This window comes from Mastigoproctus giganteus, chromosome 10 (genome assembly GCF_048544385.1).
Source record: "Mastigoproctus giganteus isolate SK-2022 chromosome 10, ASM4854438v1, whole genome shotgun sequence".
NCBI classification, from domain to species: Eukaryota; Metazoa; Arthropoda; class Arachnida; order Uropygi; family Thelyphonidae; genus Mastigoproctus; species Mastigoproctus giganteus.
Genome location: NC_143584.1, coordinates 71,209,269 through 71,281,357, shown reverse-complemented (window position 1 = coordinate 71,281,357; position 72,089 = coordinate 71,209,269).

Sequence of the window (72,089 nt, the reverse complement as noted above, 5' to 3'; positions counted from 1 at the left end):
GCACGGAAAATCACCGAACCAATGAACAAATGTATAGTTATGGGATCGCGTAGATAGAAATGGAATCCTGGAACAACAGCATGGTTTTATAAAAGGTGAATTCGTGTTCATACAACCTGGTAAGCTATTTGATAGAGTCACTCATATGTTGGACGCAAAAATTATTCCGATATTGTTTACTTGAATTTCAGCAAATCTGAATATGTTGGAAACATGAGAAAAATCCAAGCTGGATCGTATGGTGGTTGCAGGATAGTAGACATTAATGGCTACTCTTCAGATTAGGCTAACATAAGAAGTGGGCTTCAGCGGATCGGAACTAGGACCATTGCTGTTTTTGATTTTCTTAAATGACATCGACTCGAAAGGATAGAAGGCGTCTTCAAATGATGTCAAGATTAGGGCTTGCAAACCGGTTTTATAAACCGGTTAAATCCGGTTTTCATACTGAGTTGTTAAAACCGAAACCGAGCTTCTAAAACGGATTCAAATATTTTTTTTTAGTTAGCCCTCGAATGTAGTTTTTTTTGTTACGCACATTTTCTTTTGTTTGTTCGTTTGTCTGGATTGTTCAACTGCTTTATGTTTTAAACAAGTTTTTTATTTTATTTTAAGGTACGAATCTCATGGGCAAGTGGCCCAAATCTAGGTGGGGTACCTTTTATCTTCCCACCTGCATCATGGCACGATGCAGGTGTACTCATTTACGACTGAGTGAGTCGGAGCGATAGCGTAAAAGAAAATGCTCAACATTTCTCCGTTCCATCTATCTTGTTCGACAGGCAAGTTATGGAACGCGCCTTATTCGTGGTTACCCACTAGAAACAGATTCGCTGATTATTGCATCAAATTTCAATCGTAGAAAGTTTTTTGCTTCTTTATTCCTATTAAATTTGCGAAAAAAATGTTCTCCAAAAAGCAGCTTCACCAAATTTAGCTTTTATGTAATTTTTAAAATACATTAGATTTAATTGGGGGAAAAAATTGCAAGTAAATAAATAAATAATTTCTTTCGTGAAAATTTAGAAACTTGCCTCGTTTAGACTCTTCATTCAGTGCTTGCGGGAGTGACACATAGTATTGTGCCTTTGTTATCTTTAATATTTTTATTTAAAATTGTCGGTGATATAAATTCCTACTAATTAATATTTATTACTCTGAATATGTCTAAGATGAAATCAAATGTGTGGAATTATTTTGCTCGAAAAAGCAAAGATGAATGTTCGAAATGTCTGAAGATAATGAAGTCATCTGGAAGATCTACACCATCTTTGATATTGCATTTAAAGAAAATGCATCAGATTGACATTAAACAAGATAACAGTGAACCTCCCGTAAAAATGGTAAGAACATTAGAAAACTTTATCGTTAAAAAAATCTATGGAAGAAGAGATTTCAAAATTAGCTGCTTTAGATGGATTTTCTTTTAATTCAATTGCCAAGACTGAGTTTATACAATCAAGCCTTCACCTTCAGAGAAATAAATACGATAAATTATCACCAGCCTGTGAATGGAATTAAAAATATGGTTCTGAATTATTATAAAACTAAGAAAGAAGAACTCATTCAGCATTTCAAAAATTCATTGGTTTTGGGTGCACGGTATTCATTGACTCTAGACGAATATACGTCTATACAAAATAAAAAAGGTATATGAATATAAATGTGCATTCAAAAGACAATCATTGGTCGTTAGGTCTTATTGAGATTAATGGTTCACTTGATAGCAGAAGAACTGAGCAAATTGTGAATGGACACTTGAAGGAATTCGGTTTGAACTTGGATGAGGATATTGTTGCCTGCACCACCGATGGAGCAGCAATGATGATTAAGTTTGGCAAGCAAATTACGCCTAATCATCAACGATGTATAGCCCATTGTACACATCTGTCAGTTATATATGTACTTTATGAAAAAGCAATCAATTATGGTGCCACAGTCTCTGAGTCTCCCAAAGATAATAAAGAAAATGAAAATAATGAAGAAAGTAGTGATTACGAAGAAGTTGAAGAAAGACAGCAAGGCATGTCTTTCTTCAACCGGTAAACCGACTTTACCGATGAGCTCATTTATTTCTTCAATCCAATGGCCAATATTGCACAAACTATTAAAAAAGTCAGAAAAATTTGCAAGCTTTTTCGAAAATCGCCTACAAAAATGACATATTACAAAATTTTGTTAAAGCAAAATTTAATGAGAAAGAATATAAACTTATATTATATTGAGGCTAGATGGGATAGCATATTCTATATGATTGAGAGATTTTTGAAACTGAAAAATTGCATTCCAAATGCTCTATATGCAGTACTGTCAACTGAAGCTGTGTCTGACGATGACTGGAAAACACTTGAATTGCTATGTGAAACTTAGCGACCAGTTGAAATGATTCTGAAGGCTACAACCTCAGAAGATAGACTTACTTAAAGCCGAGTCTTCAATAGAATTTCTGCTTGCTAAGCTTGATACAGCAGAAAACCCATTTGCTTTAAAGTTTCATCAAAGCCCTTTGCAGCGTTACAATGCAAGACGAAATTGCCAAACTGTGGCTTTGCTGAGCTATCTACCCCAAAAAGTTTAGGAAAGAAGATTGTAAGTAAGGCATCATTTTTAATTTTCTCAAAAAAATCTAAACAATTATCTTTAAAATTGAAGTAGATCATTAGTTCGCTTTTTATGAGTGAAACTGAACATCTGTTTCGCCCATCCTTCCACTTCCAGTTCATTACACTAAAAATCCTTTCTGAATTTGCCGAAGTCCCCGACACTGGAAAATAGATACGAAATGACCTTGAAAATATTTGAAAGCTTAAAATCAACACTTTTCAAAATTAAATGCCATTGACTCGAAGTACTAGAACAAGTTTCATTAGTTTTTCAATGAATTTAAAATATTCTGCTACTTCAACAAACGAGTCATAGTTAGGACAACATTTTTAAAGCTTAATTTGCCGAGTTTCAAAAAAGGGGTATTTTCATTTAAATTATTCTTTCCTAAATATTTCAATTCAAGCATTTTATATAAGAAATTATATAAAATTGCTTGAAATCATTTATTACTGTGCTTTTAACTACAGGGTCTAATTTCTGAAAATACTGATGAACTTTATACCCAAAAAAATTCTTGATCAAGACGATTCTTCAGTGAATTTTTTAGATCATTCATTATATAAAAATATCACTGGCACACGTTTCATTCTTTTCAAGCTCTTTTATTGCTTTGCAAATTATTTCGATCGCATACATTGAGAAAAGAAAAGATAATTCTATAATTATAGGGACCTCTGTTGAATTTTCATTAATTTGAAGGATTTTAAAACGCTGTTTGGAACAGTCTTTTGGTTTGCTCACGAAGTAAAGGCTCAAAGCCTTCCATGAAAGCAAAATTCGTTCTATACATGATTGTAAAGAACGAATGTAAGAACGAATCACAATCATGTATAGAGCCAGAGAGGCTAGAATAGGTTGATTGTCTCTTTATGGTTCATTTCTCAGTGGCGGATTTTTCAGTTGGTACGTGGCTTAAAATTTCTGTTTCGGAAACAGAAAAATGACCATATATTTTCAAGACAATATTTTCTATATGAATATCTAAATTACCGAAAGCATATACTGTTAAATTATGAATAATGTGAGCATGGCAGTTTGTTTTAATTACGTCTTCATTTAATTTCTTAATATTTTTGGAATAAGGAGTTATTACTCCCAAAATTGCATTGTCTGCACTGAAACTAGATACACTTTGCCAATCCAATCCTAAATTACTCATTGAATTTTTTAGGGACTCAAACGTCTGCACTTTCATCAGCATTTTCAAAAAAAAAATCACCTAAATAGTTTGTAGGACCATATTCTTTGTAGAAGTACTGAAAGTAAAAGTACTGAATTCAGTACTTTGTAGAAGTACTGAATTCAAAAGAAACATTTGCATATTCTTTCTATTAAAAAAATAATGGTGCATCATGATGTTTTAAATCATCCAAAACAATTTGCAATGCTTTTTTGCCTAAAATATTACAAACAATGGCAGCAGATTTAGTTCTTCCACATGATATTTTTGGTGCAATTTTTGAATGTAAAGTCTGGAGTTCGATTTCATGCTACACTCTAATGAGTTATAAGAATGGTGATGCTTAATTGAATGACAAATGAGTTATTTCAGCTGCAGTAACTAAATCTTCTTTCTCTTCTTTCATATTCTTTTTCACAAGAAACCTATCTTTTCAAGAAACCTATAGATTTTAATTATTTGCCGATTTATGAGCTTGTGAGTCTTTATGCTGAATAACTGCTAAGATGCCCATATAAACCAACTTTAAATGCATTTTTTAAATACATGAGGAAAGACATTTCTGCAAGGAAATTGTAATTTTTTGTCTGTTTGGGGGCCCCTGCGTATGTGGGTTCGAAGCGTACAATCTACGTCTGTGCGGAAATCCGCCACTGCCATTACGAGGCACAGACATTGAAAAATGAAAATAAAGGACAAATTGCGTCCTTTCTCTTTTTAATAAAGGACAAGGACAGTTTGGCTAAAATAAAGGATTTTAGCCAAATAAAAGAAATAAAGGATTCCAAATCTATGACAAGGTGGTGTATTTAATCTTGGGAGAGAGAGAGAGAGAGAGAGAGAGAGAGAGAGAGAGAGAGAGAGAGAGAGAGAGAGAGAGAGAGAGAGAGAGAGAGAGAGAGAAAATGGCAGGGGAGGAACACATTGATGGAATGCGCAAAAATTTTTGAATACGACACAGGTATTAACAATTGCAGAAGCGTTGTAAGAAGAGTTAGTATTAACTGTATGATGAGGGCAAGCTCAAAGCTTTTGCTTCACCAGCCAAAAAAAATAAATAAATAAAGAATATTATTTCGGCTGAGAAACTAATCTTCTTTTCATAGTTGTTTAAATTCAACAGAGTCATATGTGTATGAAGTTCCAAAGAAACAGTGAACTCAACTGCAAATTGTTTGCACAGCGTGTTCAAAGACTTCAGAAGCAATGCATCTTGTAAAAGAACCACATAGAAATGCTATTGCGCTCGTACTAACTAAAAACTGCACTATTCACTACAGGGGAACCCAGCCACAACTTGTTGGGCCATCTAGAGCTGAAGTTAAACTAGGAAGCAGTAGTTTTCAGCCGCATTCGTACGTACGTTTTTTTCATTTTATTACACCCGTGTTTAGGTGTGTAATAAAATGTATTGCCTAAGATTATTTTCATCCATACATCATTTAACAGTTTTCCGAATTGAAAAACCGCTTGATTATATCTTTATCTCTATTTTCAACATAACAAAAGGCGAAACAAAAAGAGAAACAAAACAAAACATAGGCCACCTTAGTCTGCTAACATATCATGTTAGTAGTTTCCACACCCACCGCGAAGAGGTGTGGCTCTACTGTCCAGTGCGTAGCTGTATTTTCTTACTGATAATCTTATTTGCAAAGACTCTAAAGACGTTAGAACCCAACCAAGACCAGATTACTTATCTGAGGAATCTAAAACATGGACATCTCATCCTTGGTAAGTATATAAAAAAAATGAAGTATTACGTTAATGGCTCCCTGAAGCATAACTTATATCCGAATAATTGCATTATGTCTGCATGTTGTACAGGCTAAAAACCTGGAATAACTCAGGGGAAACCCCCCCCCCTTCTGCCTAAGATCAGGTAGCTACAGCCTCAATTGAAGATAATTTTAGAAATTCCTCCAGCCGTCGACGAGAACCAAACGAGTGACAAGCAGCGAAATCACTACACCATCACAAAGTACCAAAAAAAAAAAAAAAAAAGGCGCATTATGGCCACAGATGCGCCTAATAAATCCCAAACAAACAAACCAACCAACCAAAAAAAAAAAAAAAAAAAGGCGCATTATGGCCACAGATGCGCCTAATAAATCCCAAACAAACCAACAAACCAAAAAAAAAAAAAAAAAGTTTACCCTGTATGCACGAAAGATGTTTTATGTGTAAACATCTTTGACGGCACCTACTAAATTTCGAACAGCTAGAACAGCTATTTATGCTCACGCCCGCTACTTTACCGAATCAATGTTAGTGATAAATAGGACACACACACCTTATTCTACCAAATCAATGTTTGAAAGAGGTTAGGCCAATAGCCTAATTACCCATTTGATTGTGGAATTGTTGAACAGTACGATTGCAACAATACAAGTATTTGTTGTTACAATCATACTATCATGTTGGATCATGTTACTCTGTCATGCTTTGTCGCAAATTACACATGCAACGCTACGAGATCTGCAAGAAACGACAGTATCCACGCATACTACGCTATCGAAACTATGACTTGGCTCAGGATTTCAACGAGTACAAGCGCGAGATGGTAACGCTTCACATTCCATTTCGCAATGAGGAAACCGAAATACTGTCAGAGATGAAATATGTCAATATCTACCAAGACAATGAAGAGCTCAATACTAGATCGTAAATTATATGAATCGGACTTGTACATTCGCAAAACGATTGAAATATGTAAGACGATGTGTCAAGACAACGACGACGTTGATCCTGACGAAGCATGCGGTAATGACCTGCATAGCCTTGTAAAGCGACTGCGAGGGAAGACCCCTTTCTAAACTTTTACAATCATCCAAACAGTGAAATGAATGAGGATCGAAAGCTCGCCACGCTCAACGGACTCAGCGCAATTGCAAAGAAATGCGAAAACTTTATGACCAACGAGGACTTTTGTAACTTAATGAGAATAGCCAATATCAAGCAAAAGACTAGTCATACATGTAATTTGGAGTCTGTTATCGCGACCGATTTAAATATTCTTGACTGGCCCAGATGGTTGCAGAAAAACGTTTAGGATTCGCCTCTTGATGGAAATATACAACCGCTTCAGTAATACAGACGGGTACTGTAATGGCTACATTATAAGGCTGAAGCGCATGTAATGTAATGATCTTGGATGTGCTCAGAGCTGGTTTATGCCAGCTCTGAGCACATCCAAGATCACTTCTCCAAGATCGTCCTCAAGATTTCTGCCACGGGTGACAATGGTTAGCCCAAAGCCACTTAGGTGGTATGCCCCGAATCATAAACGTTTTTCCTCCACCAGCTGGTTTATGCCAGCTCTGGGCACATCCAAGATCACCTCCCATGATCCTTTGGGCAACCCAACTCTTTCTAATTTTTAATAATAAATTCGTAATAAAAATTCTAAACAACCTAATATCCGGTTATGACTATTTTTTATTTATTTATTTTTTAATCGAGTTCAAAGTTCTGGCTGATACTTTGTCCCAAAAAATTTCAAAATGATAGGATAGTCATTATCGATATAAAGAAATTGATTTTCTGTTTATATTCCGGGACGACCCGGAAATGAAATATACAACAGAGGAGTTCACAAGATAGAAAATATAAGAAACAACACCGTATTCAGCAGTCACACAGACTTGAGCGAGGTCATTCAAAGCGCCTGAACTTATGCACCCTGGCGCTTGACCGCTCGGCATTAGTAATTTTTGAATGTCAGAACCAATGAGACCTAGTACACTTGTAATATACTGCCGTTGCGCCGTAAAACCAACAACAACAATATACTTAATCTTGTTTTTAGCAAATATTGGCGTTTCAGCAGTCAACATTTTCCAGTGAGAGCACTGGTTGAGAATTACACGACTCCTCAGCCCATTCACTCTCGTACACCATTTTGACAGTGGTACTATTGACTGGTACAAAATTTCACATTCGAGTATTCTTTCAACACAGTGCTTACCAAACCTTTCTAATACCGACATATTATGTAAGTGCTAAAAATCATTCGACACCCTTTTTGTTTCTCATCTTTAAGTTGATGGTAAGTGTGACGATACGCAAATTCCTTTCTTTCGAGCCAAAAAATATGTAGAAAAGCTTAAACACAGGAAAGGCTAAACAAAGTTTTGCCAAGGCCATCTGAGGTCGACTATGTCAGATATTAACTTTCAAAGGGAAAGAAAGTGTCCAGAACTGAACGGCAGCCGAGTAAGAAACGCATACAGACATAAATGACATCATTTTATAATGCATCATTACTTAATATTTTGTTTAATCAACCGATTTCATCAGTATATGTAGTGAATGAAAATCGGAAGGAAAACAATGCTGGCCGCTGTAGTTGGTCAAGCACGACAGTACAGAAGTACCCACGGCTCGCGTGGCCGTGGTTCAACCTCACATGACTACTAAATACGGTGATATCCTTGTATCTCTATATCTCATGTGATCGTCCCGAAGTATAAACAGAAAATTTATTTATATGATGAAAAAATTTGGGGGAACCTTTGGGACACGACATGCCAACCAAGATGTCGCGACATCCACTTTAAAGAGCTCCGTTTCAACGGTTTAGAGCTTTATACACTAGGTGGTGTTGACTTTTCAGATTTACCGTCCCTTAACTATCCCCTCCCCCATTTAAGAAGCTAAACAAACGAACGAATGGGTGGGAGCACACGCAAAATGTTCAATTGGTTATCGCTGGTGCAAATAACACCAAAAGTGGGGCAGGCTTAAGCGTTGCGCCAAAATCATACAGCACACCATTAAGTGCTTAATACAGATGACTCTTCGCACTAAAAGTGCACATTTAGTGAAGTTTTACTAAGCGCAACAAAATACTTAAAACTCAATAAAATCATTAAACAATAGCAGAATTTCTAATGTTTATCGTCAATATAAACTTCGTTGTTCAAGACAACTCTGACATTAAATATCTGGACATTAGTAAGACAATCTAAGGGTGCCTACACATTGGCGCGCGAGGAGCGCAAGCGTCAAAGCGATGTTTAACTGCACGTCAGTTTGAATGAGAGCCTTCATATAGCCAGCGAGCTACAAAGCGATGTTGCCGATTCTCGAGCGGGAAACGTGTTACGCATGCGCGCTGAACTGCCCCTCCCTGCCTTGTGCAAGTGTTGTTCTTGTGAAATATGGTAGAATCAAACAAAGAAATTTTAATAAGCGAGTATTTTAGACACTTCTGCTATTAAGTAAAGTACCTACATGTATTTTCCCTGTCCGTCCACATGCAACAACAACTCTACTCCCAGTAGTAGCAATAATTGTCAGCTTATTATTTGTGGTAGTATTTTATTTTTAATAGTAGTAGTACTATTTTTTTTTTCTATTTTTATTTATAGTAGTAGTATTTAATAGCAAAATATATCCTATATTTTATTATTATTAATACGATATGTCTGGAATTACAAACGAATGTCTGGAATACTGAAGGATTAATGATTTCGGGATTAGTGTATTGGAAAGCATGTGGAGCATCTCCTAAACCCATTAGGAGTTATCCTTTTCTCTGAATTTTATTTCTTAGATTTATTTCTAAATTCATTTCTTAGAATAAGTTTGCATATTTTATTTCTCCAATTTTAATGAAATTGGGATAGGCCTTTTTTTTTAAGGCCACATTTAAAATTAGAAGTCGTTTGTTGCGTGCGAAAAGCAGAAAACAACATAAATTTCCTTGATTGCGAATACGCTTAAAACCTTATTCTTTCATAGGTGAATGCGATTTATTGTTCTAAAATTCCACCCCTAAATTTTTTCAGAATTTTGCAGACTGCTCGGGTTCCGAGAAATCGCAACTTGTTGATCGCTCGCTCGGTAGTGTGAAGGCACTCTGAAATACTGTACTTGTTTCTAGCTCGCTCAGCAATGTGTAGGTATCTTAATACAGGGCAGATTCATCAAGGGATTAGATCATTAGACGATGGGGTGAAGGAATTTTGCAAGCAGACAGAGGAGGCCATTACGCCCTCTCCCTATAAAATAAATCACACTTGAAATTTTGTATCCAGGTTTTCCGGCCACATCTAAAGAAAGATATACAACTTCTAGAAGGTACAAAAAAGGGCGCGACTAGATTGGTATACCAGTGAAGAACGGCTTAGAAGATGTCTTTAGGGCTTGTATTAGAAGCCTTAAGGGGTGAGGATTTCACTGAAGAGTATATGGCCCTGAGGGAGGAAAATTCCCGAGGTAAGTGAGACAAGAATCAGAGGGCCAAATGTCAACTCATAAGGATAAAATGTTTGGGCAGCATGTTTTGGAACAGCGGAATAAGTTGTTGCAAAAGCGACCAAAGTGGAGAGTTGAGTTCAAATTGTGAAGTCGTTAACACCTTGATTTGCTATCAAGAAGAGAGCAGCTGCTCTCTTCTTGATAGCAATATAAATTGATAACAAAAGGCTGTAATATAAATATGCCCTTAAATTCAAAACAGTTTATTAATTTCACATAGTTTTGAAAAACTATGTGAAATTAATGATTCTCAAACTACAAAAGATTATATTTAGGTAATAACTATATACAGTAATTATATTTAGGTAATTCTGTGACCATATGAAATATATATTATTTTTATCTTTTTTTTTTTTATGAGATATTTCTTATATTAGACGTCAATACGTTCACAATGAAAAGCAGATAAGTAAGAAAACAATTCAATATGCACAAACAAAAAAACAAACGGGAAGGATATAATGGCCGCCGTAGCCGAGTGGTCAGCGCGCTGGTGCATAAGTACACGTGCCTTGAGTGACCCGGGTTCAAGCCTGTGACTGCTGAATACGGTCCTGTTTTTTGTATTCTGTCTACCTAGTGAACTCCTCTGACCGTGTGGGTCGTCCCGGAGTAATAACAGAGTATTTATTTATTATATGTGTTGCAATTATTTATTATATGTGTTGTGTTGGCTGAATGCGTAGGAAGGCGCAGAATAACTGGATTGCACACAGAATGAAACTTGGGAAAAGAATCTACACCAACAAGAACCAACAGTCCCCCATGACCACTGACATCTTCCTCGCGTGGGGACCAGGCAATGGGTCCACCACGGCCAATCCATCGACGCCCAAAACGCCTGTTCAAATGGTCACGAACACACCTTCCATAATGGGCAGGCGCCCCGTCATGTTGAAACCAAATGTTGCGTCTCACATTTGCTGGAACATCGTCAAGTAACCCTGGTAGAACTTGTTCAAGAAAGATCCGATATTTAGCGGAGTTCACGGGATGGTAACAGGTATGGGCCGACTAAGCAGCCACACATTTATTGCGAAGCGATGTTGTGCCGCATGGGGATGCACACTGTGTGGACCCTCTGCAAATCCATACACTAGGTGCATGTCTGCCAGCTCACAGTTCGTATATCGATGCATGCTCTTCGTGCGGCGACTACTGCTGGAATGAGTAAACCAGAAATTTTCCCTCTCGCGAACTGATGAACAGCGCCGTGTACCGACTTACGGTGACGTTTCCGGTTATGGGTTCCTATGCGATTCGCATTCCTTTAGATGTTACCTACCTCCCCTAAACGTTTGTACCAATATTTTTGAGACACCCTGTATATCGCAACCAATATGTCGATAATTATCAAACATTTATTTATTATGCTGTTTAAGTTCTTGATAAGGTCACTTCAACGTATGCGCACCTAACTGGGACGAAAGTGTTAATCAAAAGTTTAAACTCTTGATATGTGTCTATAGCGGCCTTAAAAAAGACAATAATAATACAGATATGAAGTTCTCTCAGCAGTGCCGTAGGACTACCTAGTAGTCCTACGGCAGTCCTAGGACTCCATTTAGTCCTAGGGCTAAGTGGAGTTCCGTCGATGATGTTCAGGAATTTGCAATAGACATGATTACTCTAATGTACAAATCAACGTTCAGCCCATACCCTGAACAAGGAAGATGCTGACTTGCTTGAAAGGATAAAAAGGGGGGCAACGAAACTAGTTGCAGATGCAAAATGAATACAAGTAGAGACTCCATTTTGCAAGCCATTTTTTACAGGGTATTTAGGTTTGAAAAAGGTTTTTGAAAACTTAACGTTGGTCGCATATTTTTCTCCCTAGAACAATGGAACATAAAATTCCAATTAAAGAGAAATAAAAATTATAAACTTAACTCAAGAAAAATTTCCTTTTAAAGAGCTGCTGGAACAAGTTAACACCACAACTTTACTGAAAGTCTGAAAAGGCTATGTGAATTTACAGAGGTACATAAATACTTATAAGTAGAAACAATGTGAAACTAGGAAGTCAAAACTTTTTTTTTTTCCTTTTTCTTATTTTTGATGACGGCAAATACCACATGTGCTATGCTTCTTTGCAATATTCTACCATTTAAACACTACTGTGCAGGATGCGTAGTTTATAAATAAATCGAATATATTAAAATATTAATGGTGTCCGACGTGTAAAATGAAACGTTGCACAGAAAAGAATAATCATACAAGAATGACACCCGCGTATATTTCTGGTATTTTGCATAAGCGTCACAGCCAGCGCATTTAAATTCCTGTGTAATAAGACACCAGATAGTACTTATTGCTCGGGAAGGCAAATCGCTATCAGTCTCGAGGCCAACCGCAAATGATCGAATGCCTGGTTCGTGATGGTCGAGGCACGATTAAAAAAAAAAAAACAATGAAATCCGAAAACGGCAAACCATGTCGGCCATCGTTATTCCACAGTTCTGAGGATGCCTGGTGCTGCTTTAGCTAGTCACCAGAAGAATTTTGGAGTGAACTGCAGTTGTACGCAGGAGTCTAAGTAGAAAATTTACGAAACGCAACACTCCTTAATAAAATCTTATTTTTGATGAGCAAGTATGTATATGGGATTAACAATGCTTGTGACGAACCGGTACAGCAATCCCATTGCGCACGAATGTATTCCGAACCTTAGTTGGATGATTTTTCTTGTTTGCTGATTCAATTGTAATTTTTGTAGTCATATCATCAATTTAGGAAAAACTCGTTCCAATTTAAGGAATAAAGATGATCCTTTTAATTCGACGGGAAACACCGAATACTGCGCTGGTTAGTATTAAAATGTTTAATCTGTATTTCAGAGTTGAAAGAAATTTCTTCAAGAAATTTAACACTGTTAAAACACAGTACGATACAAGAAGAAAAAAAAAAAAAAAAAAAAAATGCAATACTGTAACGTTTCAACCGTTATGCCACAACCTTTGATTCACTTCGTAGACACCAGTGAGTTGAGAGGTTATTCAGTTTATCAAAGGTTGTGGCGTAACAGATGAAACTTGTTTTGACAGAGTTTTAATTTATTGTTATGGTTTTTTAATATTATAACTGTGCAAGACAGATTAAAATAGTGCATTTTAATAAATAATTCGAGCAGTTAAAAAAACCTGTAAACAGTGTATTAATACAATAAAAGCTCCTTACGAATAATGAAAAACTTGCAATTACAAGCATTTATTAGACGTATAGCATACTCCTTAAGCCCAAAGCCTTATTGTTCTCACCATATCCGTCCATTCGTCTGCATGTATGGATTTTCACGAAATTTATATATCTGGTTCTTTCAGAATGATCTATCTGTCGATTCAACTCAAAATTCATTAAACATTGCGGCTGAAGCGCTGGATATTATGTGCGTTGTCGTGTGCTGATTGGAGGAAGGACAACATGATGTATGCGCAGAACGAAATGTACTCTGTTCGCGAATTAAAAGCAGTTGCTTTTTGCTACAGCTTTTTTTTTTTTTTTTTTTTTTGTAAACAGTAAATTATTACGATTTGCTAACGTCCCTAAAAATGCACTGCGTACATTAACTAATGATTTTATATATGTATTGTCAGTAACCGTTCGCTACTACAAACAAATCTTGGACATGCATCTGAAAAACCACTACCGGCCGTGCTGCAAAAGCACTAAAGCCAACAAACGAAGAAAATCTTCGCCAATAAGAACTCTATAAACTGCACTATTTTTTCTTGATTATCTTCAAAATGAACACTAGTAAAAAAATTTATTTTAAAATACTGAACTAGAACTCTTCTAGAACCTGAAAAATCACACAATCGAGATACCTCATCCTTATCCGGAATATCATAACTCTAAGCCAGCTATTACATACATTTTGAAGGCCCGAATGTTGACAACATTTTGTTGTATGCAGCAAGAAGAAAAAGAAGCGATGACAACACCAAATCGCCTATTTACAGTATTTTTAAAAAGGGGATGACAGGGAATCTGACAGGTTACCGCACTCAATTACTCCTTCAAAAACCATAATAAGTAAAAGTCTGTCTATATTTTGGTTGGTAAAAAAAAAAAATAAAAAAAATCAGCTTTTAATCATTGATTATAAAGTTAACTATGGATTATTATTTTGTTATTCCACAGACAAAACGCCAGATTAAGGAACCAATTAATGACAGATAACAAAGACCCACTACATTGTAATAGCTAATCTTTAAATCTAGTTTCCACTATGATTATTGTATACTAACTAATCTGTCACTTGTTTTCTAAACTAAACTCTTATTGAGTTGAAACAGTGATTACTATAATTTAATCTGCTTATATATATATATATATATATATATATATATATATATCACAATGAATTTTAATTGAAAATCCAGTCTTACTTCATACTGTTTGTTATTTGGTTTTTAGGAGCATTAGCAACTAAGGCCATATTGCTCCGGGATATGCGGTGGTCATTCCCTGACCTTTCCGCATTCTCCGTATTTGGTGGTGACGGGCTCGAACCCCGGTCTAATCAAGAAGCGTGTGCTACGCACTGCTGCTCCTTCCCACCTGGCTACGGAGGCGCCCTTACTTCATATGTAAAATGTACCACATTCATATTAACATATCCACATTTAAACCAAATTCCATAGCTTTGAATGCTATTTCGAATTTCAATAATACATGAACATGAATTACTCTTTAAGTTGAATAGTAATAGGAACACTTGAATAATTAAACCATTTCTGGATGTCACTTGTTTCATAAATAAAATAAGTAAGACTTTTTAACTGTTGAAATTTTTTTGCTAATGTCATTTGGATATTACAGATTATCTCATATCGTTTCTAGATGATTTTTTCCGATTCCGAGAAAGGATTCACGCATACACTCAAGTACTTTCTCCATATCTCCCTAATCCTCATCCCTCCTCTTCACCCCATATCCATCCCCTCTCAACTCATCTGTCATAGTTTTCCCGCTCTATCTCTCTCTCCCCCCTCAACTTTTCCCTCCATCACATCCTCCATCAATCCCTCACATCGCAACACATGTCCAATCCAATTTCTCTTCAGTCTTCTGATTATTTCAGTCAAATAACTCTTCTCATCTTCCCTTTTCAAACCTCCATCATTTCTCACTTTATCAACCATCTTTCAAAAAATTTCCAACCGTCTAATATCTTCCATTCTCTCAATGCACATGTCTCCGCGCTACACTAGAGATTACACCAATGTTTTCCTTAAACCAATTCCTAATCTCACACATAATACAGGGTATATCAAAATTATGTTAACACTTATATGGAATGAACATTTGAATTTTATTTTATCTGTCAAGCTTGCCATCACTCTTCTTTCTTCTAGCGGTAACCTATCTGTCATTATATCTGAAAAAAAAAAAAAATAATAAAAATAAAAAATATATATATAATAATAAAATAAAATTCAAATGTTCATTCCATATAAGTTAACATAATTTTGACATACCCTGTATTCTTCTTGGCTTTTAAAAAGCATTTTAAATTTACCCATTGCTATTCTTATTTCTCTGCTACTCTGTTCTCCCATCGTCACTATTAGGCTCCCCAAATACTCGTTTACTAGCTCTATTCTCGCTCTCTTCAAATTTTAGTATTTAATTACATCTTTCTCTTCTCACTCTCATAATCTTTGTTTTTTTTTAAATATTTATTATCATCACAAACCTATCGCTAGTTTCCTTTAGCCTATTACCAATTTCTGCAATCCTTCCTCAGAATCATCTGCCACTAATGCTATATATACATCTGCAAATCTAACACTCTCAGTAATTTTTCCCCAATCTCCCCCGCGCCCAAAATTTTCCTTCATTCATATATTTCAATCCCTCTCACATTCTTGCTTCTCATTTCTACTGCTTGTCCTACCCTAACTATTACTTTTTGTCCTAAATATTTTTACTCTATTACTTTTTGTCCTACTGTAATCTCATCACACGTATTGCATCCCTTGTTTCCCCTTTTCCTCCCGAAATCAAGTTGTTCTCCTCCCTCGGTTTCCTTCTATTTAATATTCTTAGCATTACCTTTGCTGCATGCGGTAACAAGCCTATACAGGTAACTCTCATAAAACGGTAGTTAGGTTCCTATAAAATCTCGAGTAGAGCGAAACCATGTCATACGGGACTAAGAACCAGTACAAAAAGGGGGGATTATGTTTCATAATTTTTTTATAACTATCGTCAACTTAATTTTTATTGAAAATACAATAACTGTGATTTATTACTTTATTACAAGAAGTTGGAGAAGTTTGACTCTGGGAGGGCTTACTGGTGGAACACCGTCGAGAAGGCTGTTGCAGAATATCTGCAATAGAGAAAACGTGACTGCAAAAGGAGACTTGAACTTTCTTCTGCAGCATCTAGATTTCTGCTCTCTTTAAAAAAATAAAAAAAAAGTATTCTGAGATTGTTTGCTTTCGCTTGATAGATCTTTGTAAATTGCATCGTATGGAGCTAAGCATTTTTGAAGCTCCCTTTTGAAATTTGTTTTCCTTTCAGTCGAATGATCGGCATTCAAAAAATAAGATTTTAATTGCTGCTGGGCCAAGTTTATGCCTTCCCGTATGTTTTTTAGTGTAAAATTTGGAACTTCAGAATTTATCTTCGCTATCATCCTCTGAACTTCAGAATTTATCTTCGCTATCATCCTCTGAATTTATTTGGTACCTTCGATGCCATTTCCACCAAATCCTCTTTGCCAACCTCTTTTTCTACCAGTATTCTTGAACGTCCTCAGTAGTCATATCATCAAAACCTTCCCCTCCTACCGACTAAACAAGTTCTACTATCGCATCGATTCCTCTATCTGTTGGTTCGACCATATTTCCTGAATGAACTGATTCTGGCCACACATTTTTCCAACACGCACGTGGTGACAGTTTGTAGGATTGCCCTCCTTTCCACACCGGGTGGAAAAAACCCGAATCCCATCGATGGAAGGAGGAATTTTTATGGGTCTTTTTCACAATGTGGCTGAGTTAGTCGGTCTCAGGTAGCATGGTTTTTATTCTCCCGGAAACTGATTTTTCGTCCAGCAAAACAGAAAATAGACCTCAGAACACGTGCAATTTACAGACAGTATACATGGGGAAACACGGCCTTAGTTGCCGATGCTCCTAAAAACCAAATAACAACAAGGTGTTGACGGTTTTACTTCTTTGAGCGATAAAGCTATGATTCCAATACAGTATACGTTTGCAGACGATCTTGTTGTTCTCATATATGGTAATTCCAGACTTGAATTGGAAGAACGTGGAAATGAAGTGTTACTTGACTTAAATACTTGGTGTGTAACTCACAAACTGAAGATTTCCGTAATGAAAACCAAACAAATGCTCTTTAAAGGTAAGCTAAATTTACAGAAACCACCAAACATAAGATTAAACGACCAACCTATTAAAATTATCCGTACGTATAAATACCTTGGTATAATGATCGATGATCAGTTTCAGTTCGTAGCCCATACAAAATATATACTCCAGAAAATAAAAACACTGACTGGAAAATTAATTAGAATTACAAGATGTGCCTGGGACATTAAGCCTTCTACATTAAAAATGTATTATGGAGGCATATTTTTATCTATAGTTTGCTATGGAGCAGGTGCATGGGGCACTAGTATTTGTAAATGCCTTGTAAAAAAGTATTTTGTGCAAGCTCAACGGTTCTTTTTATTAGTGACATCAAGGGCTTGTCGTACAATTTCGACATCAGCCCTCCAGGTACTAACAGACAAACCGCCCATTCAGTTTGAAATAATATTTAACTGCTTACAGTATTATAGGCGGAAGGGTCCACCTGCTGTTATTGACCACTATACACTTAATCTAGAGTTACCAGATTAAGATATGCAGAGAATTCGGAATCAGTTTCTTGTAGATTGGCAGCAGGAATGGTCTAATGATACTAAGGGTAGAATAACTAACAAATTCCTGCCTAGGGTGATAGAATTAAGTAAATCAAACAAGCCTTGGTTAAACCCAGGCTTAAATTTAACGTTCTTGATTTCAGGCCATGGAAGTCTGAATTTTAAATTGCATACTTTTTGGCCTTGCTGCGTAACTGCGGAGAGCCTGAAACAGTGCAGCATTTAATTTTTGAATGTAACTGTTACTTAGATTATAGAAAGGACTTACAAATCTTGACAAATATATATGAGGAGAGAAATCTACCTAGATTTCTTGACAGTAAAGAAAATTACCTTGCTTTGGCGGAATTCTCAGATAAGATCTTTAGGCGAAGGAAAAGACTGAATGGAACTAATCCTTAGCAAAAACAGTTGTGTCCCTTGAGAACAACATGTTCTCCATTATAAATAAATTTTCTGTTTAAACTCCGGGACAACCAAACGGTCAGAGGAGTTTACAAGATACACAGAATACAAGAAACAGCACCGTATTCAGCAGTCACGGGCTTGACCCCGGTCACTCAAGGCATGTGTACTTATGTACCCGCGCGCCTGACCACTAGGCTACGGCTAGGGCAAGCACTCTTTTCTTCAGTGACTCAAATTATTATTATTATTAGCTATATGGTGCAAGGAAGCCAGAGGCTTATGCTGCACCAGCCAAAAAAAAAAAAAAAAAAAAAATTTCCCCAGTTACCCTGAGAGAGAGAGAGAGAGAGAGAGAGAGAGAGAGAGAGAGAGAGAGAGAGAGAGAGAGAGAGAGAGAGAGAGAGAAGTAGAAAGGAATCACCAAGAAAAAGAAAAATGATGATATCCAGCTCAGGACCCTGGGTGTGCCAAGCCCATACGCACCAGATGTGAGCCCCTGGGGGTTAATTTACGATACATTATGGGTTGGAGGAAAGCGGTAATAGAAATATTAACTGATTTTTTTTTTTTTCAATAAAAGGCAATGATTTGGAGTATTGCTTAATAAAAGGGACTAAACTTGTGAAGCGTTGGGTACGGGAGAGTTCAGTAAGTTAAAATCGTACTTAGTTCCTTATTAACCTATAAATTATTCAATTAATTAGGACGTATTAGAAAGGCTATTAAAACAGGGCAGCATTATCATCACATGTTCTTTTGTCGATTTGTAGGATTAATGGTACCGATAAGTGGGCAGTTGGCTAGGTTTAACTATTCCTCGGAAGAAAGGGGATTACTGTACTTAGGAAGACTGCCTTAATTTAAATCCTAAGCGCCCTTGAAAAGTTTTTATGCATAGGTAATGCACTTCCTTCATTTCTACTACCCAGGTACGTTTAATTATATCTCATATTGTGAATACCTTCACAACGAGTTGCCTAGGTATTGCACTGCTTTGAATAAGTAACGCTTCACCAGTGGAGAAGGCTAATGTTACTTATTCTCGGCGGATACCAACACCCAGACAGCACCCGTGTTTTTCCTTGAGTGTTCGAGCTCTTGTTTAGCATTAGCATTAGTAGAGGCATTTGATGCAAGAAAGCAAGCTTATGCAGCATCAGCCAAAAAAAAAAAAAAAAAACAACCCACTTCCACTTCACCCCTCTGTTCGTTCAAAATACCTGTCCAGCTGAGCCTTAAACTTATTTAGGCTATCAACCTCCACCACAAGGGATGGCAGTCTGTTCCACCAACCAACCACCCGCTGGCTAAAGGCAAATTTCCGCACGTCTATCCTACATCTGTCTTTCCTCAATTTGAATTTATGCCCTCTCAGGTGATTTTTCTGAGCTAGAGGAAGAATCCCATCAGCATTGAGCATGCTTAAACCATTCAAGGCTTTATACACCTCTATCAGATCACCTCGCTGGTGCCTAGTCTCCAGACACTGTAATTTGCAAAACTTAAGCCTTTCTTCGTAAGAGCACCCCTTTGTTCCATTCACTAATCTTGTTGCCCTTCTCTGTACTCGTTCCAGCAGCTCTACATCCTTCTTGAAATGAGGCCTCCAGACCTGTATACAGTACTCTAGGTGTGGCCTGACCATTGCCTTATACAATGGAATAATCACCTCCTTATCCCTGCTGGAAAAATTCCTGTATATCATTGACAATACTCCATGAGCTACTCTTGCAGCCCGTCTGCACTGCTCAGAGAACTTCATATCTGCCTGCACAATCACCCCCAAGTCCCTTTCATTCTCTACCACTGTCAGTGTAGTACCACAGAGTTGATACGTTGCTCTGGGGTTGCTGTTTCCCAAGTGTAGTACTTTACATTTGTCAATGTTAAACTTCATTTGCCACCTCTCAGCCCATCTGCTCAACCTTTCCGGACCCTGTTGCAGCAGCATAGCGTCAGTAGTGTCCTTGACAACCCTGCCAACCTTTGTATCATCTGCAAACTTGGACATTAAGCTTGATATACCATCATCAATATCATTTATAAATACAGAAAACAATAATGGACCCAACACTGAGCCCTGAGGGACTCCACTAATAACATTAGTCCACGATGAGCAGTGTCCATTGATTACCACTCTCTGTCTTCTACCCCTCAACCACCCCTTTATCCATAGCAGCAATTTGCCTCCAATGTCACACTGCTCCAATTTCTGTAGCAGTCTTCCATGTGCAACAGTATCAAAAGCCTTTCTAAGATCCAAGTATATAATATCAAAGTTATTCCCTGCATCCAGTTCTTTTGTGACTGCATCATAGTATCCAATCAAGTTGGTCAGGCAAGACTTCCCCTTAACAAAACCATGCTGTGTCTGAGCTATAACTGAAGTCTTGTCTAAATGATCCTGCAGTGCTTCTTTAACCAGTGCCTCCATTAATTTTCCTGGAACAGAAGTTAAGCTCACAGGTCTATAATTACTTGTGTCAGCCTTTGATCCTCCTTTGTGAATTGGGGTCACATTTGCACATTTCCAGTCTATGGGTACCTCCCCTGAGTCCAAGGAAGCTCTCATAATTATGGCTAAGGGTTTGCTTACTTCCTTTGCTGCCTCCTTTAATATAACTGGATAGATCCCATCCACCCCGGGTGCCTTTCTTGTGTTTATCTTCAACAGTTTCTCCTCCACTTTACTCCCAGTTATTTCAAGATTCTGTAGCTTACTGCTAGAGTTGAATACACCTCTGGCATTCCCCTTGCTGAATAACTCCTCATGTGTGAATGTCGATGCAAAATATTCATTTAGTTTGTTAGCTACCTGAGCAGGATCATCAACAGTTGACCCATCAATATCAAGTGGACCAATCTGATTCATCCCCTTCCTTCTAGAGTTTACATAAGTAAAGAACTCTTTGCTGTTTTTCTTTGCATCCCTTGCCAAGGATTTCTCGTAATCTGCCTTCGCCTGCCTAACCTCCTTTGTAACTTGGTTGCATATCAACTTGTATCTATCATAGGCTTCTGTGTCATGTGTTAATTTGTAAGTATCCCATGCATTTTTCTTCTCTGCCATATGCCTCATTAGTTCATCTGACATCCATTTTGGCCTAAACCTTGAACAATATTTCTTAGTTGGTATGTAAAGCCTAGTAGCTTCCAAGATAAGTTCTTTGAAATTCTTCTTGTAATGCACCAAGTTCTAATTTGAGATCGGTAATCGGTATACATTATGTTTGTACTGAGCACAGAGCTTGTGCTTGGTATTTTTATTCCTCAAAAGACTTGGGGAAAAATTGTGCATAAAAAAAAAAAAAAAAGAAAATTGACCGTCTTAATTAGAAAGTAATGATAAAGCTTTCTTATATTGCTGAGGTTTGCAGCAATTTGAATTTTGCTTAATTATAGAGAAGACTGGATCGAGTCAATTAAAGATTGGTGTTAAAAAATATATTGAACTTATGAAAATGTTAAAATTAGTACCTTGTGTGTTCAAGGCAGTTGGCCTTTTGTAAATGGTTGTTCTTCTGTTCTGGGTAGCTCTGGACATAATTTACTTGAACTGACTTCCCACACGGGATGACAGATCTTGGAAAGAAAATTTTACCGTGCAGTTTATATTGCTGAAATCTCAGATTGGTTGTAGTATTTTGGATATAGTCTATTATCTGACTTACTGTTTTCTTGTGGTGAGATCAGGATTTCTGACTTGCTAAATTGAAATTCAAATCACTGTGAAATTTTGTTAGATAGATATTGAGCTGTTTGTTGACGAATTTATATCTTAGGTTGAGATCAAATTTCAATAGGGTTGACCTGTAGTGATGGGGATAAAGAGGTTATTCGATTATCACAAGACAGTGATTTCTGGTTTAACGTACTTGTTGCTGCGCGTTCAGTATAATAATTGGATGTTTTCAATTGTATAAATTGATTTCTAACTGGCTGTGGAAATCCCCATTAGCTAGTATCTTAACCTTCTTGTCTTTTCTTCACTGCATGGTCTTATGTTAATATCAAGAGTTTTAATCATAATATCAAGAGTTTTAATATATTAACAATTTTAACCAAGTCAATTGAAAATTAATGTCTTGGCATCTGATTGTTGAAGCTGTAACATGTTAATTTTCTTGTTACTGCTGCCAAGTACACAGTTATTGTTCTACAAGATTAAATCTAAAAGATTAATTTCTTAGTTTAAAAATTGATTGTCTTTTCCACTAATAACTTTACTCTTTTCTTCCTACTTTGCTTCTTTTCCGGGGATGCCTATTTCTCTCATCCCCTTGCTTTCTATCAACTTTCCTTCCCTCCATTTTCCATACTACGCCTTCTATATCCCCTTTCCTTTCCTTTCTTTAAATACCTTGAGCTCCCAGGCTTGCCTGATAGTCCCAGTAAGAGTCTCAGCTAGAAAGTGGAACCTGGTGCGCCTCCACGTGGCCAAGGTTGGGAGTCTGGAGACCAGGTGTCCCATGGCTGCGAAATTGCCAAGTGCCGGCACTCAACATAACAAGACATATACTTACACACCTACATATATACACTTGCCAGTCTGGCCTTTGCCTTTTCAGATGCTAACAGCGGCATATAGGGGAAACCCTGGAGACCGCAATTAAAACAAACACACCTTGACAGTCTACAATTGAAAAATGTTTCCGTGCCTCCATCACTTCAATAGATTCAGAATCATTTTTTTCCAAAATCTGTTGTAACGATTTAAGTCGGCAGTAAACCCAAATTAGGCATAATTTATGGCTGGAATTTAATTCACAAAGAAATTATTCCATTACGGTTCTTAAGAAGAAAAGTTTAGTAATACAGTATATACCCGGAAAATTTAAAAATTATAAATAAAAACCAAAATAACCCTACCTTAAAAGTCACGAAATGCACTCTTCAAAGTCGCATTTTTTTTTTAGGTCTCAAACAAGCAAACAAAGTTCAATAGCACAGAACCTAACACGAGGATTTCCCAACAAAATAAAATCAAGGGATTTCCAAACAATGTTTTTGCATAACGACTAGTGAATCAACAGCGGAGATTCACAAAAAATAATGGAAATGTTGAAAATTACATCCAACGTTGCAAAATAGCAGGGTTTCCCCGCACAAAAGCTCAAAAATACCGTGTTAAGCGAGTTTTACCGTAATTCATTAACCATGTTAGGGCGAAACTGTTATACAAGTATCGTGTTGTGCGAAGATTGCCACAATTTATCAATCGTGTAGAGCAAAACCGTGTTGTAGGAGAACCGTGTTATACGGGGTTGCCTGTAGTTCTAAAATATTTAGATTTCACTGCATGGCTATTCTTTTCTATTGGTAACATTAACAGTGGTCTTAAAATTCGGCTCGTACATTAAGAGCATAAGCGGGTGGCCGATGGTGGAACCTACATAATGCTGTTAATTCTCTTAAGCCCACTCCCTCTCGTAATCTTATAACCTCCATTGGAATTGCGTCAATATCTACCTTATATCCCTTCCTAAGTTCCTTCAATACTCGATTACCTGCTCCATCGTGACTGGCACCAAGATGTCCTGATCCATTATTTACGAAATAGCCGTCTTTCTGCAGCTCGTTTGACTTGTAACTCACTATATTCCAATCATCTCCACCTTATCGCTTTTGCCATTCATGGTCTCTTGAATAGTACATTAAATTGTATTGTGCCAATCTTCCTTTTAACTCCCTAAAAAAAATCCTTCCCACAGAGGATTTGAAACAACCTAAATAATTACATTCAATTATACATTAGTTGCATAAGTTTATTTAAATTAAGTTACGCTGTTTATACATAGTGAGTACGCCTTGCACTGGTTTATTGTACTATGGATCAGCGCAGTATTATTCAAATAGGAGGGAACAGGAGACACACAGTATACATGATTTGAGTAAATACATTTTCTGCTATACTCCGGGACAACCAAATAAGTCAGAGGAGTTTACAAGCTAGAGATATGCAAGAACATTTCCGTATTTAGCGAGGAAGTGAGCTCGAGTCACAGTAAACTAAAACGACCAATCGTATCAGAGTTACCAAGACATTTCAGAGCGCTTATGTTCCTTTTTTCTTATGTACATTTATACCGGTTTTACTGTATGACGGTCCAAGAAATCAAAACAAAGGGTAGCCATTCACGTAACAGACAAACAAAGCTCATCAGCAACATATCAGATTGCACTTTTATGGCATTCATTTGGATTTATATAATCTTTACTACCTATAACCAAATCTCGCCTTCTGGCCGTGAAAGCCCTGGAAAACTCTCAATATGTCTAGGTTTACAAACCTTTAGTTCAATTAGGTTTCACAATGGATAATTTAAACATGATGGAAAATTAGTGCTGAAAAAACTATGAATTCGAATTCTGGCTCCCTTTGCCAGATTGCCGTTATCATTAACAACTATACCAAATAAAGGGATTCCCTCCCACAACGGTGTAACTAGAGGTATGGTTTTCTTACCACCAAAAGTTACTCAGTGCCACGACGCAGCCATGCTCATTAGCATAGGCATATGATGTAAGAAAGCAAGCTTATATATATATATATATAAATAAAACCCTTCCCATTTCACCCATCCATTCACTCCAAATGCTTGTCTACTTCTGCCTTGAACTTATTTAAGTTGTCGGCCTCCACCATTACAGATAGAAGTTTGTTCCAACTATCAACCACCCGATGGCTAAAGGCAAATTTGCGCACATCTATCCTACAATTGTCTTTCCTCAATTTGAATGTATGTCCCCTCAGGCGAGTAATCTGAGTAACAGAAAGAATCCCATCAGCACTGAGCTTGCTCAAACCATTCAAAGCCTTATACATCTCAATTAGATCACCTCGCAGGTACCTAGTCTCCGGATCACCTCGCAAGTACCTAGTCTGAAATTTGCAGACTTAAGTCTTTCTTGGTAACAGCAACCCTTTGTTCAATTCACCATCTCGTTGCCCTTCTATGTGCTCGTTCCAACAGCTCTTTATCCTTCCTAAAATGAGGCGTCCAGACTTGTATGCAATAGTCAACCTGTGGGCTGACCATTGCCTTATACAAGAGGATAATCACCTTATCCCTCCTAGCAAAATTCCTGTATATCATTGACAAGACACCATGCGCTACTGTTTCAGCCTGTCTACACTGCTCAGAAAATTTCATATCCGACTACACAATTTCCCCAAGTCCCTTTCATTCTCCACTACCCTGAGCGTAGCACCACACAGCACAGAAAACAACAAGAGGCCCAACACCGAACCCTGTGGGGCTCCACTGACAATATTAGTCCAAGAAGAGCAGCGTCCATTGATTACCACTCTTTCCCACTCAACCATCCCTTTCTCCATAGCAGCAACTTGCCCTTAATGACATACTTCTCCAAGTTATACAGTAGTCTTCCATGTGCAACAGTATCAAAAGCTATCCTAAAATCCAAGTATATGATATCAAAATTATTTTCTGCATCCAGTTTCTTTGTGACCACATCATAGTATCCAGTCCAATTTGTCAGAGAAAACTTACCTTTAACAAACCCATGCTGTGTGTGAACTATAACTGTATCTTGTTCAGACGATCCTGCAGTGCTTTTTTAACCAGTGATCCCATTATTTTCCCTGTAACAGAAATTAAACTAACAGGTCTGTAATTACTCGTGTCACTCTTTGATCCCCCTTTGTAAATTGGAGACACATTTGCACATCTCCAGTCCATGGAAACCTCACCTGAGTTCAAGGAAGCTGTCATAATTATGCTAAGGCGTCCTCCTTTAATATAACTGGGTAGATCCCATCCACCACAGGTGCCTTTCTTATGTTCAACTTCAACAATTTCTCCTCCACTTTGCTCTCAGTTATTACAAAATCATTTAGCTCCCTGCTAGAGTTTGATAAGCTCCTGGCCTCCACTTCCCTACAGACTTCCTCATGTGTGAATGTAGATGCAAAATGCTCATTCAGTTTCAGTTACCTGAGGAGGACCCTCAACAATCGAACCACTGATATCAAGTGGACCAATCTGATTCATCCCCTTCCTTCTAGAGTTTACATAAGTAAAAAGTCTTTGCTGTTTTTCTTTGCCAAAGATTTCTCATAATCTGCCTTCGCTTGTCTAAACTCCTTAGTGTCTTTATTTCAGACTAGCTTATATCTACTATAGTCTTCTGTCCCACGTGATAATCTATGTATTCCATGCATTTTTTCTTCTCTGCCACGAGTCTCAATAATTCATCTGCCATACATTTAGGCCTACACCTTGAACAATATTTCTTAGTTGAGCAAAAAGCCTAGTAGCTTCCAAGTTACTTCCCATTTAGAATTGGCTGTTAGACTTTGGTAACATCATCAGTTGGTCGTATTGTTAGAATTTAAAAACTGTTTGAGCCCACTGTAGTCACCTTTATGAAAGCAAAAACCCTTCCCTGTACCTCTGATGGTAGTTACATCTTTCAGTAAGTCCCACATCAGCACTGTGATTACTGCCACCTTGTGGTTTCTTTATCTGCAGAGGAGTAACACTCATCTGCAGATAAAGAAACCACATGCCTCTGGTTGCCTCTCTAACATGCTGCTATATAAAGCAATCATCCAATAAATACATAAAAACCTTGCTAGTGTGCGAGTGACCAAACCACAAGTTCCAGTCTATATCTGAGAAGTTAACCCCCATTACAAGACACTGATTTAATGGCCCACTATTTGTCTGTATAATTTTTCACTGTACTCAGAGTTATTAGGCCTATAACAAACTCGTACCCTCATTTTTGCTTTCCCATTGCTTATGTCACCCAAACTGACTCAACATTGCATTGTCCATCTATGTGAACTGGATGCACTTCCTTAGATTTTGTTTCTTAACTAACAGCTTAACCCCTCCTCCCTTCCTATCCTTTCTGTACATATTGTACTCCTCAAATTCCAATTCTGCATTCCTTATATCTGTGTGACACCACGTGTCTGATATTCCAACAATATCTGGCTGTGTCTTGACCAGCAGCTGAAATTCAAATTTACTCTTAGTTATCCTAACTTACTCATTCTAACACAGCCCATGTATTTACTTGTTCCATGATGACTTCCAGCAATCATGGATATCTCCAGCACCTTGCTTTACAGCTGCTGCTCATACCAATAGAAGCAGTGCAAGAATCATTTTCATCTCTGCATGCAGCTATTGTTAATTAATCTATTATTCTGTGAATCCCCCTCCAAGCTAGCGACCCGCCTAACACTGCCTCGATAGCAGCAAATAAATATTCTTGCACCACTCATGTTTAATAGCCACCAGTCAGTTGGCCAAGTTCATTTAGCTTAAAAAGACCTAAATTATGATCATTCATGTCTCCAAAACGCATGATAAATTCAATGCTGATTTACAGAAAAGGTTCAGTTTTGTTAAGAAATTATGACCAGAATTTAAACATATCCATCACTGGCATTAACGATCAAGCAACTGCGACTATGATCCTGTCTACTGTCTAAAGTGTTTACAAATGCAACTATTCTCCAGATAAGCAGGTTATTTTTCAGTTAATCTCTGTCTGTCTGTTAATAAACAAAGTTAAAAGGTTTCTTACTTTAACTACTTTTGAACTATTTCTGTACTTTTTACAGGGTCTTTTAACCCCCCCCCCCTTTCAAAATTGCATTTCTCATTATAACGCTTCCACATGATAACGAACTATCGCAATTTCGGTTAGAGAAAAGCTGGTAACTAAAATGCGTGTACTATCGCAGCTACATCAGGCCTATGTAGCTATCTGCAAGAAATTCTAAGATTGACTGAATCTCAAGAATATTAGCTTTTAATATTGGCCTTCGATAAAGCAAATTTCAGCTGAAACCATAGATTCTTAGGCCTAAGGTGGTTATTTATTCCGCTTATGCTTGGACCCCCCACACCACAGTTTTTCTAGTATCGGTATGCTGTATTCGTTCTCATAATTTTTTTCTCGCCTTATAAAAGAAGTAGGCGATATATCGATTTCGAATCTCTTTCTTAGACACTATACCAATTTATCTATATCGATCGGTATCTTTAAAATTTTAAAATAAAAATAACACAACAATATTTTTATATTTCTCTTAAAAATTCAAACCTTACTGCTGCAGAAAGTCAATACGTGCAAAACTATAACAGTTCTAGATTAAAATAAAACTTTCGTAATTTGTATAACTGCCGAACTAAGAAGGGCTGAGTCGGAAAGAACAATTTTGTAAAGATTCATTTTGGTATCATGTCTGGTGGTATAGAGATGGCTCCGGACGAGTGGATCTGCTGCATTCAAGTTAAGAGATAAATGTAACCATAAAATGAAATTTCGTAAGCAATTCTATAACTAGTGCCTTAATATCATAGCATCTGTTTTTTTTTTTTTTTTTTTAATACCAGTATTAAAAACCAATTTCAAAAATTTAACTTAAATTGGGAATCGGATCATCTCCATTAAAAATTAAGATTCATTAAAAGTTTATCTTACTAAGCATGATGTAAGATGTGGATAGAGTTAAACACGTTTCACTATATTTCATTAATGTACCGCAATATGTCAAATAAGATTTTCGACGATTTCTTGTTAATTTGCAATTAACAAGAAAACTCAAACTAACAGAAAGATTTCATTCGTGCAGTCTGTTCAACGAAGCTCTATACTTCCTTGCAGCTGGAGACGAAACGGCAAATGAGTTTAAGGTTAAGAAGCTCAAATTACAAGAACTGTCTGAATTCGTGACATCGTGTGAACACATCCATTTTAAGAGCTGTATCATCTTTCGATAAACTCAAGAGTTGAATTGAAATAAAATTCCTTCAGAATATCTATGAACGGCATGTACCACGTACTCTAATAACGACTTGCCGCTCCATACGTTCCGGATCAAATAAATACGAAAGAGTAAAAATTAACGGAACAGAATTAGACTGATAACAAAAAAAGGAAAGAATACGAATACGTACTAACTTCTAGAAACACAGCCAACGGAGTGCTTAGTACAAAAATATGACACAAACACACACACATATAAAAAAATGTTTCTTAATATTTTGAAACTATCTTTAACTACATTGTATTTATGTACTTGAATAGGCACATAAGCAGCCTAACATCCAAAATAAATCTAATGATTTTACAAAATAACTCACCATAAGCTAAACAAGAGATTAGTGAAGTTTAATAAATAAATACATATTCTGGTTATATTCCGGGAAAACCACAGACGTTCACAAGAACATCACCTTATTTAGCAGTCACGCAAGCGTGAACCAAGATCAGATCACAGGTGAGGGTATTAGTGCATGCTTTTAAGTTATCGTTAGCTAGGGGACTAAATAATGATACAGACCTGGCGCAGATCGCTACTGACATCTTAAAGGGGTATAAATGTGAAAAACTTTGCTGACTCTCTCCGAGTGATCAGGCGCGAGGATGCATAAATACACGTGCCTTGAGTGACCGGGGTTCAAACCCTTGACTGCTAAATACGGCGCTGTTTCTTGTATTATCTCTATCTTGCGACTTCTCTGATCTTGTGGTCGTCCCGGAGTATAAACAGAAAATTTATTTATTTACATTATTCTTCAAAGAGTCATGACACACTTGTAGTTATGAACTAAAGACAAATATGAATTCATTCAAAAAATTAATAGCGTACTGGCCCACATTTTGACCGTAATGCCCTTCAATGCATCCGGGAAGCCTCTACTGATTTCTGCTAAAAAGCTGGTGTCGCTGTGCTGTAGGCCTTTAAAAAAAATCGTGAGTGCCACCAATGAAGAGACACCTTGGCTATGCCTAATTTTGCGTTGAGGTCAGCTGTACGAACAGTGAGATGTTTCGTTGTTATTCTTTTCAAACCAATTTTTGTGACATGGAGCGTCAAAAGGTTTAAGGGCCGCTTCTACAAAGCCGTCACAATGCAGGGCAGAACACACACACATTTGTAGAAAACATCAATATAGGACGCAGTACAGATAGTTTCAAGCAATGCGTCCAGTGACCTGGTCTATAGGACATCCCCTCCAATCATCCTCCATACTAAAACACATCTTCAGCCCCGAAGAGGACGTTGCGTGAGTTGTCGTTTCAATGGACCCATTTACACTGATTCTCAGTCCAAGTTCAGGAAACGTTTATCTCATCTGGAGAAATCAGGTAACAGGTCGTTTCAAGGTGCGTTGGCTGCTATCAGTCAATCCTTCATTCCTAATTGATTGTTTCTTGGGCTCAGCTGGATTCCATTTCTTGGGTGTCAACGCTGCATTATATTTCTGCAGTATGTTGCCATTGTCGACTTGAAGATGTTTAATTTCTGAAAAATATGACGTACAGTCATTTACTCTAAAATTACTTCGGGTATCATTTCCCTCTGAAACTCACTTCTTTCCTGTTCCCATCCTTCGCCGCCACTGAAATAAATTCCGGGCAATTTGCTGATCACCTTTATAATAAAACCGAAATATCTGCATATTTCATAGTCATAAAGATTTCCTGAAATCAGACGTGTACCCAATGGTTTCTGGCAGGGTAGTGTATTTGTTTCTCGTAAGATTAATCAACAACACATAATCGGCAATCAAAGGATAGTCAGTAGTTTATAAAAGTTATCTACAAAGGATGCCTAATAACAGTTTCTCTTATGATTTATCTATCCTCTTGTTTTTTTTGCTTCGGCTGAAGTTCTACTATAAAGTAAAATAATTTACTAATTCTAATTCTTATTTTAAAATTTTATAAGCGAAAATCATATTTTGTATATACAGTGTATGTTAATTTTTAAATGTACTAGAGAAAGGGTGCAGTGTTCAGTACATAGGTTTCTCAGCGTAGAAGGTGCTAGAAAAGTAAGAATGACAAAAATAAGAAAATAAAAAAAAAAAAAAAAGTATAAAATAAATTCTTTATAATGCCAAAATTAAAAGGTAAAATATGATTTGATGTTCTGTAAACTTATAAATTACAGGTAATAATTGCGTAAATGAAGTATAAATTAATGTTTGGATCCGTATTTTGTACAAGGAGGTTAAGAGCCAAAAATATATTTTAATATATTATTGGCTTTGTGTAGACATAAAATAAGGCCACTGGTGTTTTTATACATTCCTTTACATGGTAGAGCTAAAGAATATGTTAGCATTAGTAGAGGCATATGATGCAAGAAAGCAAGCTTATGCAGCATCAGCCAAAAAAGGAAAAAAAAAAAAAAAAAAACCACTCCCATTTCACCCCTCCGTTCGTTCGAAATACCTGTCCAGCTGAGCCTTAAATTTATTTAGGCTATCAACTTCCACAACAAGGGATGGAAGTCTGTTCCACCAACCAACTACCCGCTGGCTAAAGGCAAATTTCGGCACATCTATCCTAAATCTGTCTTTCCTCAATTTGAATTCATGCCCTCAGGTGATTATTCTGAGCAAGAGGAAGAATCCCATCGGCATTGAGCATACTCAAACCATTCAAGGCTTTATACACCTCAATCAGATCACCTCGCCGGTGCCTAGTCTCCAGGCACTGTAATTTGCAAAACTTAAGCCTTTCTTCGTAAGAGCAACCCTTTGTTCCATTCCCTAATCTTGTTGCCCTTCTCTGTACTCGTTCCAGCAGCTCTACATCCTTCTTGAAATGAGGCCTCCAAACCTGTATACAGTACTCAAGGTACGGCCTGACCATTGCCTTATACAAGGGAATAATCACCTCCTTATCCCTGCTAGAAAAATTCCTGTATATCATTGACAAGACACCATGAGCTACTCATGCAGCCCGTCTGCACTGCTTGGAGAACTTCATATCTGCCTGCACAATTATCCCCAAGTCCTTTTCATTCTCTACCACTGTCAGTGTAGTACCACAGAGTTGATACGTTGCTCTGGGGTTGCCGTTTCCCATATGTAGTACTTTCCATTTGTCAATGTTAAACTTCATTTGTCACCTCTCAGCCCATCTGCTCAACCTTTCCGGACCCTGTTGCAGCAGCATAGCGTCAGTAGTGTCCTTAACAACCCTGTCAACCTTTGTATCGTCTGTAAACTTGGACATTAAGCTTGATATACCATCATCAATATCATTTATAAATACAGAAAACAACAATGGACCCAACACTGAACCCTGAGGGACTCCACTAATAACATTAGTCCACGATGAGCAGTGTCCATTGATTACCACTGTCTTCTCCCCCTCAACCATCCCTTTATCCACAGCAGCAATTTGCCTCCAATGCATACTGCTCCAATTTGTGCAGCAGTGTTCCATGTGCAACAGTATCAAAAGCCAACAGTATCGAAGTTATTCCCTGCATCCAGTTCTTTTCTGACTGCATCATAGTATCCAATCAAATTGGTCAGGCAACTTTCCCTTAACAAAACCATGCTGTGTCCGAGCTATAACTGAAGTCTTGTCTAGATGATCCTGCAGTGCTTCTTTAACCAGTGCCTCTATTAATTTTCCTAGAACAGAAGTTAAACTTACAGGTCTATAATTACTTGTGTCAGCCTTTGATCCTCCTTTGTGAATTGGGGTCACATTTGCACATCTCCAGTCTATGGTACCTCCCCTGAGTCCAAAGAAGCTCTCATAATTATGGCTAAAGGTTTGCTTACTTCTTTTGCTGCCTCCTTTAATATAACTGGATAGATCCTATCCACCCCGGATGCCTTTTTTTATTTCTATCCTCAACAATTTCTCCTCCACTTTTCTCTCAGTTATTACAAAATCATCTAGCTCACTGCCAGAGTTTACTTCACCTCTGGCATTCCCTTTCCTGAACAACTCCTCATGTGTGAATGTAGATGCAAAATACTCGTTTAGTTTGTTAGTCACCTGAGCAGGATCCTCAACTGTTGAACCATCAATATCCACTGGACCAATCTGATTCATCCCTTTCCTTCTAGAATTTACATAGGTAAAGAACTCTTTTCTGTTTTTCTTTGCATCCTTTGCCAAGGATTTCTCATAATCTGCCTTTGCCTGCTAATCTCCTTTGTGACTTGGTTACAGACCTGCTTATATCTATCATAGGATTCCATGTCACCCATTAATGTATATGTATCCCATGCATTTTTCTTCTCTGCCATATGTCTCATTAGTTCATCTGACATCCATTTAGGCCTAAACCTTGAACAATATTTCTTAGTTGATATGTAAAGCCTAATAGCTTCCAAGATAAGTTCTTTGAATGCTTCCCATTTTGAATCTGCTGTTGGTAACATCACCAGTTGGTCCCACTGTATAGAATTTAAATAGTCTGAGACCATCGTAGTCGCTCTACGAAAGCAAAAACCCTTCCCAAAAACCCCGAATGATATTAAAACACTAATGTATAACGATACTAATACAACAAAAAAAATTAAAAAGATATACTGCAGATCATAATGGCCAACATCTTCTGGGAAAGATGTTGGCCAAAATACTATATCTTGGTTTGAACCTTCGTATCCATGTAGACAAAATCAGTTCAGTTCTGAAAACTTCAGAACTGGAGACTAGGCACCTCTGAGAGGATCTGAATATAAAACATATGCAACATTTTGGGAAAAATTCTGCATATGTTTTGTATTATTCAAGGGTTGAATGGATTGACTAAGCTCAATGCTGATGGAATCCTTCCTTGTTCAGACCACACACACACGGATGCATAAATTCAAGCTGATTCAGGACAGGATAGATGTGCGGAAATTTTTCTTCACTCAGCAGTGTACTTGATTGGAACAACTTCCATTGGAGATCGTGGAGGTGGGTAGTTGAAATAAATTCAAAGAACTGGACAAACTATTAAAGGGGTGGATAAGCGATAAGACAGATTAAATAGTATACATTTAGTACTGATAATGAAGGAAAGGAGAAAGAAAGCAATGGTAAAATAAGGTGAACATAATGTAGGTAGCAGTGGCAGAAAACTGCCACTTTTCAATAGTATTTTGAATGGACAATATGTTGAATATGCAGAAACTAAATGTTCTTAGTTCAAGCGTAAACGTCGTTCCTTTTTGCTCATGTTTGTTATTGGTGTACTAAATACACAAATAATAAATTTTTACTGTTGTTGTTGTAGGGTTTTTAGGTGCATTCATCAAATTATAATATATTGTGGATATTATGTCTAAAAATACACCATAAGTAAGCCATAAATACGTCTATAAATTGCATGTATTGATGGACCAAAAAAAAAAAAAAAATTCTACATTCACACCTGTGATCGACTAACTCACTCACTCAGCCACGTTGTTAAAAAGACCCATAAAAATTCCTTACGTCATTAACGGGCATGAATTGTTACTGTTTTGCTTAAGTTAATAAATAATCCCAGCAGAAACGTTAAACCGTGCTAAGTTTCAATTGTTATTGAAATCAAGGAGGGAGAAAAATAAAAGTAAACATTAGGCGTATACTTTTTTTTAACCTTTAACTTCACTGAGTTCTTGAACTTTTAATTTAATTTATTGTCTGTGAATCTCTCTGTAATATAGTACCGGGTTAGTTTTGCTATACTTTATCTCATTTCGTCACTAACGTGATTATACAAGTATAATAACACAAACTAGTAATCACTGAATTATGTCCACCTATCTAATACCGTGCTGGGCCCACCTTTGCACGGATAAGAGCCGCTATTCGCCTAGGTAATGAATCCACCAGATGTTTGAAGACGACCGTCTGTAGCCGTGCTGCCTGCAGGACTTTCTAGTGTCAGAATAGATGACGGTTGCGTGTTCATTCGCCACACAGATATTTACTGTGTTCAAAAACATTAGTGTCAATTTGACTGTCAGGCGAATGTGAAGGCCAATCAAGATGGGTGATATCTTCTCTGTGTTCCTCGAACCACTCGTGCACAGTGCGGGCCCGATGACACGGCGTCTTGAAAGATCCCGTTTCTGTCCGGGAAAAAAATGAAACATGGCAAAGGTGCACATGATCTCCCGCTAGCTGCCAGTAGCCTCACGAGCGAGAGGTCCATACACACCAGGAGTCTCAGTTGTTGGAAACAAAACATGCCCCATATAAAGCAACCACCGCCACCTGCCCGGACAGTGGGCACAATGGACGATGGGTCCATGGACTCGTGCTGCTTGCGCCACACGCGAAGGCTTCCATCGGCGTGTTGCGCCAGGTATTTAGACTCATCCGACCACTCATTTCCAATTCTTCAGTGGCCAACCAGCGAATACGTCTGAGTGTGCGACGCATCATCATCTGGGATACTGTTCTTGCATTCGCCATAGTTATTGCGATATCAACTGTCGCACACTGACCTGCCGTTGAGCCCGTGCAACACCCTTCGGAGAGAGTACATGATGAAAGCCTTGCCAATCAAGTGGCCATGGAACGAGTGCCCAAAGTTCACAGGGTACAGTTTCTCAATATTGTCTGTGCTTTTTGAAAAGAGAGACTGTTTTTACAGGGGTGGGATACACTTAAATAGAAGGGGTGTAAGAATATTTGCTGATGATATCGAGGCACTGTTATCAATGCAAATTTTTCGCATTCTTAGAATAAGGTACGAATGCGAAACAGTATCCAAGTATTAGTATCTTTATGTTATCACTAGAATGGAAGAAATGAAACACATTAATCCACTGGATACGAATGGCAAGACTATTTATAATTCTGTTAAGTTTGCTGACAAACTTGAATAAATATTTTGCATCTGCATACACGCGTGAAGACGTTTTTAAGGGATGAGGATACTAGAAGTATACCCAATTCTAACTAGAAGCTAAGTGATTTTGTGATACGAGAGGATGATGTGTGTGTGTGTGTTGGGGGGGGGGGGGGATTAGGCACATCAGCAACTTAGGCCATATATAATATGTCAGTAAATTGCGTGTATTCGGTGGTCGATTTTCTGTTTGCTGGACGCAAAACAGATTTTCTGGGAGAAAAAACCATACTAGACTAGCCTGAGACCGATTAATTCAACCACGTTGAAAAATACCCATAATTCCTCGCGTCAAATACGGGATTCGAATCCAGACCCTTTCCATCCGGTGTGGGAAGAGCGGTGATTATATTCACGGGCTACCCGCGAGGATTCTCTAGGATGCAGATCGAAGATCAGCTAACACTAAAGGACTACTAAAGTAGTATTTATTTATTATTATTTTAATATTTATTTTTTGCTAATTTCAAACGACGCAGTTGTTCTATGGTTATAGAGCTACAGAATGGTTGGATTCCAATTTAATTTGGAATCTACATGTCTCAAAGGGTGTAAAAGAGACCTAGAGTAAAAATAAATAAATAAAAACTTGCTATCGGCTGGACAAAGAAAGGTTTAATGCTCAATTTCAGGCAACATCTGTTTAAGGTTGCACTCTTCGTTGGAAATTGCTGTAAGTAAAGGCCACAGTTTTCAGTAAGGGATTCTCAGTGTAAGGAGTGATGGTTTGTGTCGTATGGACAATATGATATTGCTTTTGAAGTCTGCAAGGGTGCCAATTTAGCGCACCAGACCAAGTCATTCAAATAATGAAAAGAGCCAAAAGTCATGACGATTTATATTCGCGGTTTCGAGATGAATATTACGTTTTAAACCCAACACCCTTTCATTTGAAAATATACATGGAGGAGCATCGTCATATAAAAGGGCATGCCAGCAATGGTCATTAACGGATCATATCACAGGTTCTGTTGCGAGGATAGACTAAAAAATATCGGTGGCAGCAATAATTAATAACCTTAGCTGCCAAACCATCTCTCTCTCTCTCTCTCTCACAATTCAGTTTGAGACACGGGTCTCACCCCGGAGACAGCAAAATTACAAATTATTTATAATATAATATAATATAATATAATATAATATAACCTAACGAATTACTTATGTTATACCATTTACATATAATAGGAACTCCGATTGAGGTCAACTAAATGGTAATATCTATATAATATCGGTGTATATATTACTAAATGGTAAATATATAACTAAATCCATATACATGTAGTTGATTTTTGAGTCAGTAAAAAATCAAAAACGCTGAAAGTACATCAGATCCTGTGTTACAGAAGCACACAAGCATTGTACCAAAATTCTAGGGAATTCAGTACAGTGCAAGTAAACCTGTAGGGCTACTACACCTAAATTTCTTATGTCATTCTAAGGTCGTCTTAATGTTATAAGATCTTTCAATATTTTTCCACCGTCTCTGCTCCTCCTGCTTGTGACGCACTTAATATCATTTTTATATGAACAAGTTCATTTACAGTCTGACACACGGTCAGAGATAACATGTTAAGAGCCCGAGTCCTATCAGCGATAACATTTTCCAAATAAACGTTCTACCTCTACTTGGAGACCGCCACAATAGGATCGGAGGCGTTCAAGATAGAGTCAGAAAATTACACACTTTGTGGGGACATGCGGATTCCAACCGCAGCGTGCTCAACGCTTTTGTTCTGCAGTGACCACTTGACAACGGACTTGCAGACAGCAAACTGCGTTCCATTGTGCAACTCTATCTAAATATGCAAGTATTTAGATGTTTGCAATCGGGCCGAGTTCTGGAATCCTACCGATATAAGCTGCTTTTTTCCTTAAAAAAAAAAAAAAAAAAAAAAGGAAAATTTCAAATTTGAATGCACCCTAGAAATTCCTCTCAAGTCAACAGAGGACTCAGAGTATAGAAGCTGTTTTTAATTTAAAAAAAAAAAAAAAACTTTCCTGACTTTTGGATCGTTCCGTAAGCGATGTTGCGATAGCTTATCGGAACTTGTATGTTTTTCTGGGTCACCTTACGATGTTTAATTTAGGTTATGTTGTTATGGGGGTTTGATGGCGCATAAGCTCCTAAGGCTATAATGCATTTAATTTAGGTAACTTCCAGTTGGATGAAGATAGGGCATCAAGATAAGTACTACAAACCAGGAGATAAAATCTATTTAGAATAAAAATAGATCTGTCGTTTGAATTAAGTGAAATATTTTTAATCCAGAAGTTCTGTTACCCAGACAGAGTTTACAACAGGCTTTTTTTTAATTCATTTGAAATCTCTTCTATTCGACAATATCTGCTGCGTATACTGCTAGAATTATTTATGCAGGAGTGATCAAAACGTAACCCGCAAGCAGAAAGGATCAAGCTAGCGACGATTCTCAATTGTGATCAATAACGGCTCATTATTGAAAACAGCTGAGCGGTCTGCCGCATTAATGACTGATAATTCGTTATTTCATTATGTTAATTGTCACGAGGAAGTAGTTCCATATTTTCTACCTAGTCTACGTCAATAATTAAAGCATACTGAATCATCATAACGCAGAATTATCCCACGACGTTCTCTGCCCGTGGTAACTTTCAGATCTTCCTGTCTAATTCCCCCTCCACATAAAGTGATTACCCTACCCTTCACTAGACAGGGATATCTCCCCTCTGTTTATAAATGAACCGAGCAGGGGGGATATAAACGCAGTTGCCAACTGCTCGTGCTTGGTACAGACACATTAAGTTCGATTGTCAGCTGACTCTTTATGTTTAGATTCCGAAATGTCTCAAAACGTCATTCCCGCCCACGTTGCCCTAATGTCAGCTGTTCCTGGATGCCCGGGTACTCATGCCAACCCCTTTACCCTTATTTTATGCTCTGCTCAAACCACTGCCACAGCGTGGCTACAGTGAGGTCTAAGCAGAACGTGATTCTCATTGTGACACGACTCCTGTTGTTGAAATCTGATGCCACACTATCAGCAACTTCCTTCAGCAAGAGTTCACTTGATTCGCACAGCTTCGAATAACACAGATGTAAAGTGGGAAAAGGTTGGGGGAAATGAAAAAACTATGCAAAATTCTGTGGATGTTTTGAAAATAATATAATGAAAAAAAACAACTCGTGTACCATTTTCAGTAAGAGTTTTTTTTTTTAAGTGAATTTATGCCTGAGCACACAAAATTATGAATGTGTGTGTATGTTTCACAATATTAGGCGCAAACTGGATGGACAGTGATAGGTCCAAATCTGCCTATTTTGCTACTCTCCTCACATCAGGCGATAACAAAAGTAATTTTTGCTAGTTGTTCTTAATACAGGTAAAAGCTACCTGTATTAAGAGCAACTAGCAAAACCTGAAGATTGTCAAATGGTGCCATTCTTTGAATATTGTATATTTAGCACTTGGATAATTACACACAACCGTAGAAACTGTAGCAAAACGTAGAAATCATTATTCATTTTACTTACTAAAAACAATAAACTTGTGAAAACGTCTTTATTTCAACACAAAAAATATAATATTATTACTATTAGAATCACTTTATTGATAACATACCCCGATACAGCTAAAAGAGTCAAACGTAAACTATTTTTAAACTTGATTTACTTTCAAAAAGAGTATTTTACGCTTATAATTGAAATAATTGCGTTTTTTACAAAATTTTTTTTCCAGGGTTAGGTCTTCATGACCAAACTGTATTACACTATTTCTATTTCAGATGAGACTTTTCTTCATTATATTAAGTAATCAAAATGATGATAGGCCTGGCGTAGCCGATTGGTCAGGTAAAAGAGCGCAGTAGCACGCGTTCTTTGAGTGTGGACGGGGTTCAAACCACGGGTGGGTTTATACCGTGGTTTGAACCCCAAATTATACCGCTGCTAAATACGATTAACGTTTGTACTTATTTTATTTATTTATTTCGTCTGATGTGCTCAATACACGAAGGAACCAGTTTTTTCTTGCTTCCTTCGTGTATCGTGGCCGGGATATCCAACCAACCGGTTGGTTCGGCACAATCGTGATATCCAGCCCGAGGCGGGAATCGAACCCGCTACCTTTGGGTTGCCAGGCAGGCACTTTACCTACCCGGCTAGCCCGGTCGGCGTTTGTATTGATGATTTGTTGTAAACTCTACTGACCTGGTGGTCGTGCCGGAGTATAAACAAGAACATACTGCCGACGTAGAATTTGAATATGGCGATTATTATAATGAGACAGAAAGGAAAAACATGACGGGTAGAGGAGTTATGCTTTGGTTAAGAAGCGCAGATTCTAAAAGAACCCGGTGCAGTTCAACACTTTGCTACAATCTTGTCTGCAAAATGTGCAATAATTTAGGTCAGTGTTACCGGCAAATACATTTGGAATGTATAACTCCCTGGAAATTGATGCCTCATCTTTCTGCAGCTCGAAGTGCTATAGACAGGACATAGTGAAAGAACTCTATAAACATGAACAATAAACATTATGTGAAAAGAATTCTCCCCCAAAGGCTTCCCTGGATTCACCGTTGTGTTTTTTATTTATTTTATTGTTTATTATTTTATGTATTGAATCTGTTTTGATATCTTGCAATTCCAATGAATGCATTCAACTGGAATTTGCGTAAGGTACACCCCTCTAGCCGAACCAGGCTGTTCCAGGGGTGCCCATTGATGTGGAAATAAAATGATATTAATAATAAAGCAGTACAACCAGTAGACACAGGTTAATATAATGTTCGGTCTGCTGTAGCATAAAGTTCAAATCTGGTATAAGCCAAATGCCTGTGAAGGACAATTATGATAATGAACAACCATACAGAAAATAAAATGGCTCAGCAAATCAGAATATCTTGTCATGAGGGATTTTAACTTTCCAGATAACGATTGGAACTCCCGCTTGTTAGCTCACTGAGTAGCAGAACATTTCTCAATTTGCTGGATCACTTCTTTCTACACCAACGCGTTAAACAGGCAAGTGACAGGGAATAGTCTTGATCTGGTTATTAGCAGTGATTTATCATGTATTAAGAATCTTAGGGAGCCTTTAGGAGGCAGTGATCATAGTTTATCGGTGTGAGATTTATTTAAAAAAATAAATAAAATAACTACTGTCAATGATAAAAGGGAAGTGTTTTTGTTTTCGCAATGCTAATTATGGGCTCAGACACTTTCTTAACTCTTTTCAGTGGACCAACTGATGTTAGAAAATATAAATTCCGTATGAGAAGTGTTCAGAGAGGCCACTAAGCATTTCACACCAACTAAGAAATACTGTTCAAGGTTAAGACTAAAATGGATATCAGATATAAACTGATAAGCTCGTTTGCAGAGAAGTAAAATGCGTGTGACGATTCTAAATGTCTGAGGAGGGGATACAGAGTCATTCAGCCAGTATAAACTAGTCTGCAATAAAGTTACTCAAGCAAAGGCACATTACGAGAAATCTTTGGTTAACAATGCAAAGAAAAGTAGCAATAGAAAGGAATTCTTTGGGTAAGTTAACACTAAAAAGGAAAGGGAAGAATCACATAGATCCAGTAGATCAATTATTGATGAACCTATACAGATTACTGAAAAAAATATTTTGCATTTCACACATGAAGTTTCCATTCACAGAAGGGATTAGCAGACGTCTGTATAATACGAATTGGGAATTAAATGAGTTTATATTAGTGTAAAGGAAGGCAGAAGAGAAACTGCTGTAGCTAAAATTGAACATGGCAACTGAAGCTTATGGATCTATCCAATTATATTAAAAATCTGGCTGCAAAGAAGTTCTTAAACTTTTAGACAAGAATGAGAGCATCCTTAGATTCAGTTGAAGTCCCTATTGCAAAAATGCAAATTATTTTCTATTCACAAGGGTGGTTCAAAGGATGAAGTAGGCAGCTACAGACCTATAAGTCTAACTCTGCTACAAGGAAAATAATGGAGTCAATAGTTAAAGAAGTAAAGCAAGATCATCTTGATAGGAATGGAGATAACCAGAAACCGCAGCACGGATTTCTTAAAGGTAGATTATGCTTTACCAATTTGATTAACTGTTATGGGGTTGTCACGAATGAACTTTGCAAAGAATAAGTTTGACATTATATGCCAATATTTCAGTGAATCCGTTGATACTGTACCACAAGTATGGCTGTCGTATAAATTTGAGCAAAGTAGCATTAGGGGCAAGTTCTTATTACAAATGAAGGGATGGTCAAGCGAAGGAGACGTAGTTATAAATGGCTACTGCTCTTCATGAATTAATGTAAAATGGGGCATAACACTTCACATTAATTTGAATTTATTAAAAACAACAGGCCCCTCTACTGTTTTTAATACTAATTAAGGCGCCTCCGTAGCCATGTGAGCAGGAGCAGCAGTACGTAGCACACGCTTCTTGATTAGACCGGGATTCGAGCCAGTGACCACCAAATACAGAGGATGCGGAAAGGTCAGGGAATGACCACCGCATATCCCGGAGCAATATGGCCTTAGTTGCTAATGCCCCTAAAAACCAAATAACAACAACAATACTAATTAAAGTTTGCTGATGATAAAAAAGTGGGCACAGTGGTTATTGACAGTAATCGATGTATGCTACTTCAAAAATATCTAGATAGACTAATCAGTGGTTTTCAATCGGGGTGCCGTGGCACCTTAGTGCGCCGCAACAACATTCCAGGGGTGCCACGTAATTTGAGTTTAAGTTACTTAAACTTATTTTTTAATATATATGTTTATTTCATTATAAAAAAAGGTGTACAATATCTTTTTAATTTTGTGGTGATCTATAACTGATGTTTACTTAGCATACCTCTATACAAAGAATAAAGTTATATATATAATTTGTACTATGAAATGTTGTTTTGGTTTTTAGGAACATGAGCAACTAAGGCCATACTGCTCCGGGGATATGTGGTGGTCATTCCCTGACCTTTCCGCCTCCTCCGTATTTGGCGGTCACGGGCTCGAACCCCGGTCTAATCAAGAAGCGTGTGCTACGCACTGCCGCTCCTGCCCACCTGGCTACGGAAGCGCCATTATGAAATGTAATTTTTATAATTATGTTATTGTAATAAATATCATATACATTTTTTAATATTATATATATATTGAGAAAATTGAGTAGGGGTGCCGCAAAATAAAATAAATTACTTAGGGGTGTCGTTATTAAAAAAAAAAAAAAAAAAAAAAGTTGGAAACCACTGAACTAAGTGGATGGGCTGATAAGTCGCAAATGCGGATTAAAGTTGATAAATGCAAGGTAATGCATTTTGATAGCAAGTAATTAATTATAGAACAACGTACTATTTGGGTAGTACCAAACTCACGTTAATTGATAAGGAAAAGCACAGGGGTATTTTTAAAGTCCGACTTGAAATCCTCTGAACTGTGTAATCAGACTGTTAGAACAGTCCCTGGAGTTCTGTCAATAATAGGGACAAAATAGCATATTGTCCCTATTACTATTGTATATAAGGCAATATCTGGAATACTGTACTACATACAGGTTTGGAAATCTCACTGTAGGAAAGACAAATAATTTGAAAGGGGAGCAGAGCAGAGCAACAAGAAAGGTTGTCATTTTAGGCGCAACAGATGTAGGAGACGTAGTTATAAATGGCTGTTGCTCGTCATGATTTAACGATTAAATCATGAAGAGTAGTTTCCTGTGTTACGCCACATACCACATTAAAATTTAATGTGATGTGTGGCATAACACAGGAATTGGACATTGTATTATATCTGTACGTGTGTGCAAAGGCCGATTCGCATGTTATGGGCATGAAAAACCAGGAATAACTCGCGGGGAAAACCCTGCACTCACCGCCTGAGATCGACTAACTACATTATACTAGGGCATGATAAATTCCTCCAGTTATAGATGGGAATCAAACCCACACTACTCCAAACGAGTAATAAGTGGCAAAAACCACTATACTGTCATGGAGGAGAACAGAAAGTCAGGGATATAAAAAAGGTACTCTTACCAAGAAAGAGTTCAGTTCCGCAACTGGAAGGGCTTGGAATCTAGGCACTGAGGAGGACACTTGATTGTAGTATTTAAGGCTTTAAAGGGATTGGATACACTAAATGCGATGACATGCTTACTCTCTCTCTCTCTTTCTCTGATAATATACATAACTGAACATAAATTTAAATTGAAAAAAAAAAAAAAAGATTTCTGGATGATAGACGTGCAAAAGTGAGTAAGTGATTGTTGGGACAAACTTCCACCTAGTATTATTAAAGTGGATAGTTTGAATAAATTCGAGGAAAGAGTATGGTAAAATTACCGAAAGGAATGGGCAATGAAGTGGTGCTTTTATATTTTTTTTTTTTGGCTGGTGTATAAACTTTGCTTCCTTGCATCATGTTGCTAATACTAATACTGTTCGAATCATGACCTGCAATCAATACAGCTTAGTCGGCCTGAATAAATCAATCGTATGGGAAGATAATTTTCACTTAAGAGGTCTGATCAAACGTTTGATAAATCTGATATTTCTTGAAAGCGCAGCTGTAGTTAAAAGATTGTGAGCCGAGCTTACAAGCTTAATCTTTTGACCATGCAAACACCAAATTTAAATTTGTTCTGCAGGGCGTCACTACCAAGAAGTTTTGAACAGTTGAAAGACCAATCCGCCAAAAACGACAGAAAAATGGCGAAAGGGGGCGACTCGTTCTCTACAACAATCCGTCGTATCATATGTCACTCGCCGTCTTCCAATTGACAGACGTTCCCGTCATGCTGCACCTGCCTTATTCTCTTGATTAGACACTATGATCCTTTTGGCTATACAAAATTAAAAAAGATTTAAAAAAATGACACGAAGAAAAACAATTATTTCAAGAAATTCGATCAAACATGACACACGGGTATTCACAAAAGATTGCCAAAATGTGTTCTGATCAGTGGCAGGGACGATGGAACAAGTGTGGTTGCAGAAAGAGATTATATTGAAGAATATTAACGATATGAATATTTATCATTGAATAAAATTCATTTTTTTGTTCTAATTTACCCATCTGCGAAACTGTAGCACAAATGAAATCTTCTATACAAAGCGAGGCTTTTGATAAGACGTGTCACCGCGTCAAGCCGATTAATATCCATGATCCAATGCTTGGATCACCTACTGGAATTTCCATCACCTACCCGAATTTCATTCCAGTAGGTGATGATCACTTACTAGAATGAAAGATCACAATGTCGAGAAGGTGGGATCGCATACACTCACTCCTCTGGTGTCAACACAAGGCTTCTGTTTTATTTATTTTTTTTTTTAGGAAGGGAATGGGGGGGAAGAGGGAACGGTGCTGGCTATTGTTTAAATCAGGGCTGTCCAAACCACGACCCGCGAAACGATTTTGTGCGGCCCTCCTGTGGATTAGGCCTTTTGATTTTCACGCACGAAAAAAAAAAAACTCTCGTCGCAAAACACTACTTGCGAGTGCAAACCTGGCTTCTACACGCGACTTCAAGTGCATTTCGTTGCGTCCATGCTAGATGTCTCGTTTCAACGAGCATGCTCTGGAGCGGGTTGCCCGTCGTTCGTTCACCAGGGTTTTGTCACCGTGGCTCACCAAATTACTAGATACGCATTGCGATTGATTTCCGTGTTATCTTCAATATACGTACTTCACTTCTACTTAATAAATTACTACTTATCGTCGAACAACCATGTCTCACAAGAAAATTAACAATATTCATATTGTTAATTTTCTTGTGAGAAAATTAGCAATAAAAATTGTTTGTTTGTTTGTTTGTTATTTGGTTTTTAGGAGCATTAGCAACTAAGGCCATATTGCTCCGGGATATGCGGTGGTCATTCCCTGACCTTTCCGCATTCTCCGTATTTGGTGGTGACGGGCTCGAACCCCGGTCTAATCAAGAAGCGTGTGCTATGCACTGCTGCTCCTTCCCACCTGGCTACGGAGGCGCCGCAATAAAATCGAAGAAAAGCGAGTGTATTAAAGCCGATAGGAATCAGACTGATTACAAACAGGAATAAAATTCAATATCTTGTTTGCCTGCAAGTTTTGTCAGTGCCTAAAGAGTATAATGTGAAACGACACGACACTACTACAAGATTTGAGATGTATATTGGGGAATCAAGAAGCACCATTATTGCAGAATATATGAAGAAATTGATGCATCAAACGAGATTTCTTGCTAAACTTAGCACTGAACAGAGTTCTAGCCTTGCTGCTTCGTACAAAGTAGCATTTGAGTAAGGAAAGCAAAAAAGCCTTTTAGTGACGGTGTGATTGTGAATAAACGTGCAATTGAAATGGCAAGACAATTTAATGAGTCGAAATTAGCCGAGAAGTTCGAATCAGTGGCATTATCTCATCAGACCGTCGCAAGACGTGTAGAACACATGGATCAATCCGTTTCAAAACAGCTGTGTGATTCAATGGCAAAAATGTGGGTACTTTTCATTAGCTGGATGAAAGCACTGATCAAGCAGACGTAAGTCAACTTTTAATTTTTGTTCGAACTATTTAGGAGGACTATTAATGAAGTCATATCTTTGCATGGGACTACTAAAGGTTTTCGAAGCAGTTCAAAACTCTGTTATAAACTATGGAGGATTCGATAAATGTTCCTGCATTGTCACTGACGCCATTGCATTGTCACCTGCATTGTCGCCAAAGCTATGACGGGGACTGGAATCGGGTTTTGTGGACTATTGAAACAAAATAATATTAACTGCCCTACCATTCATTGCATCATTCATCAAGAAGCACTCTATGGAAAATCTCTACGTCAAGTCAATGCCATGAAAGTAGCTGTAAAAGTAACCAATATTATACGAGGAGGTTATAGATCTCTGACCCATCGTAAAGTTTCGCGATTTCTTGAGCGAAATGGATGCTGCATATGGCAATTTGATCCTCCATTCTGATATTCGCTGGTTAAGTGCCGGAAAATGCCTGGAGCGCTTTTTTGCCATTCGGAAAGAAATACCCATTCTTAAAAACGAAGTGATGTCTGACACAACAGAAATTGAAAATCAAATGCAAGATTCCACCTTTTTATCTGATCATGCATTTTTAACAGATATAACCAATCATTTGAATGAGTTGAACTTAAAGCTGCAGGGCAAACAACAGAATATTGCCAACCTATATTGTCATAAAAGTAAATTGAAGCTTTTTAAATCAACATTGGCCAATAATATTTTTACTTTTTTTCCTAATTGCAAAACACAATTTGAAGAAATGAAGAATTTTAAGAGAACATCATTTACAGCTCATATAAAGTGCATTGAAACAATTATGGAGGACTTTGAAAATAGATTTGGCAATATTAAGGAAATTAAAGAAGATATTTCAGTTTTCATTCAACCATTGACTGTCAGCATTGAAAACGTACGATCCGACCTCCAACTGGAATTGTGCGATTTGCAATCCGACCCTTTTTATACTGGCAGAATCGAAAAAGAAGATTTTTAAAAATTATTACCAAGAGAGCGCTATCCGAAATCGAGGAACTTTGGACTCAAGATGTGCTCAATGCTCGGGAGCATATATCTTTGCGAAAGCACTTTTTCAATGATGAAATTCATAAAATCCAAATACAGATGTTCATTGACTGATAAATCACCTTCACATTTACTGCGATTGGCAACTACAAGCATCGATATATCTATGTTAGTAAATGAAAACGAACAACCGCAGAGCTCTCATTAAAATGAAATAATTATAAGCAATTGTATCTTGTCTACTGTTTCAATAAAAATTTATAAGCAACATGACTTTCCTTTATTACGAAATAAAGGGAAAGCCACGGTGCTTGCTAAACCTAACGGTAGGACTCTCCAAATATTTTAATACATCTACTGTATTTATTATTCTGGATGCGCCCCTCGGATTGATTTTTTTTTTTTTTTTTTAAATGTGGCCCTCGATTACCTAAGATTGGACAGCCCTGATGTAAATTATTCATCAACGAAGTTGGAGTTCTAATACTAATGCTCTTACTTTAATTTCTGCTGAAATTAAACTGGAATTAGTACAAACAAAGCAGTAACTACCTTGTAAATTTATAATTATTAATAACTTAAGTGTTGACGATCATCTGAATGCTTGTCTATTGTTTATCCTAACTGATAATCAAGACTATGATTTTGTGAATCCCTAGCTCCTCGCTGTGAAAAATTATTATACTGTACTGGTACTTTGTAAAATAAAGGATTTATTTATTTTAATATTATTCAACAAAAGTAATAAAAAGGTTTTCACATCACTCTGATGCTCACTGCTCAAAAGAATAAACTTATCTCATCGATATCTAGCAAAAATCAGCTATACGAATCAAACTCTACAGAAAACTTTCCCTAATATGATTGACACGATCTATCAGTCATGATTAGCAAGTACCAGTAAGAGACGAAATTACACCACACAGCGTAATTAAACTATTCACTAATCATATGGAAGCTGAGGGGTTTCCGTAGTCCATGCTAAGGGTGAGTCAGAAATTCAGCGCATTACTTCAATATATTTTATTCGCTGGTGACATAGGTAGTTTTTTTATACTAGGAAACCTGCCTCCCACAAAGACAATTCTCTTACATGTAATTAATTATTACTCGGCTCTTTCATCAAAATGCCGAAGTGTACACTCAATTAATCGCCGTGATGCGTGATTTTATTCAATAGGTAGTAGTAGTGGCATGTGATGCAAGAAAGCAAATGTATGAGCTTATGCAGCATCAGCCAAAAAAAAAAAAAAAAAAAAACACACCATTCCCTCCAAATGCCTGTCCAGTTCCTCCTTAAATTTATTCAACCTATCAACGTCCACAATGACAGATGCAAGTTTGTTCCAGCAATTAACCACCCGCTGGCTAAAAGCAAATTGCCGCACATCTATTCTACATCTGTCCTTTCTTAATTTGAATTTATGCCCCCATAGGTTCGTAATCTGAACAAGTGGAAGGATCCCATCAGAATTCAGCGTGCTGAACCCATTCAAGGCCTTATACACCTCAATCAGATCACCGCGCAGGTGCCTAGTCTCCAGCCACTGCAATTTGCAGAACTTGAGCCTCTCTTGATAAGAGGATCCCTTCATTCCCCTCACCAATCTTGTTGCCCTTCTCTGTACACGCTCAAGTAAATCTACATCCTTCCTAAAATGAGACCTCCAGACCTGTACGCAGTATTCAAGGCGTGGCCTGACCATTGCCTTATACAAAGGGATAATCACCTCCTTTTCCCTGCTAGCAAAATTCCTATATATCATTGACAAAACCCCATGACCTGCCCTGGCAGCCTGTCTGCATTGCTCAGAAAACTTCATATCTGCCTGCACAATTACTCCCAGGTCTTTTTCATTTTCTACCACCTTAAGTGTAGTACCACACAGTTGGTACGTTTCTCTGGGGTTACTTCTACCCATATGCAGTACTTTGCATTTGTCAAGGTTAAACTTCAGTTGCCACTTCTTAGCCCATCTGCCCAAATTATCTAGATCCTGTTGCAGTAGCACACTGCCATTACTGTCATTAACAACCCTGCCCACCTTTGTATCATCTGCAAACTTCGACACTAAGCCTGATATACCTTCATCAATATCATTGATAAATATACAAAACAACAGTGGACCCAACACCGAACCCTGTGGGACTCCACTAATAACATTAGTCCAAGAAGAGCAGCACCCATTGATTACCACCCTCTGTCTTCTCGCACTTAACCATCCTTTTATCCATTGTAGCAACTTACCCTTAATACCATTCTGCTCCAATTTGTACAATAGTCTTCCATGCGCAACAGTGTCAAAAGCTTTCCTGAAATCCAAATATATGATATCAAAATTATTTTTTTGCATCCAGTTCCTTTGCTCCCAAGACTACTTGACAATACGTTAATCTGATTATATGCGTAGCATCAGGTCGGATTTTCAAAATAGTGGTCCGTCTATCTTATTTGACAATTAACAAGGAACAGTTTTTTTCATAGCACCTGGCTGGGTCATAATGAACAGTTCTAGTGGATGGAGGAACTTGGACTATTTAATGAGCAATTAGGAAGAAAAGCTACATTGTCAGTGAAAGCTCCACTGCAATGTTTTTACTGTAGGAAGGGAAAACATTATCGCAAAAGTTCTCCTCCTGTTATTGAGTAGGCGGCTGACGAGCCGCCTACTCAATAACAACACTGCAGAACAACATTTAACTTCTCGGTGGAATAGGGCTGCATGAGTTTTTGTTTAGATTATTTAAAAAGAAATGTCAGTATAACGATGGTTACTGTCACATTTTGGTTCCCCGAATACTTCCCCTTGAATTCAATCCGTGTCTCTAATATTAGGAACCACAAAGGAAATTCGTGGGGGGGGGGAAGTCTGTTCTGGTCTCTGAAAAAGCCATTTACAGCTTCCTTGAGATCGTCATCACTTGAGAATCGATGTCCACTCAAGTTTTTCGTCTGATTTCTGAAGAGGAAATAATCACTGGGGGCCGTAGGGCAAGTAGATCAACTGTTAGAATCACACTATCAGAGCAGCAGTTGTTTTATGGGGCTTGTGTACAGAGCATTGCTATAAAGAAATAAGACACCAGTCGATTTTCCTCTCTGTTCCTTTATAGCCCCTCTTAAATTTTTGATTACAGTAGTACAGGTATCTCCGGTGACTTCCTTCCCTCAATTGGCACGTAATTTATCAAAGAATTCCTTCCATATCCCAAACCTGGTGGCCATGATCTCCCCAGCCCAGGGCAAAGTTATAAATTTTAAAATTTTTTTTGGGTAGTAGTGCGCTATGGTGTTTCTACTGTATGGATGGACTCACGTTTCGTTCCCATCACGTTAATAAACTTCTCAATAGCACCGCATGCATTAAGCGCGGAGCAAAAACAACACCTTAATTGGCTCAGACAAGGCGGCAACTGCGAAATATGTAATGACTTGTAAATCTCCCTCTATTTTACGCTGAGATCCGGGCATCGGCAGCATCGATGACTATCAGAGGGATTTTTTTCAGCAGAGTATCGGGTTTTCAAGTGGGTAGTCCACATAGGATTCCACCCTAGCTCCGTTCTACAGCGATGGCCCTGGTATACTTAGGTTCTCCGCTCTCATAGAAGAAAGACAACTGTCATTACAGGAAAGCCTCATCACATCCACCCTCGTTCTAGGATCTGAGGCTGGATGATAATTTCTTTCTGGGTCCGGAGAAACCCTGCAAATTGCACCTTTCAGATCGCTTTGTCCTTCATCAAAAAATGAACAAGAAATCGACGCCAACATAATGAAATTTAGCACTAACCGCCCTTATATAATGAACGTTCTCAGAACCTAAACAGGATGTGGTAATACACGGTGAGACGTCTATCACGAGAGGGGGAAAAAAAAAAAAAACAAACCTATTTATTAAGGTCACCCGGAAAGTTATTTCATCTACCCATGTGTATTGTGTGTGTAAATTGCGTGCGTTCTCTGGTCGATTTGCCTGCTTTGCTGAACAAAAAAACCCCGGTTCCGGGGGGGGGAGGAAATCTTGCTATCTGCGCCAGAGGCCGACTAACTCAGCCACTGCCCATAAAAGTTCCTCGCGTCATCGATGGAATTCAAACCCGGGCCTTTTCCACCCGGTGTGGGATGGACGGTGACGATATCACTGTGCTACACGCGCAGACGTCTATCATGAGAATTTATTTCATTCATTTATTACACACAATCTCAAGGTTATATACATCAATTTATATACAAGATTATTTACATATATTAATGTGCTCTCTGTACAAATCTTAGTTCATGTGTGTGTGTGTTTTCTTGTATCGAGGTGGCTCCTAGGCAGGTGGCTCCCAGCCCATCTTCACCTTGATAACCTGTGTTGTTGTAGAAACTACATAGCCGGCCTGAGGATTATTCAGAATAAAAAAAAGTGTGATCTGGACCCTGGTTTATTATCAATGTATACGTGCTATATATATAGCACGAATACCGCACCCACAGGAAGTAGTGCAATACCAGTGGGTGCCTTCTACCGTGAGATGGTGATGTTCCAACATGATATCTTTCCTCGAGTCATCGACACCATAAGACAGTAACACGAGTATCCCATGACGAGAAGAGCATCACCGATCACATGCAGATCTCAGACAGTTTTTCATCAAATCAGTCTGCAGGAACCGTCAACTGCGGCAACCCCCTCCACTCGTCTTCCTCTAGGAATGCTCTATCTTAAGATAGAGTTCCTTCCCCCTCCCCCCATGGACGTCTCTCTCTCTCCTGATCTGTAACCTGATCTGTTCGGATTTTTTTTTTTTTTTTTGGCTGGTGCAGCATAAGCCATAGGCTTTCTTGCACCATGCAGCCGTTACTAATACTAATGTGTACTAATACCTTGTATCCATTTTCAGTAATTTTCCAATTATACAACAAAGGTTTATAATTTTCTTTTGTTTATAATTTCTTTCAGTTTAATTGTTATTATATTTATTTTACCGTCTTATTTTAATTATTTTGTAATCCATGATTTGTTGTATTATTTTAGTACAATCTGTGCACCATACTTTTGCAAAACCATCCAATTTGGGTATATGTATACTTGATCGTATGCAGTAAGGATATAATCTTTTCTTACTTGGATCCTGCATTCCAAGTGTCGTCTTGCAATTATATATACCCCCTTGTATGTATGTATATATATATATACACATATAAACACACACAAGTATTATATACCCCTATCTCTAACGAGCAGATATTCAACAGATCATCGATAGGGCACGCGTGGGCCTGTCTACACTTACACGAAGACTTCTTGTCAACATTTATTTAAGGAATTAAAAGGACACGAATGCATGTATGTTTACTACATCCTCGCTAGTCATGCTCGGTAAATCACCCTCCGATATATTACATAGTCTCCCTTTGATGTCATCACCAAATTGAATCCAATCAGCGTACTGTCAATCGCCTCAGTGCATTACATTAGTGACTTAACCTGTGACTAGGTGTTATTACATAAACATGTATTAGAATAAACTGAGAAACTTTAAATTATTTTTAATAAATTGGAGCATTTATTAAATAAATAAAATTTTCTGTTTATACTCCGGCACGACAACCAAGTCAGTAGAGTTTACAATAAATCGTCAATACAAATATTTATCGGTATTTAGTAGTCACGGGCTTGAACCCCGGTGCACTCAAGGAACGCGTGCTATGCACTCTCGCTCCTGACCACTGGGCTACGTCAGGCCTAGACAAAAATCACTATCTGCCGTGACCAGGATTTGAACCTGGGTTATTGCGGCCACAACACAATGTCCTAACCACTAGACGGACTGCTGGCAGTACGTAAGCAGCCGACAATACCAGAGGAAAGACTTTTTACTTTGAAGTAAATAGTAATAACGAATATTTCTCAACTGATCTCCGTACACCCGAGTCATCGCGTTGCGGGTGTGGCTGAATTCGGAACGGATTCAAGCAAAAGAAGTGTGGTTTTTTTTAACAGACTTTCAATTTTGGCTAGTGAAGAAAGGCTGTTTAGTTTACACCACTAATTCGGGACGAATTCAAGCAAAAGAAGCCACGCTCTCAAGTGGTACCCATTTCTCCATAGCATTCCTCTTTGAATGCTGTTTGTTCTTTTGTTCTATATTGAACAAAAGAAGCACGTTATGTAAATCTTGAAAATGAAGCGTCAATATCCATGGTTAAAAATTAACAACCGAAGTATGCAACCAGCAAGCTTTAATTACTTATATGTCATTTAAGCTGTCACTATCGACACCAGTTACCGGAAATCCAACAATCTGCTCTCTTCCTGTTCATACCCACTTCCTCCACTATCTCTAAACGCAGAACTTCATCGCTTCTTAAACATATTCACTATTTTTTATGTAACTGTTCGAGAAAACGAACATTAAATTATATTGCGCTAAAAACTAACTAGATGGACAATTATGAATTTCCTATTGGCAATCTACTGTACAATAAACATTAAGAAATAAAGTAGAGGTTCAAACAAAATGCTTTGACTTACCTTACACTTTGACGAATATGAACTATTTAAATACGTTCGCGTGTTTAAATACGTACACAAATATACACGTGCATGCTGCTCTGGTTTATGCCTAATGAAACTATTAAACGGATTTTATAAATGAGAACTATAATTGTTACAATAAACATTAAGAAATAAAGTAGAGGTTCAAACAAAATGTTTTGACTTACCTTACACGCTTTGACGAATATGAACTATTTAAATACGTTCGCGTGTTTAAATACGTACACAAATATACACGTGCATGCTGCTCTGGTTTATGCCTAATGAAACTATTAAACGGATTTTATAAATGAGAACTATAATTGTTCAGTCAGGAATATAATAAAAATAAAACTTAACATCTTATCCGATTTTGCATCACAGTCCTATTACAGAAACGAAGGGGAATGAAGTGTAGTATAAGAACTTTAGTGGCTTACAATGAGAGTTGTGGAAATGGAACGGTCAACTAGGATAGGAAGGGTTGAAAAGGAAAATAAACTGATAATCAATGTTCAGAGGGTGAAAGCAAGCTTATATTTTATTTCACCATGAAACATACAAGTGATATGAAACAGGACTTATCAGAGTTAATGACATTATATTGGATTAAGACGGACAATGGTTCACCAAATGCAGTAGTAGTTTCCTATAAATTACTTATTTTATTTTTATTGTAATGTACACCATACAGTAATACTTTTCCATGTACAGATATCCCTGGAGTTACGCGATTAGTGTGTTTCAGAAAATCATCTTTAATCAGTTATTACCACATTAAATGCGATAATAATTGATTGTGCAAAAATAACAGTTATGGTCCTATATATTTTTTGAAAGAAGGATGTTATTCATTTTTAATTAAGTTGAAGAAACACTATCTAACCACGTGGTAAGGTTTTATTGAAATAGTTACAAGAGAATGGAGAATACGCAGTACAAGGCACTGCGCTGTTTCAGCAAAACATTAGTTAAAATTATCACATGATGATAAAAAAGTAATAATATTATTATTATTATCTTTAGAGGAATTTAACAGCCTTTGGGCTAGAGGGCGTGTTATATGCAGGCTTGAATAAACTGACCCAATCTGCAAAAATTTACAAAAGCTTGCTAAACAGGTACGTGTTTTTTAATTAATTGTCTTAATTTAATCAGCAGCACCCTTCAGAAAGAAAATCTGATTGATAATTATCAATATAATTGCTCTTTTTTTCAATAATCTTTCTTCAACTTAATTAATTGATTAATTAAGTTATTAATTAATACAGTTGAGGGTCTACTTTAAACATGAACGGTTGCATTTGGATTTACGTTTGGAACTGTTAAAGGGCATTTGGATTTACGTTTGGAACTGTTAAAGGGCTTACTATGGAACACAAATATGTAATGCAGATTAAGAATACAGTTAAACAAAGGAGAAAACCACGATGTTTATAACCACAATGACGAAATTCAACAGATTGAACATGGACTGAAACGATATGCCTAGGGACTCCTGGAGTTATCCCGTTATAATCACATGAGTTTGCATGGTGAAGGCAGTTTTTTTTACACAGTTCCATAAAAATATATACAGTGACTTTCAGAATAACGGCACATTCGGGGATTCAAGGTGCCGTTATTTCGATTTTTCTAGAAAATTTGGGTTTTTATCTAGAAAGTTTTATTTTTAATATATTTAATGCACAAATAAAGACGCTAAATAAGAAATAGAGAGACTAAGTAATTTTATTAACCGCACATAAAAAACATAAACATGTTGATGATCCAATGTTATATTCTGTCATTAATACACTCCTGCTTACGCTCCGTTCTATTTTCTTTATTATATGGTTTAGTTTGTGCGTGTAGCACAATGCTATCGTCACCGAGTGGAAAAGGTTCGGGTTCGAATCCCGTTGATGACCCGAGGAACTTTTATGGGCTTTTTTCACTCCGTGGCTGAGTTAGTCGGTCTCAGGTGTAGTTAGCAAGGTTTTTTATTCCCCAGAAGCTGGGTTTTTCGTCCAGCAAAATAGGCAAATCGACCAGAGAACACATGCAATTTACAGACACAATACACATGGGTAGGTGAATTAACTTTCCGGGCGACCCACGCAGACTCTTCTGGCTACTTGGCCGCAGAGCCCTTGGTGGGACTTCACGTTGCCCACTAGGAGGTAAGCCAGGCAGCAGGGATTGTTTCTCTGGCTGACCTCCGCCAGAGCCACCTGACCTTCCTGAACAGAAACCAAGTAAATAAAAAAATATAAAAAAACAGCGCATGAAAGGGTGGGTAAAGGGAGGAGTAATTGGAGGATGAAGACGAAGCCATCCCCCCACACAGTTAACAGTGGAGGCGCAAACGTTCCACCAGGCAAAGAGTGGATGGGGGGGGGGGGCAGAGATGGGATGAAAGTTATACGGCAAGTTTGCTGTGTAGATCGCCAGTGACATGAATGGTCAGAGGCTGCTGGCAACAGAAATCTTACCCAGAAATAGCCAGGTTAGCAGGAGCAGTCCATGACAGTCAGTCAATGGAAGTGAATGTAGAGGTAAGAGTACAGGAAGGTAAATGTCCAGGTTTGTCAAACCCAGAGTCAGGTGTCAAGTCCAGCTTTTGCCTTGTTTAAGAACTAAGAGTGTAATCCGATTAGAGTCACATCCTAAAAAAGGTATGAGAATGCTAATTACTTGAAGAGGTATACAATTTCAAGTCAGTGGTTTTCTTTGTTCTTCTACAGGGTAGATTGCGATCTTGGACCTGCAGACGTTTCGTTTTAGCGAATATATCCTGGGCAAAATGATAGAAGGTGCGCTATCGCTGCTCAAGTTTCATTGAGCCTGCAGAGGCAGCGAGAACCCATTGAGGCGAGTTTGTCGTTGATTGAACCATAGCCCATAATAAGGAATGTAGCGTGAGACTCGGACTAAACGAGGAGGCTTTGGATAGAGCTGGACAACGTTTGGTAAGAATCCTGTATGATAGGCACTCTTGCTCATTGGCTTCATGATTTTTCCTACCATTGACGTCAGCATTTACTCATTCTTAAAACCGTATTCACGTATTGGGGATACGTTGACATGTCTCCAATCCAAGGGAACCTCTCCTGAGTTCAGTGTCACCCTCAAATGATTTAATGCACTCTCTTGCCACCTCCCTCAATATTTAAGTACAGTATAGGCCATCAACTCCAGGAGCTTTATTCACCTTTAGGCATAACATGTTTCTAATAAATAATGTACTGAAATTTTTATATCGCTAATTTCATGCTTCCCAACTTCATTCCTCCCCATTCCACTATTCGTTCTCCTCTTCTTTGCATACACATACGTGAAAAACTCCTTGTTGTTTCGCTTTTCTCTCTTAACTAGTGTTGTCATTTACCAGCCAGCCTAACCTTTTTTTGGAGTGCTGTTTGTTTGTAGTAAGGTTTTAGGCTCATAAGCGACTTAGGCTATACTGTGCCGTATATTGTTCTGTGGGTCGATTTGCCTGTTTGCTGGACGAAAAACCCGAATTCTCGGGGGAGGGGGACAATTCTACCTTCAGCCATGTTGTGAAAAAAAGCTCTTAAAAATTCCTCCCGTCATCGAAGGTGTTCGAATTCGAGTCTTTTCTACCCGGTATGAGAAGAACGGCGATTCTACGAACTGTGCTACCCGAGAGGGCCTTCTGTGATGCTGTTACAGATCAATCTGTAGCTGTTATAGGCTTCAGTACTTTGCTGGAAACCTCTGGTGCCGTTAGATCCTAAACACACTATCGCTGTCTAACTTTCCATGCCATCTTTTTCTGCTCTTTTAAACTGGCTAGTTGATCATTCACCCATCTCAGTCTCCTTCTCACGCTATATTTTCATAATGGTATGTATTAAAGCTTCTATGACTACACTGAGTGGACGGAAATCATTGGATACCTACCTAGCAACGGGTATCAAATTACTATATTAGGGTTACCCGTAAATGATTACATTAACCTGTATTCGTGTCTGTAAATTGCGTGTTCCTGTTTTGCTGGACGAAAAAACCCCAGTTACTGGGAAGAAAAACCTTGCTATCTACGCCTGAGACCGACTAACTAAGCCACGGAGTGAAAAAAGCCCATTAAAGTTCCTCGCGTCATCGACGTGATTCGAACCCAGGTCTTTTCCACCCGGTGTGGGGAGGACGGTGACGATACCACTGTGCTACCCGCGCAGACCCTAGTAACGGGTAGGATCACCTTTCGCCCAGATAAGGGCAATCACACGGCGAGGCATTACGTCCACTAGTTCATGAAAGCGTTCCAGAGGATCCACCGCTGTCCATAATTGCTGCACCACTGTCCATAATTCCGTCGCATTCCTGGGTGGAGGATCCAAAGCTCGAACGGACCTTTCCACAGGATCCCAAAGATGCTCCACGGGGTTCATGTCTGGTGAACAGGGAGGCCATTCCATGGTGGTAAAATTTGCGGAATACTCTTCGAACCATGTTCGTCACCACGGCTCTGTGGGGAGGCGCATTATCCTACTGGAACAGTCCATTGCCCTGTGGGTGCACGATGACCATAAGGGATGCAGATGGTCTGCGAGGATGGACACGTAACCTGAACCGTTCAGAGATGCATCTAGACGTATCTAGAGGTCCAAACGTGTGCCAGCTGAACACGCCCCAGACCATTACCGACCGTCCACTTGCCTGAGCAGTTCCTTGTTAACATGACGGGCGCATAGCTTCGTGCGGTTTCCGCCAGATATGCACCCTCCCGTCCGCTCGAAATATCTGGAAACGGAACTCATCGGACCAAGAGACCCGTCTCCAATCATCTAAGGTCCAGTGCCAATGTTCTTTCGCCCAGTTGAGGGGTAGAGGTCTGTGTCGTAGTGTTAGCAATGGGACTCTGGTTGGTCGGCGCCTCTCATAACCTATTGAGGCTAATGATCGCCTGTGGTCTTGGTGGAGACGTTTCTGGCATCTTCTTCGTTGAAGTCGGCAGTGATTTGTGCCACTGTCTCCCTCCGGTTGGCTGAAACAGACGTCGAGACAGACGTCAACGGCCACGTTCATCTACCACCTTTCTCCGCCCACAGCGCTGTCCACGACAATATTCCGCAAATGGCGTATTCCCGATACACTCTTGATACTGTCGAACGGGGATAGCGCAATTTCTGTATTACTGCCACGATAGTGACCCATGCGTCGGGCACCCACTATCATCCCTCTTTCAAAGTCGGTTATTGACATCCATACTGACATCGAATTACTGTCTACGTGAATGTAGTAATGCAGTGTACCTATATACTTACCAAGCGGTGGGTTCGTCCATTAGCGAGAGAAATGACAGCGTCGTGTTGCCCAGGAACGAGGTATCGCATGAATACTGTCCTTTCAGTGTACTATAGCTTTAAAGGTATACCATATTTCTAATGTAGTCGTGTTCTGTGAGCTACTCCCCAGCTTATAGAGGCAATGAGACCAAGTAGCACCTAAAGTTACCATAATCCTCTTTCCTGAAATTAAAACCCATTACTTTGCTTTTAACGTTGCCTTTGCTTCTCTCTTCATCATCCTACTTAGAACTTCAAGATCATTCCGTAATAATGATTCTTGCACTGCCAGTCCTATGATATCATCTGATTCATGGTTGATGATATCTAGAATATCCTTGCCCCTAATACTCCCTTGACATGCAGACAGAAATGACAATTATCTAGTTGATTCAAAACATTTATTCCACAAGGTAGTTACCCTCCCACTATTATTATTAAATTACAGTTGCTCAGAGCGAAACGGATACAAAAATAGATTGTGACAAGTTTAATAATAGGAAAATATACATATATTAATTTAGATACATACAAATAAAAGCTTTCGGTTGTTTAGTCAACCTTCCTCAGTTGACTAACAACTGAAAGCTTTTATTTATGTATCTAAACTAATATATGTATATTTTCCTATTATTAAACTTGTCAGAATCTATTTTTGTATCCGTTTCGCTCTGAGCAACTGTAATTTAATAATAATAATGAATCCAGAGCGCACAGGCCTCTTTAATCATACCCTCCCACGTTCCCCAATCAGATTAGGGGCAACTGAAATCACCCATAATAAGATATTTACACTTCCTTGTTCATTACATTTCTATGTAGAGGATCGCACCCATAATCTTCACAATGTTCTGCTCTGGAGAATATTCCCACCCATTATATCTCTGCTTCCAACTCTTCCGCACCATATAGATGGACTTCTAAACAAGCTCCCATCTTATGGACCGCCGAGTGTTTTTTGCAATTGGCTATCCAGTTCTCTAGATCTCTGACTGCTCATTGCAGGTCATGGTAGCTGGATCTCCATCTTCTTAGTTCTCCATTAATGCTGATGTTTTTCAAGGTTCTGTTCTTTCTTCCACTCTTCTCCTCTCGTATATTAATAACCTTCTAACACTGACTAAAATCCTACACATTGTTTTGCTCATGACGGCAGACTACATTCCACCTTCCAATCTGAGAAACTCTGCACTGCTCAAAAAGCTTCAACTTCTCAAATATTTACCACCAATTCCTTAAATGACGATCTCCAAGTAATCCTCCAATGGGACAAAGAGAACTTAATTAACTTCAATCCTAATACTCAGTCCTCTCTTACATTTCGCAAAAAAAAGGCTACTCCTATGCTTATCTTCTATGGAACTCAGATTTCTAGACAAGAACACATCTCGAACTTCTCTCTCTTGGTATAAGCACATCACAAATATTCGGTCGTCTCTTATAAAATCTCTCCAATCGCTGTCTCCCAGAAGTTCAGTTTCTGCTGCATACCTTTGCTGTAGATACTTCCATAGCCACTGTTATTGTCATCTATAGTTCCCCCACCCTCTTTCAAACCAGTTTAGCGTATGCATCAACCAGTAAGCATCAATTTACTATCCATCTCGAAATTCACAGAATGAATTTTCCCCCATCCTGATTTATTCCCTGAACTGCCGTTCTCTGGAACAAGCTTCCTCCATAGCTACTTGTATTTGCTGAAAATGAAGCTACAAAAATTCAATTCTAATATTAAGTATCTTCTGTCATATCAGTCTTGAACCCATGCGCAGTGCTAAGTGCTATGGGTACTATACCTTCGCGTTTGGAATTTTCATAAAACAAATATAAATTATATAGTAATATATAATATGATATGTATGTATGAATGTCATATTAGATTTTAGGATTTTAGGATGTCAGTATTTTTGTTTTGTTCAAGAAATCATATTAGATAGCTAATATTGGCGAAACATGAACATGAGTCTCATCTTAAAAATGCTGAGAACTGCCGTTATGCAAGTATACAATATTAGTATTTATTATTTTATCCCTCCATTAAGTCTAATTCATCTTGCTTTTCAATGCCAAGCCGATAATTGACAAACAGACAATACTCTGTTTGACCGACAACCTGCGGGAATATAAACAACATGCGTATTTTGACAGAGGTGGGCCAATAAATATCTAGTTTGAAACTTATAAATTAATTGAAAAAATAACAGTTTTACCACGTATGAGGTTCTATAAGTTATTTATTGAAATATCATCTCCATACATACTTAATGCAAGATGTTTAGAAAACTTTTTTATGATTGTAATGAAACCTGCCGCCCAAAAATATTTTGGGCGGCAGGAAGTTAACATTCCAATGAACAGTTTATAAAACTTCGCACGTGGTAATAGAGTGAATTTTTTCAATTCACTTTAGTTATACATATTTTTCCTTTCCGCCTGTTTCACAAATGAAGGCTACCATTAACCATTAACTAACACTGACTAAAATCCTACACATTGTTTTGCTCATGACGGCAGACTACATTCCACCTTCCAATCTGAGAAACTCTGCACTGCTCAAAAAGCTTCAACTTCTCAAATATTTACCACCAATTCCTTAAATGACGATCTCCAAGTAATCCTCCAATGGGACAAAGAGAACTTAATTAACTTCACTTTAAACTTTAAACTAAACTAAACTTTAAAAACGAAACTAAACTACTGTATTATAATTGTAATGCTGACACTGCTTATTACTGTTACTTAATTTTTGTCAGTAAATTTTTTTTTCTTTATTCTGTTTTGTTTATTTTTGCTAAACTCGGATTAAAGCGGTTTCCAGCTTCAATCTGACTTTACCAAAATCATTATTATTGGCAATGACACATTTTGGTGCATTTCATCAAAATGGACCATATCAGGCCCACTAAAGTCAACGCGCTTAGCTACTTTCTGCCTTGTAAACTAAGCCATTAGCATAGTTGTTTATGCAAAATCAGCGCAACATATTTTCACTTCGTAATTGTATTTAGGACACTTCAGCTCTAAGAGAAAATATGTTGTATTTAGGTATGCATTGAGATGATAAAAGGTTACCACTTCCGGTTATGGTTGGAAATTTCCCTCAACCCATCCAACATCACCATAGAAACTGATTTAGAAGGTGTCTTGTTTCATTGTCGGAAATATGTAGGTGGTTCTTTGTGTTAATCTTACAATTTTAATATAAAACAAATGCCTTTCAGATATAAATGTGCAACGAGCTGATCATCAGGTACCGTCTCAGGGCGAAATCGGGATCCCAAAAGTCACCGGGGCGTTAGATTACACGTTCGTGTAATCTAGAGAAGGCCGCCGTAGCCTAGTGGTCAGGTGCGCGGGTGCATAAGTACACGTGCCTTGAGTGACCGGGGTTCAAGCCCGTGACTGCTAAATACGGTGCTGTTTCTTGTATTCTGTCTATCTTGTGAACTCCTCTGACCGTTTGGTCGTCCCGGAGTATAAACAGAAAATTTATTTTTATTTATGCGCCGTTTTCGATTTGTTTCAAATCGGCAAGCAATATACGTAACGAGTGAGAAAAATAAATAATACTTATATATTTTATTTCAAAATCCACAAAAATCAGGTGTGTTTCAATGATTACCATACTATAGTCTAGATACTCAATTCTTTCACGGCCGATAGAGTGGGAGAACGTTCATCTTCTATGAGGGGGTAAAAGTTACCTAATAAGGTAACAACATTCTACATAAAAATAATGTTCGTGGAATTTCTATAAATCTACAAAATATGAAACAGATTTCAGAAAATTTATAGCCATAGATTTAAAGAGGGATGCTCTTGAAAAGCAGTAAAGAATCTTTTAACTCAACTGCGATCAAATTTTGAAGCAAACACAAATCCGATAAATCAGCAATCCGAGGAGGCCTGACTGGAATAACCCAAAACTCAAAAGATATACTTTATGAACTATGATGGTCAATACATCCTTCGTAAGAAGCCTTCATAATTCCTTATTTTTCATTTTGTGAGATGTCTAGGAAGAATGCGCCTTATCTGCACTTCTTTTATCTTTTTTTTTTATTATTAATAACAAAAGATTTAATTTGAATATATATGGATGATAAATATTATATTTGAAAGAGAAACTACGTTAGGGAATTCTGAATAAGTTTGTTACATGCTAATAAGAAATTCATTCTTTCGAAATAAACTGGCGCTGTTATTGTCTCCGGGGGTTCAGAAAATATCGTTAATCTGAAAATTACGTCAGAGGCACGTTATAACTTGATTTACTATATCTGATTCGAATAAACAGGAACTATTTTTATTTTTCCCTCCTAGCCCAAAGAACACTGTTCAGAAACACCAAATATTAATACGGTCTTCGTGGGTCTTATTTATTTTTTGTTATATCTTCCGCTGAGCACCCCTCGAAAGAGATATTAGGTGGAGCTATGTTTATGATAGACAAGAGCAGGAATGAAAGTGAGGAAAACTAAAACCTTCAACGTCCTCACGTCCAGAGAAAACAACGCTGGGCCATGAAAGCACAAACAAACAGCTCGTAGTGTTAGACTAAATTCCGGTCATTTGAGATTTATAAGTGTTTCCCTGTGCCACGGACCATTAAACTGGAGTGATACACTTTGCTAGCAAGCCCTCACAGGCCAAGGTGGTGTCTAGAAATGCAGATTTGTCACGTACCCTTTACCAGTTGCTCCGCAACAGTAGGTTGTGGTTATATATCAGGTGGCGTTTTAGTGTAATAGGCGCCCGTTCCGACATGTTGTAAGTCATGGAAATGCGACCGTAGTACGTAAAGTTTGCATATTATTGTGGTGATGGCTGTGGCAACTCTGAAAAATTGCTTGTCTAGCGAAGGCCTATTTAAATATTTATGAGCTGCTAGACCTTCATCAACATGAGATAGAGGCAATAAATATTTGGTGAAATTTTGTTTTTCTTCCCCAGCTGTGCCAGTTAATTGCCGATTCTGCACTAAAAGTAAAAACTGCAGTGCCAGGTACACAGATTCGAATGGCTACTCCAATCTGGTATTTCAATAACTCCTCGCTGACGACTCTCATCGACTCCCTCCATATAACAATGAGTTGGTCCAAATAAATGCTGACAAGTCTGCTTTTGTCGTACTTTAAATCATTCTGTGTTTATAGCTGTCTCAAACAAAGTGCTTTAAAAGTCTTGGGTTACTAGTATAACCAGGTGGCGATGGAGTTTTCGTCAGCTGGTGCAAGTTTAGTACTATTTTTTTAACCACATTTTAAATAAGATGTCTATTGAAATACGATGGATTTATTTCTGACTAAAATTTAAAAAATAATAATAATAAATAAAAGAATTTAGAGTTCTGATTTACCTCTTACGGAAATTTAAAAAATTACCTAATGTCTGTCTCCAGGCAAGCATAAAGTGTCATATTAAATGAATCCAGAAGCGTATCAGATGAATTCTCTCTTTTCTTCCTGCCGAGAAAAGAGAGAAAGAAAATTCTCTCTTTTCTCCCTGCCACCTCGCCTCAATTCCCTTAACGCGTGTATATAAAAATTTTCAAGCAAAAAAATTATATATATATCTGCCTGAATTCTTTGATCATTTTTTGATCTGTCTGAGTTCAAATGGCTTTTCTGTAATCCATATAAATGCATACGCAATTCTTCATTTCTAATTTTCTTAATTTCACGAAATTTGGTTTGTTCCCTAATTATAAGATTTCATCTCCACATTGTCTTGACACCAAACAATATCAGGACGCCCAGGACAATATCAAAATGGGTATTGTCCAACTTAGCCCCAAGTGCTTTTCACCTAGTTAATCCCTTTACCTGGGGTTGAAGTCAACCCTAATTAGAGGGTAGTCTATAATTCTTAATCATGATTGATCACACCACACACTCTCTCTCTTGTACTATAAAAGTTGAGCCCCACTAGTTCAGCTATCCCAGTCTAGCAGCCTATTTCATGTTCTCTCTCTCTCTCTCTCTCTCTCTCTCTCTCTCTGTGTCTCTCTCTCTCTCTCCAGAATCCAGGGAAGCTTTTCCACAACCTTACTTATTTGATAATCCTTCTTTAGATTTTACTTCATATTCCCCCGTAATTTTTGTGAACCTCCTTTCTGTAACACCAGACGGTCCTTATGCTTTCCAAATTACATTCAAATTTCCTTGTGAAAAATTTATTTTAAAGTAATTTATCTTAACATAATGCCAATATTGTTTTAAGATTCATTAACGTAACTTCATGATGAAATCCTACTATAACTCTACAATCGCTAATTTGACTTCTTTCATGTTTTTACTTCTTTTATATGACTAATGACGGGGTTCAGTTGAGCCTAGAAACGTTGCAAAAATATTAAGCGATTCACTACAAAACATTTACAACTATCACGTGGTGTAACAGTGCTTTTTAATTTCTTCCAAATCATTGTGCGTTGTTACGAAATGCATTAGAAATGGTACCATTAACCGTAAGTTGCGCTACAAAACAAATCGTGGTAATGACGGAGTTCGTTCTACTGTGAACACCACCAACCTTGCATTTTACTCGGATGTTTAAATTCCGCGGTTATAAAAATACAAATAGAGGACGAGAAGCTCCTCATACGTTATATTATTTTAAAATTATACCTATATAAAATTTAATGGATTCACACAGATACCAAAAAATATGTAAATTTGTTTTTCATTAAAAAAACTGTTAAGATCATGAAAACGATGAAAAAGATTGACGCTGATGATGATGAGAACAGTATTTTTAAAATCCTACTAGAGTCGACCCTCTCGAATCCGGTAATTTATTATTCGGAATTACTATTTTGGGGGCGGGGGGAAGAAATGCACGAATCGGGAAAAACATCAGTCGAAAAATTTAGTTCCCCCTTGTTATTATTATTATTCATTTTTTTGACTGCTTATTATTTTAGCCAAAGAACTACACACGTTTCCAGGCTGTTGCCATTAGTTTCACAGCATTCAACTAAGTCAAGCTCTACGTGATTGATTAGGTCTACAGTATTTCATACAATTCACATTGTCCAGTCTACGCTGCAGTGGTAGCATAGGATCTGACTTGTTCCAGCAATGCTGGGGTTTTTAATGACTTCCAGTGATGAGTGTGGCTAGTGTTAGTGCGTTGCCAACTACTGTCTGCTGTTTACAGTAGACAGTAGATGGTACTCCTAGGTTTGATTACGTGTGAGCATGTTGAGCCATTTCAGGAGCCAATATTCCAGGCTCAGGACTTTGTTAAAATGCGTTTTTGGTGCAGTTGACCATGTTGGCATAAGCCTAAAGTCGTATCAAGAACATATGATTAGCCGTGCATCCTTCATGCCAGTTAACTGCTGTCGTATGGCTGACATTGCGGGGAAGGTTTTTGATCTGCTGACTAAAGGTTAAACCTTCATCCCATGTCAGGCCTAAATTTGCATGAGATGTAACTTTGCTAACTGTTGAGCCATTAACGTTTTCATTGATCTTGTTTGTGAAGTGTTAAACCCATGAGAGATGACCTCGTTTTTGTTGGTGCCAGTATTCAAAACGTTCCTACATTTTGATTAAGGTATTGACAGAACTAAGACTGCCCATCTAACCAAAAGGTGAACAGCCATTCAATTCCACTTTGAATTTAACCAAAGTGTAGGCTATCTTAGCTAGTAATTTATTCCAATTCACGTAGCGTATTGTAGACCATTGGAGCTATAACACACTGCGGGAAGGTGAATTTCCTGACTCTGTACCCGTGTCTCCAGGTTCCTGTCACTCCTATCAGAGAGAACATACCTCCCTAGTCCATTTCAGTCATCCTATACAAGGCCTTATCAGCCAATCAGGTCTCCTCTTAAAGCTTTCAAGCTTTTCGCTTGCACATTCTAAGCTTCCCCATACGGATTATGGTTGATCTTCCTTACCAATCTGATCGCCCTTCTTTGAACCTTCTCAAAAAGTCAGAGGTGTGGCCTCCAATATCTGAACACAATATTTCCAGTGGGGTTTTATGCTTGCAAAGATCCGATAAATCAGTAATGGGACACCACGTATGTTCCTAGCAGCCTTTATATAATAAAACTTGTTTGACTTTATCGTAACTCTAGTTGCCTCCGTGTTCAATAAAATCACTCCAAATTAACTTCAAAAACAAGTGCTAGCCTATACTCATTCATATTTAGAGTTAAAAAATTGCACTAGTAATTTTATACTTCCTTCTCCATTAACTTTCTTCGGCCACCTTTTTTAGATTTTATGGTATCCATTGGAGATGAGTTTACTGGCCGGAAGCGCCTGCAAGACATTAATATGACTTGTACGCCTATGTACTTTCTTAAAGTCTACCGCAGATGATCTACGTGTTTGGTGGTGGCAACAAAAGTAGCGATTTGATTGTGCTGTTAGAGATGACAACTGGTTAAATTAAGAAACAGGACGGAGAAGTCTAGCCATAATTTCTTATCACGCGGTGTTAAAGTGCATGTTGATTGGAACACTGAGAGGAGAGGAGGGAAAAATGATTCACCTCGGGACAAAGTCCTTGTTTTGTTGCAAAACCAACGCCTCAAATAACAGGTTAGGAACAGCAGCTCAGAGTTTTAGGATGATATTGCGATAATAATAATGTTCGCGATTAGAAATCAGGTATAAAGGTAAAGTTGGAAAGGTTTACTAGGACATGTAACCATTATTAAGAACTAGGGTTCCTGCTCCTGGAACTGAAAGATAATATGGATGCTACCTTTGTGGGGTAAATGGGGAAGGGAGATAATATACGACGTTCATAATATATATTATCTGATTGGAGAGTTCAATGCCCAGTGTTCTTATGCAATGTTCATAATGGGTTAATTATTCAATTACGCACAGATTATAAAGCTTAAAACCATTTGAATCCTGAAGGTAATATACACTGATGTGCAAAACTTAAGAACCAACACTATTTAAAAAGGTTACAACCACAAAATCTTTACTTAAGGTACTCTTTACTGATGAGAGTAGATTCAGTCTCAGCAGCGATTCTGGACGTTAGCTAATCTGGCGAGAGGTTGGCACATGGTATCACCATGCAAACATAACTGAAAGGGATCGATATGGCGGTCGAGGTGTTCTCGTCTAGGGAGGCGTTATCTTCGATGGACGTACACAACTACAGTTACTGGAAGGAGGTGCTGTAACCGGTGCACGCTACTGTACTACTACTACTATTATATTTAGGTCACTCGAATAATTAAATTCATCTGCCATGCTGTGTCTTATGTCTATTAATTGCGTGTATTCTATGGTCGATTTGTTTGTTTGCTGGACGAAAAACCCCAGTTTCTGGGGGAAAAAACCTTGCTATCTACGCCTGAGACAGACTAACCCAGCTACTGTACTGAGGTAATTTTTCCCCATGTGCGTCTGTTCCGATGTGCCACTGGCCCCGAGTTCGTGTTTATGGATGATAACGCCACACGCCATCGCACTGCAGCTGTTGATATGCTTTTGGAAAGTGAGTACATTGTTCGTATGGATTGGCCTGCCCGTTTCTGCCGATCTAAATCCCATCGAACACATATGGGACGCTCTGGGGAGACGGCTAGCAGCACGTCTCCCCAGGTGATGATGTTACCAACAGTAAATTCTAAGTGGGAAGCATTCAAGGAATTAATCGTGGATGCTACTAAAAGTTTCATACCTATTAAGAAATACTGTTCAAGGTTTAGGCCTAAATGGTTGTCAAATGAACTAATGAGACTCGTAACAGAGAAGATAAATGCATGGGATGCATACAAATTAACACGTGACACAGAAGCCTATGATAGCTACAAGTTGATCTGTAACCAAGTTACAAAGGAGGTTAGGCAGGCGAAGGCAGATTACGAGAAATCCTTGGCAAAAGATGCTAAGAAAAACAGCAAGGATTTCCTTACTTATATAAACTCTAAAAGGAAGGGGATGAATCTGATTGGTCCACTTGGCATCGATGGTTCGACTGTTGATGATTCTGCTCAGATAGCAAACAAACTGAATGAGTATTTTGCATCTATATTCACACGTGAGGAATTATTAAGGTTTGAAAATGGCAGAAGGTTTTCAAATTGTAGCAGGATACTTAATGATTTTGTAATAACTGAGAGCAAAGTGGAAGACAAACTGTTGAAGTTAAACGTAAGAAAAGCACCTGGGGTGGATGGGATCTATCCAGTTATATTAAAGGAGGCAGCAAAGCAACTAAGCAAACCCTTAGCCATAATTATGAGAGCATCCTTGGACTCAGGGGAGGTTCCCGCGGACTGGAGATGTGCAAATGTATCCCCAATTCACAAAAGGGGATCGAAGGGTGACACGGTTACCCGAAGGTTAGACCAGTTAGTTTAACTTCTGTTCCGGGTAAAATAATGGAGTCGCTGGTTAAAGATGCATTGCAGGATCATCTAGACAAGACTGCAGCAATAATTCAGACACAGCATGGGTTTGTTAAGGGAAAGTCTTGTCTGATAAATTTGATAGGATATTATGATGTGGTTACAAAGGAACTGGATGCAAAAAATAATTTTGATATCATATATTTGGATTTCAGGAAAGCTTTTGACACTGTTGCGCATGGAAGACTATTGTACAAATTGGAGCAGAATGGTATTAAGGGTAAGTTGCTACAATGGATAAAAGGATGGTTGAGTGGGAGAAGACAGAGGGTGGTAATCAATGGGTGCTGCTCTTCTTGGACTAATGTTATTAGTGGAGTCCCACAGGGTTCGGTGTTAGGTCCACTGTTGTTTTGTATATTTATCAATGATATTGATGAAGGTATATCAGGCTTAGTGTCGAAGTTTGCAGATGATACAAAGGTTGGCAGGGTTGTTAATGACAATAATGGCAGTGTGCTACTGCAACAGGATCTAGATAATTTGGGCAGATGGGCTAAGAAGTGGCAACTGAAGTTTAACCTTGACAAATGCAAAGTACTGCATTTGGGTAGAAGTAACCCCAGAGAAACGTACCAACTGTGTGGTACTACACTTAAGGTGGTAGAAAATGAAAAAGACCTGGGAGTAATTGTGCAGGCAGATATGAAGTTTTCTGAGCAATGCAGACAGGCTGCCAGGGCAGGTCATGGGGTTTTGTCAATGATATATAGGAATTTTGCTAGCAGGGAAAAGGAGGTGATTATCCCTCTGTATAAGGCAATGGTCAGGCCACGCCTTGAGTACTGCGTACAGGTTTGGAGGCCTCATTTTAGGAAGGATGTAGATTTACTTGAGCGTGTACAGAGAAGGGCAACAAGATTGGTGAGGGGAATGAAGGAATCCTCTTATCAAGAGAGGCTTAAGTTCTGCAAATTGCAGTGGCTGGAGACTAGGTACCTGCGCGGTGATCTGATTGAGGTGTATCAGGCCTTGAATGGGTTCAGCACGCTGAATACTAATAGGATCCTTCCACTTGTTCAGATTACGAACCTATGGGGGCATAAATTCAAATTAAGAAAAGACAGATGTAGATTAGATGTGCGGAAATTTGCCTTTAGCCAGCGGGTGGTTAATTGCTGGAACAAACTTCCATCTGTCGTTGTGGAAGTTGATAGGTTGAATAAATTTAAGGAGGAACTGGACAGGCATTTGGAGGAATGGTGTGATTTTTTTTTTTTTTTTTTTTGGCTGATGCTGCATAAGCTCATACATTTGCTTTCTTGCATCACATGCCACTACTACTACTACTACTACGTCCACACCCACCAGAAAATGTTCACCAGATGAAGATGGTGCTGACAGAGGAATATACGATGTTACCGCAAGAAGTTATCAACAACATTGTTCTAAGTATGGATAGGCGATGCAAAAGCCTGCATCGACATTAGGGGTGGCCATATCTCCTACTGAGGAACATCTCTTCCCTTTGTTCCGTCTTTGGCAGTGATGCATCTGTCTCATGGCAGCCAGTGCTATGTTGCTATTTTTAAATAAATAAATATTCATTTATTGCAAATACAGCAAGCCCATCACAGCACATGGCTAGGGGCAGGTAAAAATACAAAGGGAATGATATAAAAGTACATGTACATAGTAGATTTTATATAGATATTAACAAGCTAGGAATTTTAGTTATGATTTAAAAAAATTGCAGAACAGTTATGAATTTAAAAACATTGCAGAACAGGACATTTGGCTTTCAGTTGCAATTACTGGGTTGGATTATTTTTCTTCATTTTATCGGAGATCTGATTCCTGTAGGCTTTAGAGTTGATTAACCTGTTGCAATCAATGTTGTGATGATTTATGAGGTGAAGAGATGCATTGGGGAACATTCTATCCATTTGTTTGAGCCTGCAGAGGTTGGATTTCAATTGCTGGTTTCTTGAATTTTCTCTGTTGGAGACAGCTATTATATTGGCTAAGTTTGGTGAATCGCATGCAGATGTGATTAACTTTGCAAGAAGCATGACTCCAGACTCGTTGATCATCTGTTGCAGAGGCTTTGTTTTTAGGTTTTTATAAAGCTGTTGCCTGTATATTGTATGGGGAAAACGAAGCTTACTATTGAGCCATCTAAGAACCCAATATTCTAGGGCAAGGAATTTGTTGACGGTTACTTGAGGAGCACCAGACCAGATTTCGGAAGCATAGGACAGAATGGGAAAGATGCATCTTTGAACATGCTTAATGACTGTTTTTCTGTCTTGAATCGCTGCTGTTTCTTGTTTGATTAACCATTTTGCTTTTTGAATTTTTTGAGCAACATATAAATAGTGGGCATTAAAGGAGAGATTTTTATCAAAAACAACTCCAAGG